General features: G+C 36.4%; 2 protein-coding genes across 4 annotated transcripts in view; one reads left to right on the top strand and one right to left on the bottom strand.

The window, feature by feature from the left end:
• The first annotated feature begins 46,374 nt into the window (after window positions 1-46,374).
• Window positions 46,375-62,415, top strand: C2H5orf46 (chromosome 2 C5orf46 homolog). Of its 2 annotated transcripts, none has more exons than XM_060180594.1 (4): window positions 46,375-46,519; window positions 49,351-49,492; window positions 57,190-57,247; window positions 62,317-62,415. In XM_060180594.1, the coding sequence occupies exons 1-3, from the start codon at window positions 46,450-46,452 to the stop codon at window positions 57,236-57,238; spliced, it is 261 nt and encodes an 86-aa protein (XP_060036577.1). In that variant the 5' UTR covers window positions 46,375-46,449; the 3' UTR covers window positions 57,239-57,247; window positions 62,317-62,415. The 2 variants fall into 2 exon arrangements, with proteins under 2 accessions (XP_060036577.1, XP_007516433.1); XM_007516371.2 differs by having other exon boundaries at window positions 61,011-62,415.
• A 6,554-nt stretch (window positions 62,416-68,969) lies between these two features.
• SCGB3A2 (secretoglobin family 3A member 2) overlaps window positions 68,970-72,089 on the bottom strand; it is a 3,509-nt gene continuing 389 nt past the window's right edge. Inside the window, exons 2-3 of one of the 2 annotated variants that reach the window (XM_007516432.3) lie at window positions 69,495-69,697; window positions 68,970-69,107 (exon numbers count right to left, since the gene is read on the bottom strand). In XM_007516432.3, coding sequence (XP_007516494.2) covers window positions 69,084-69,107; window positions 69,495-69,697 — 227 coding nt within the window. In that variant the 3' untranslated portion in view covers window positions 68,970-69,083. Of the gene's footprint in view, window positions 69,108-69,362; window positions 69,698-72,089 lie in introns of those variants that run through there. The other variant, XM_060186404.1, reaches the window with a different exon arrangement.

Raw genomic sequence — 72,089 nt, 5'->3', positions numbered from 1 at the left:
AAAGATTTGCAGATTTCCATCTTTAATGTTTTTGCAAGAAGCTCAGTGATACCCAGGCATGCCTCAGGGTCTGAAAGTCAGAGGAAGGATTAGCTCAGCATTCTACCTGCAGTTCAAGAAGGGGAGTTCTACTTATGTTTTGTTTTCCAGGCTGAAAAGATTACATTTGGCAAATATTACATGTCCCAGAAAGGAAAGAGGATGAGGGAGCAGGAAGGGAGTAAAGAACAGATAATCCCAGAGTGTCTAGCTATGATATTCTATGGCATTCAGTGACTTGCATGTCACAAGTGCAGGCATGAAATACTCCTGAAACTGCAAAACAAAGTTAAAGATATATATATATATATATATATATATATATATATATATATATAGTAATAAAGCATCAATGGTTCTGGGATTGAATTTCAGTTACCTTTGGAACCTAAAGATTTGTATAGTTGGCTATAATTTTATTATCTCTACTAATATCATAACTAGTCTCATAATCTAAATTCTTCTCCACAGATGAAATCAAACATATTAACAGAAAGATAATGCAGATTTTCTACACCTGGGCCTAGACAACCATAAAAAAGTGATCTCTTAGCACCCTCTTGTGTCTATATTATTGATCACAACAACCAACCCCAGCATATATTAAGAACACCTATTAAGACCTAATAGAAGAAATACATGCCCTAAAGCAGTAGTGATTATGGTTTTCCATGCCCAATTATACTGATCTGCTAATTGAATATTCCCCCTAAAGATAAGAATTTCCTATAAAGAAAAGTTCTTTTTTTCTCCTCTTTCTCTAAACACTTCTAGATCGCTTGACAGAAAATTGATCAGTTTTTTTTTTGCTTTTCTTTCATTCATTATGTTTATGCCTTCTCTGAATAATCAGAATAGTGAAGATTTCAAGTCTTACTAATGCAAAATGATGTATTTTGCTCTATATTTATGGCCGCTCTATTCTCAATAGCTCAATTACCAGAGTGATCTAAATGACCAAGGATAAATAACTAGATTTTTAAAATTATGAAATTTATATTCAATGTAAGGGGCTGAGTGATGGTGCACCTGGTTGAGCACACATGTTATAATGTACAGGGACCCAAGTTTGAGCCCCTGGTCCCCACCTGCAGGGATGAAGCTTTGCAAGTGGTGAGGTAGGGCTGCATGTGTCTCTCTGTCTCTCTCCCTTTCTATGTATCCCTTCCTCTAACTTTCTTGCTGTCTCTATCCAATAAATGAATAACTATAATATATATATTCAATGTAATACTATGCTGCAATTAAAAAAGGTGAGACAACATCGTTTAGAACAAATGGATGGAATTAGAGGTAAATTAGAGTAAAATAAGCTAGAGAAGTAAATGACAACTATCAAGTGATTTTTTTTATATATGAAATATAGATTACTCAATAAAATGAACTTGTAAAAACAAACAAATAAGGTTAAATTCATATTTTATAATAACTATGGTGGTTATAAGAGGCATGGAATAGAACTTTGGTAGAAGTCCCATGACCTACACACACCATGTAGAGATGTGAAATTATACTCCTCAAATCTTATACCTCTGCAAAATTCCATTAAGTCACCAGTAATGCATTTTAATCTAGTTTTTACATAAGTCATAGATTTCATTCTCTGTCCTTCATATATACTTTTGCATACAACATTCTTCTCTCCTAATTTTATTCACAGCAATTTATCAGTCAGCAGGCTAAAACTCTTTAAAGCATAGTTTCTTCGGCTATAGTGAAAAAAAAATCACTTCCCTGATAAAATTAGAATTAGAGGCACAAATTGCAATAGAGAGATCAAAATATAAAATTTCTATTAATATGTAGCTATTTATATTGATAAAAACATTCTCAAGAAAGTAAAAAAGCAACCTTCAAAATGAGAGAAAATATTTGCAAATCATACAGAATTACATTCTGTTATTTTTTGGTTTTTTTTTTAATAGAGACAGTGAGAAACTGACAGGGAAGAAGGAGACAAATACAGAGAGAGAGAGAGAGAGAGAGAGAGAGAGAGAGAGCCAGGGCATTGAACTTAGGTCCTTGCATGCTATAATGTGTGCACTCAACCTGGTGCACCACCATCAGCACCCCCATACATTCAGTGCTTATTAGTTTCATTATTTAAGTTCTAAAAGTCACTGAGAACACTCAAACACTGAAATAGCAAAGCCTGAAATATTACTCCTTCAATACATATATAGAGAGAAATGAACGTGTGTGTGATATTGAGAAAAGTTATCTTAAATCCTAAAATCAACTTATCCTCACATATTCTATTTTATTTTATGAGGGAAAACAAGTTTCAGAAAAATTAAATCAATTATCTGAAACCATCCTATTAACAGTTTCCAGAGATGGGATTTAAACTCTATCCAACTGGTTCCTGAAATTGAACTGCACTGAATAGTTCCCTGTCAATGCTGTCTTTTGATACTTCTGTATGGAGGATGCCACAGAAAAAAGTAAAACATATTCAGACTTAGCTGTGAATGTGTGCCTCTGGCAATTAAATATTTCACTTTTCTACATGTCTTCAAATGACCACAGAGTACATTGATTGGGGGGGTGTGTGCTACAAATAAACTAGCAACTAGGCCAATTGCTAATAGAATTTGTAAATAAGAAAAATAAATTATATCCCATGGAAGACCATTATCCAGAAAATATGTAGAACTATTGTAACTCAATAGCAAACACATAAAAAATGTGCATAGTTTCATTAATCATCAGAGAAATACAACTCAAAACCACAGTAAGAACTCACACTGCACCAACATGGATGGCTGCAATATTTATTTATTTATTTATTTATAAAGAAGAAAAATATATGGCTTGTGAAGGATGTGGAGAAATCTCTGATAGTGTAAAACTGTGCCACCACTGTAGAAAACAGTCCAGTAGTTCCTCAGAAAAGATAACTATTGAGTGAACTCTGACCCTGAAATTTCACTCTGAAAATATGCTCAAGCAAGTTATTAATAAATTGAAACTTGGACTGGATATGATGTACTACATTAAAGCAAAGAAGTCTGGGGGAGACAGAAAAGGAGTGGGATGAATGGGCTTTGAGTTCTTGGTACATGATGATGGAACCTAGGTTGGGGGGTGGTGGTGAGAGTGTTTTGACCTAGCATAGCAAAATCACAAACTTTACCCATGTGCCAACAACTTTATTGTAAACCATTAACCTCCCAATAAAAAATTAAATAAATAAAAATACATATTGAAAAAACCCTGTAGCATTAGTCAAAACAGCCAGAAGGAAGGAACATCTAAATGGCCATCAGCCAATTAATGGATAAACAAGCCTAATAGACCCATACAATGAAAGCTACTCAACTAAATACTAAAAAAAAGGAACAAGATACTGATACTACCAGCTACCACAAGAATGAACCTCTAAAGTATTTATGTTAAAGAAGCCAGGCTAGACCCAAAAAGTCACACAATGCATTCTTCAATTTAAAATAAATGTTCAGATTAGGCAAATGTACAAAGACTGCAATAAATTAGGAGTTGATTGCCAATGCCTGAGGGTAGGGGAATAGGGTGTGACTGCTTGAAGGGTTTTCTTCCAGGTGATAAAACCATTGTTTGTTTGTTTTTTAATTGTGGAAAAAGTCTTTAAGAAACAAAAATTTGGCCAACAAAAAATTTAAACAAGTTTTCCTTAGCAATACATGTCCAAAGGAAATCACAATTCAAACAAAGGTTTTTAAGTCAAGGCTTCACCAGTTCCTATGGTGTTAGTATTGTGTCTCAGTTTTCAAACTTAACTTTCCCCCATTTTATTTTAGGGTTAATAATTTACCACACAGTTGTTGACACATGGGTACAATTTTCTGCAAAAATATTTTCACCCCCAATTTAGGATTGCAAGGCATCCCCCAGCCCTCAACTTCCTCTCTTCCACTGTCTCCCTAGAATCTTCTAGTTTGGTGCAGTACAGAAAGCCCAGTCTACGTTCCACTCTCTCCCTAGAATCTTCTAGTTTGGTGCAGTACAGCAAGCCCAGTCTACGTTTTACACCGCGTTTTCCCATTCCATTCCTATCTCCCAAGTTCCACCTTTGAGTGAGGTCATCCTTCTCTTCCTGACTCATTCATCGCTCTCTTCCCGATTCATCCCATGCAGCATTATCACTTCAGGTTTTATCCATGGTGAGGCAAAGACTGAGATTTCAGAGTTTCGGGTCTAATATTCAGGTCTTTGATCCATTTTTGATCTGATTTTGATGTATGGTGTTAAATGGTGACCTAGTTTCACTTTTCTACATATAGTGGTCCAGTTTTCCCAGCATCATTTGTTGAAGAAAAATTCTTTTCCCCAATGAGTGGCCCTTTTGTCATATATTAGGTATATGTGTGAGCTTTTTATCTGGGCTTTTGATTCTGTTCCACTGATCTGTCTATTATTTCAGTTGGGAAGTTTGATACCTCCATTTATTTCCTTTTCCCCAGAAGTTCTTTTGTGGTTCCACACAAATTGCTGGGTAATTTCCTTGAAGAATGTCATTTGGTTACCATGAGTCTTTGTCTATTGTAATTATTGTATAGAGACAGAAAGAATTAGAGAAGGGAGGGGGAGATAGAAAAGAAGAGAGAAAGATACCTGCAGCACTGCCTCACCATTTACAGAGCTCCCCCACCCCCTGATAAGTGGAGATCAGGGATTGAGCCCTGGTCCTTACACATTGTAATATGTGCATTGTAATATGTGTTATCACCTGGTCCCTGATATAGTGTTTTTTAAGTTGGCCTTGGTTCACAAACATTGGTCATATCACTCTACCTTCCCCTTCTCTATGCTTCTGTTTGATGAAAACATGTCTTAACTGAGCAATGATGGCTTTGCAACACAAAACAAAATGTCACTGAATTATACACTTTGAAGAGCAAATTTAATATGATGTGAATTATATCTCAATAAAAATGCATCACCAAAAACTGGAACCAAAGGTTTTCTCTTTTTAAATAATTCATCGTCTGTAACATGTAGGTTTAAATACAAGCAAATGAGCATTTATGGCTTATGAAGTAGATAGAGAGACAGGAATAAAACTGTACTGAAGAGAAAGGGGAAATAAACAAGAAGAAACATGATCTACATGCAAAAACATAAGCTCAAGATGAAGAGAGAAAGTGAAGATGTGGGGCCAGGTGGTGGTACACATGGTTGAGTGTACATGTTACAATACACAAGAACTCAGTTTTGAGCGCTCATTCCCCCTTGCAGGGGGAAAGCTTCACAAGTGCTAAAGCAGGTCTACAGATCAGTCTCTCTCTCTCTCCTTTTCCCTCTCCCCACTCTATATCTCCCCTTCCTTCTCAATTTCTGATTATCTCTATCCAATAAATAAATAAATATAAAAAAATTTAAAAGAAAGTGAAGATGCTATTCCAGACTCTAGTTTGAGTTATCCTTATGCTTGAAGATGTTCTGAGAAATAGTCTAACATTTATAAAGTTTTCTTCTTAAAAAAAAAAAAAAGAAGAGCCTTTTGGTGGTAGGAATGGTGTTTATTTACACTCCTATTAATCTGTAGTCATATAAATCACTATTTAATTAATATGAGAGGTGAAAAATTGATTCAATGTCTCAAACTTTTTAATGCACAGACCATAGGCTGAGTCTTTGATATGTTGACTCTCTTAAAATCTTAGACCAGGGAGAACAGAAGCAACCGGTGGCACAAATAATATCAAAGGACATAAATTATGGTGATGTTGTGTATGATACAGCAAATCCTAACAAAGGGATATATCAAAGTTAACCCAACTGCCAAATAATATGATTATAGCAATAACTATCTATTGCCTTCTTAAAGCCTAAGACAACAGGAAGCTCCCACTTCCTCTATACAGCCTATATTTCCCCCAGTCCTGGAACCTCTGGTGGGGGGGCTCACATTCCTGCATGCTTCTCTCAATTCATACCAAATGATATTGCATCTGCTGATCTCAACCTAATCAACGCAACGAGTACCACCTCAGTACTCAGACTGTTTTACTTCAGACTGTGTCCAGAGATTTCAGGTGTGGAATGTCAACCCTTCAGCCTCATTACTTGGGTGAGACCTTTCCTTTCATAGGATTCTCTAATTCCATTCCAGGTGGTTCACTTCCTAACAAAGTCTCAAAACCTAGATATAGCCAGGTCCCATGAGGTAGGGCATATGTTCGTATGTATCCATAAATTAGGGCAAAATATATACCTGAAAGCAAAAGTACACAATAGTCTGCAGTGAATCAGTATGAAGTTCATAATGAAACAGTGTCTACTTAGACTTAGATACCCTCACCTACTTCCTATTATACTTTCCTCACTCACTCCCAAGCTATCCTTATCAAAGCAAGGACTGCAAAAGCTGAATAAGGGAAAGAAACTGGCATATTTTAACGATGACTCTTTAGTCACTATCAGGCCATTCCACCAGCTGGGGCCCTAATTGGGGAGTCCTGAGATTCCCAAACAGACAAGATGGACCTAGACCTCAAATAAACCCCTCTGTCCATTGTTACAGGTAGTCTCTATCAGGAACAACACAATAGACCCCTTTTGAGGTCCCCATAGGACCTTGCCCTCAACTTGGATCAACAATGGTAGAGAATGTTCCGTCCTCTGAAGGGAGTCTGAACAATATACTCTATGCTACACCTCAGGAAGATGGGTCCTGATATTGGGGCAGCTTGGAGTGTTCCTACTGATAAACACAGAATGTGAGCTCAGATCTACAGGGATGCAGAGGCCACATAAGCTGAATATGGGCCCCAGATCACATCAAATGGATGAGGTTTACAGTCAACAATATTTATACACCTTTCCCATATTTGGGGGCTACTCTCTTCCCCGATCTGGCTTTCTGGTCATTCTGGCAGCCATGACACCATCTCCCCAGACAATAATTAGGATCCACCAGCATATCGATTTCAGGCTCAGGTAAAAAAAAAAACAACTAGTATAGCCACAGGCCCTTTGGAATATAACTAAAATATGCCTACTAGCTATCTACAGAACGGTGACCCCCCAACTCTTCATCTGCACTACTCCAGCCTTTAGATTCATGATTAGTCAACAAGTTGTTTGGCTTTATATGTTAATTCTCTTTTCAGCCAACAGGTTCCAAATGCTAGCTAGCATGATGCAAATCAGATTTCCCTGGAGAGACAACCCCACCAATGTGTCCTGGAGCTCCGCTTCCCACCCCATTAGGGAAAAAGAGAGGCAGGCTGGGAATATGGATCAACCTGTTCAGTTCCCCATGTTCAGTGGGGAAGCAATTACAGAACCCAGACCTTCAATCTTCTGCATCCCACAATGACCTTGGGTCCATACTCCTAGAGGGTTAAAGAGTAAGAAAGCTATCAAGGGAGAGGATGGGACACAGAGTTCTTGTGGTGGGAATTGTGTGGATATGTACCCCTCTTATCCTATGGTTTTGTCAGTGTTTCCTTTTTATAAATAAATTAATAATAATAATAATAAAAAGAAAGTGAAGGTGCTATTCCAGACTTTATTTTGAGATATCCTTCTGCTTGAAGATGTTCTGAGAAATAGCATAACATTTATAAAGTTTTCTTCTTAAAATAAAAATGAGGACTCAGGAGATAGCATAATGATTATATAAACAACTTTCATGCCTGAGGTTCTGAGCTCCCAGGTTCAATCCCCAGTAACTCTATAAGCCAGATGGAGCAATTCTCTGGTTAAAAGTAATAAATAAATAGATAAATAAATAAATAAAAATTTATAAGCTGGTTTTTATTCTACAACTTGTAGTCAAATGTGTACTATCTAGAGAACAAATCCAGCTGAAGTAGTACTACTGCCACAAAGTCTCCAGCAATCCAAGCAAGGTGCAGTCTCTTGAAATTTATTACAGAACAACTCTTTAGCCTAGAAAATAACATAATGGGGGGCCAAGCAGTGGCACACCTGGCTCAGCTCACACATTACAGTGTACAAGGACACTGGTTCAAGCCCCTGGTCCCCACCTGCAGGGTTGCAGGTGTCTTTCTGTTTCTCTCCCTCACTATATCCCCCTCCTCTTTCAATTTCTCTCTGCCTCATCCAATAAATAAAATTTTTAAATTTAAAATAATAATAATAACTTAATGGTCCCTCTTAATTACACAGAATTCCCACACCATCTCTAACACATACCAGCAGATTATGCTTTAAAATTCAAATACTGAAGAGTTTATTATATTCAAGGGTAGATGATTCCATATTTGAGCTATCCAGTTATTTATAAAATCTTTTTATGTAAACGGGTAGAAATCTTCTCATCCAAAATAACACTATACTATACATGATATCATGGAATAGGGTGAAAAACATCATATATTAAAAAGTAAGTGTTGCATAAAATCTGGAGCTATTTGGAAAGATTTCCATGACAATTATTGAGCAATTTGAGACAGTAACTATAACTCCAGTATTCTCCTTCCATTTCTCCCTTTTTGTGTAACACACACATACACACACATGCTCGTACTTACCCTGAAAATTATTCTTTGCCCAATTCTCTCACAAAAATCATAGAACAGTTAAATGAAAAAAATTATGCTTGATTAGCTTTCAACTCTACCTTTCCTTAGACTACAACACTTGACAGCTACTTCAGTCTCGGTCCCTGTGTCTGTGAGTTAAGCATAAGAGAATTTAATATAAAGGACTGTTGTGGGGCTTGGTGGTGGCATGTGGTTAAGTGCACATTGCCATGTGTAAGGACCCAGGTTCGAGCTCTGGGTCCCTAAAGGTAGAGAGAAAAAGTTCACAAGCGGTAAGCAGTAGTGCCAATCTGTCTGTCTGTCTCCCTCCACCCCTTTTACTCTCTCGCTCCATATATATACATATATATATATATTTATATTTATATAAATAAATATATATATAAATATATATATAAATATATAAATATATATATTTATATATATATATATATATTTCTCTCTCCCCTTCTCTATCTCCTTCTCTCTCAAATTCCCTCTGTCCTATCAAATTAAGTAAGTAAAGTTAAACAATTAAAATTAAAAAAAGCAAAGGATTATGGTGAAGGCTAAATAAAGAGTTTATACCAAGAGCACAGCACAGTATCTGCCACAGGTGAAAATTCAGTAAGTGACAGCCATTATCTTAATAATACTAAATCTTGTTAGTATATTTGCCTTTATCTAGCAACCTGATATTATTTGATAATGTCCTCAAAGGCACCCTATCAATAGTTCTGTGTTTAATACTAAACACCATTTGAAGACAAAATAGAAACCGATGGGAAAGTAACTTCATCGTGGTTCTGTTATCATGTTCAGGTATTAGACCAAGAATTTTAACCAAAGAATTGTGGCTCACTGTTGCAAAGTACCAAGTCACCCATCACAGCTTGTTATTTATCCACTAGGTGGTGCTCAACAATACAATGGCCAGTCCAGCTAAGCCGTTTCAATTAAAGTTGTCTAACAAGATTAGAAATAAGTCCTCGTGGTGGCAAATTCTCTTAACAAAGGCACTATCCTTTAAGAGCTGAACTTTAAGCTAGTCTTTAAGATTAGGTAGGTAATTTTGGTCAATAGCACAAACTTAGCACTGAAGAAAGACACTTAAATGCTTTAAGAAAAGATGAAGAAAAAAAATCTTCCCCATGTATGAATTCTGCATTGTCCTGGGTTCTTCAATGGACTTTACTCCCTCAGTAGGGCTTTTCAATACATATCAACCTGGAAACTTCACTCCTTTCCAAACATCAGAATATGACTGTAGAAAAATTGATTTTTATATTAAAAAATGACAAATGAGAAGAAAGATGAGTGTAAACTGAAGAGAAAACATATCAGAAGAGCAAATAGTTAGTCAGTGGAGAGCATAGAATATAGAGGCTAAAGGAAAAGATAAGAGAACCAAAAAGTCCCTAAGATTCATTATTCATTATTTCAGCAAGGCAAATTTTGTGGAGAATTATAGAGAAAGATTAAACAGAGACTGAAGGTGTTATGGAGTATAAGGGAAATGAAGATTAGGAGAAAAATTAAAAAGATCAACAGAAGAGTTGGGTATGTATTATTATATCCTTGTTGATCTTTTTAATTTTTCTCCTAATCTTTTCCTCACATTAGAGGCTTGGGAACTTAACTGAGAAAACAAACAACTTAAAATACCTGTGGCGACAAGCTCTGGACTTTTTCTGATACTCACGTCCTAAGCAAGTGGTACAGGTTTGGGCACTAAGCCTATGTCAATAGGTTCTCTTCAATGCAAATGTAGGGCTCTTCAAAATCTTACACTAGGAGAGGAAATCCAGCTTTCACTGGAAAGACACTATTTTGAACTTAAACAGGAAAACACTAGTGTTCACTTCTGAATTTCATGGACATCAAAAAACAGTCCCTTCCCCTTCCATTGATAAGTAGGTATTTCCCACACCGCTCAGAGATAACCCTGGCATTCCAGATCATGCAGAGTCACTAGGTTGATCCCACATTCTCTTGCAGACACAGAAACTGAGGGCCAAAGGCTTACTCAATGAGGACTCTAGGTACTGTGCTTCTAATCCTCTGCCCTTTTATTAAAACTTGCTACATCCTCTTTAGAAATCTGGTAAAATTGGGACTTTTATGAGCAGAAGATTTCCCTGGGCAAATCTGTTTTTCTTTCCTGACTTTTCTAAGACAGATTCTCAATGGATCAAGTTTATGTGACTTTAGAGAAAGACATTTATTATTATTATTTTTTAAGGTTTTTGTTTGTTTTGCCTCTAGGGTTATTGCTGGAGCTGGGTGACTGCAACACGAATCCACTATTCCTAGAGGTTATTTTTCTTTAATTTTTTATTTATAAAAAGGAAACAATGACTAAACAATAGGATAAGAGGAGTACAACTTCACACAATTCCCACCACCAGAACTCTGTATCCCATCTCATCCCCCGATAGCTTTGCTATTCTTTAGCCCTCTGGGAGTATGGCCCCATGGTCCTTGTGGAACACAGAAGGTTGAATGTCTTGCTTCTGTAATTGCTTCCCCGCTGAACATGGACTTTGACAGGTCGATCAATACTCCCAGCCTGTCTCTCTCTTTCACTATTGGGGAAGGGCTCTGGGGAAGCAGAGCTTCAGGACACATTGATGGTGTTGTCTGTCTCGGGAAGTCTGGTTGGCATCATTCTAGCATCTGGAACCTGGTGGTTGAAAAGAGTTAACATACAAAGCCAAACAAATTGTTGACCAATCATGGAACTAAAGGCTGGAATAGTGCAGGTGAAGAGTTGGGGGGGGTCTCTGTTTTGTAGATAGCTCATAGTTATATTTTAGTTATATTCCAAAGGGCCTGTGGCTATACTAGTTTTTTCTTTTTCTTTCTTTTTGCCTGAACCTGAAATCTGATATGCAAGTGGATCCTAATTATTGTCTGGAGAGATGATGTCATGGCTGGCAGAATGACCAGAAAGCTGGATCAAGGAAGCGAGTAGCTCCTTAATATGGGAAAGGTGTATAAATATTGTTAACTGTAAACCCCATCCATTTGATGTGATCTGGGGCCCATATTCAGCTTAGGAGCCTATGTGGCCTCTGCATCCCTGTAGATCTGAGCTCACATTCTGTGGTCATGAGTAGGAACGGTCCAAGCTGCCTCAATATCAGGACCCATCTTCCTGAGGTGTAGCATAGAGTATATTATCCAGACTCCCTTTGGAGGAAGGAACATTCTCTACCATTGTTGATCCAAGTTGAGGACAAGGTCCTATGGGGGCTCATAAAAGGGTCTATTGTGTTGTTCCTGATAGACATGACCTGTAACAATGGACAGAGGGGTTTATTTGAGGTCTAGGTCCATCGTGTCTGTTTGGGAATCTCAGGACTCCCCAATTAGGGCCCCAGCTGGTAGAATGGCCTGATAGTGACTAAAGAGTCATCGTTAAAGTATGCCAGTCTCTTGCCCTTATTCAGCTTTTGCAGTCTTTGCTTTGATGAGGTTAGCTTTGGAGTGAGTGAGAGAACTGTAATAGAAAGTAGGTGAGGAGGGTATTTAAGTCTAAGTAAACACTATTTTATTATGAAGTTGATACTGACTCACTACAGACTATTGTATATTTTTGCTTTCGGGTATATATATATATATATTTTTTAATTTAAGAAAGGATTAATTAACAAAACCATAAGGTAGGAGGGGTACAACTCCACACAATTCCCACCACCCAATCTCCATAACCCACCCCTTCCCCTGATAGCTTTCCCATTCTCTATCCCCCTGGGAGCATGGACCCAGGGTCATTGAGGGTTGCAGAAGGTAGAAGGTCTGGCTTCTGTAATTGCTTCCCCACTGAACATGGGCGTTGACTGGTCGGTCCATACTCCCAGTCTGCCTCTCTCTTTCCCTAGTAGGGTGTGTCTCTGGGGAAGCTGAAATCAAAGAAATACAGATTGGGAGGGAAGAAGTCAAGCTCTCACTATTTGCAGATGATATGATAGTATACATAGAAAGACCTAAAGAATCCAGCAGAAAATTACTGGAAGTTATTAGGCAATATAGCAAGGTATCAGGCTACAAAATCAATGTACAAAAATCAGTGGCATTTCTTTATGCAAACACTAAATCTGAAGAAGAAGACATCCAGAAATCACTCCCATTTACTGTTTCAGCAAAATCAATCAAATACCTAGGAATAAAGTTGACCAAAGAAGTGAAAGACTTGTATGCTGAAAACTATGAGTCGCTACTCAAGGAAATAGAAACTGATACCAAGAAATGGAAAGATATCCCATGCTCATGGATTGGAAGAATAAATATCATCAAAATGAATATTCTCCCCAGAGCCATATACAAATTTAATGCAATACCCATCAAAGTTCCACCAAGCTCCTTTAAGAGAATATAACAAACACTACAATCATTTATCTGGAACCTGAAAACACCTAGAATTGCCAAAAACATCTTGAGGAAAAGAAACCGAAATGGAGGCATCACACTCCCAGACCTTAAACTATATTATAAAGCCATCATCATCAAAACAGCATGGTACTGGAACAAAAATAGGCACACAGACCAGTGGAACAGAGTTGAAAGCCCAGAAATAAATCCCAACACCTATGGGCAACTAATCTTTGATAAGGGGGCCCAAAGTATTAAATGGAAGAAGGAGGCTCTCTTCAATAAATGGTGCTGGGAAAACTGGGTTGTAACATGCAGAAGAATGAAATTGAACCACTTTATCTCACCAGAAACAAAAATCAACTCCAAATGGATCAAAGACCTAGATGTCAGACCAGAAACAATCAAATACTTAGAGGAAAACATTGGTAAAACACTTTCCCACATACACCTCAAGGACATCTTTGATGAATCAAACTCAATTGCAAGGAAGACTAAAGCAGAAACAAACCAATGGGACTACATCAAATTGAAAAGCTTCTGCACATCCAAAGAAACTATTAAACAAACAGAGAGACCCCTCGGGTATATATTTTGCCCTAATTTATGGATACATGTGAACATATGCTCTATCTTACGGGACCCAGTCTATATCTAGGTTTTGGGACTTTGTTAGGAATTGAACCCCTGGAGGCTATTTTTTCCCTTTTTGTTGCCCTTGTTTTATCTTTGGTGTGGCTATTATTATTGTTGTTATTGCTGTCATTGTTGTTGGATAGGACAGAGAGAAATAGAGAGAGGAGGGGAAAACAGATAGGGGAAGAGAAAGATAGACACCTGCAGACCTGCTGCACCACTTGTGAAGCGACTCCCTTGCAGGTCGGGAGCCAGGGGCTTGAACCGGTATCCTAACGCTGGTCCTTGCGCTTTGCACCATGTGCGCTTAGCGAGCTGCACTACTGCCTGCCCCCTAAGACATTTTTTAACACTTCCCCAAATTATTGTGACAGAAAATAAGAAACAGAAGGATAAAAAGAAAGAAAAGTCAGTTAAGTATCAGAAATTTCACATTATCCTACAGTCTTGTTGATCATTATTAAATCAATTTTAAAATAAGAAAAGACATCATACATTATGCAAGTTAAGTAGGTGTAGGTTTATCTTTGGTACTTCTTAAAGCCTATAGTCTTCGAAAGAATACTGTGATTTCCTAATGGGAAAATAAGACTTATAATTAATCTTGCTATACAGTTTCTTTTCAAATTTATACCTAAGTATTTTTTAATACAATAACCTCTTAAAATTTGGTAATCAAAAAAAGTCCTATCTGTTCAAAATTTTCATCCTAATTTTAATGCACACTTGTAACTCCATTCCTTTAGTTCCATCTGTAAACCCCATGTTTCCCTGTAGGTAGATGTTGAAGAAACCCTTTAATTTAAACAGTATCCAGCTAAAACTAGCATCTGTACCCCTGATGTATAACTTTTGCTTCCTTTTCTAGAGGAAGTCACTATCAACCTCCTGTTAATTACCCAGTCTCAAAGCTAAGTCTATTAAATTCTATCTCCACCATGACACTAGGAATTATTTTCTACTGACAAGACTGATGTTTAATTTCTTTGTTTTTCTAACTAAGCTGATCAAATAATTTCTTAATTAATTTCTTGCTTCTTTTTCACCTCTTCTAGCTTAAGTTTCAAGTCCCACTATCAAATTATTATTTTAAAAACACAGTGCTGATAACATATATCAAAAAAATCCCTTAGGTCTCGGAAAGTTGTTAAATGGAAAGAAATTGTGATATGTATGGACAAGAAGGTAAGGGAGACTAAATCAACATTTTCTTTCTTCAGATGTCATACTCTACTCTACTCTACTCTACTCTACATTCTGTACATCATCAGTGGCAGCTGGTATTTTTGTCTTCCTGTTCATTCATTTCCAAATCTTTTACAAGTTTTGGAATTAGAAATAGAATAATAGGGGGCTGAGTGGTGGTTGAGCACACAATTACCATGTTTAAAGACCCAGGTGCAAACCCTTGGGTCCCACCAGAAGTGGGTAAGCTCTATCAGCAAGAACAGTGAAGCTGAGAAGTAGGTATAGATCTCTCAATTTCTCTCTGTCTCATCAAATAAAATAATAAATTTAAAAATAAATAGTATAATAAGTACTAACGTAAAATGTAAATAGAATAATAATTAACTAAAAATTAAAATCACATATTTATTTTTACAAGAACCAGCTTTTGTTTTTAAGTATAGCTAAAGTAGAAATGACTTCTTTCACTAGTTTTCTTAGTAAAAATATTATTTCTGGGGGCTTAGAAGTTCTAGAAAAGAGACACTCAAATTCTAATTATTTCACTCCGAGTGGAACCAAAGTCAAAGTACTCAACAAAGCAGATGTGCTCCAAGATATTAGAAAATAGGAAAGTTATATGAGCTCATACTCCTCAGATTTTTGAAAGTTCCTTTTTTTTTTTTTTTTTAAGCCAGAGTACTGTTCAGCTTATAGTGGAGTCAGGGATTGAATTTGGAACCTGGAGGCTTCAGTTAAGAAAATCTTTGGTGTAGCCACTAAGCTATCTTCCTGGCCCTTTGAAAGTTTTTTTTTTTCCCATTTACCACAACAAAACAGACTTAGAGGTATTTGCATAAAAAGATGATGACTTGGCGCAAAGCACAAGGACCAGCATAAGGATCCCGGTTTGAACCCCGGCTCCCCACCTGCAGGGGAGTCGCTTCACAGGCGGTGAAGCAGGTCTGCAGGTGTCTATCTTTCTCTCCTCCTCTGTGTCTTCCCCTCCTCTCTCCATTTCTCTCTGTCCTATCCAACAACGACAACAACAATAATAACTACAACAATAAAACAACAAGGGCAACATAAGGGAATAAATAAATAAAATAAATATTTAAAAATTTTTTTTTTCTTGCCTAACTATTTTTTTTTTAATTTTTTATTTAAGAAAGGATTAGTGAACAAAAGCATAAGGTAGGAGGGGTACAACTCCACACAATTCCCAACACCCAATCCCCATAACCCACCCCCTCCCCTGATAGCTTTCCCATTCTCTATCCCTCTGGGAGCATGGACCCAGGGTCGTTGAGGGATGCAGAAGGTAGAAGGTCTGGCTTCTGTAATTGCTTCCCCGCTGAACATGGGCGTTGACTGGTCGGTCCATACCCCCAGTCTGCCTCTCTCTTTCCCTAGTAGGGTGTGACTCTGGGGAAGCTGAGCTCCAGGACACATTGGTGGGGTCTTCAATCCAGGGAAGCCTAGCCAGCATCCTGGTGGCATCTGGAACCTGGTGATTGAAAACAGAGTTAACATATGAAGCCAAACAATTTGTTGAGCAATCATGGATCCCAAGCTTGGAATAGTGGAGAGGAAGTGTTAGGGAGGTACTCACTGCAAACTCTAGTGTAGTCCTGCTTTCAGGTATATATTTTGCAGTAGTTTATGGATACGTGTGCACATAAGCTCTCTCTCACAGAAACTGGTGTATATCTAGGTTATGGGACTTTGTTAGAAAGTGAACTACCTGAGATGAAATTAGAGTGTACTATTAAAGGAAAGGTCTCACCCGAGTAATGAAGCTGAAGGGTTGTCATTCCACACGTGAAGTCTCTGGATACATTCTGAGGTGAAGTATGTTGAGGTAGCAATCGTTGCTTTGGTTAGGTTGTGATCGGCAGATGCAATGTTATTTGGTTTGGATTGGGAGATGCATACGGGAAAGTGAGCCCTATCCAAGGGTTCCAGGACTGGGGGAATTAGGGGCTCTATAGTGAAGATGTGAGGTTCCTGCTGTCTTAGGGTTCAAAAAGACACTCAATAGTTAATATTATCATCACATTATTTGTTAATTGGGTTAACTTTGAAAAGTCCCTTTGTTATGGTTTGCTGGACAGTACCCAGTATCTTGTATATAGCTGTGCTATTGGAAGCTTCTAATCTACTTGGTCTAGGCTTTTGAGAGAGTCCGCATATCAAATACATAGCCCATATATTAAAAAGATTCAGTTTGTCTTTTGAGAAACTTTGAGACATACAATTGATTTCCCCCTCTCATATTAATTAGCTACTGATTTATATGTCTACATTTTGCTAGGAGTGTACATAAACACCATTCCCACCACCAAAGGACTGTGACCCATCCCTCCCACCCACTCCCACCCCCCACTGGCCCAGGAAGCTACATGCCTACCCCTCACCACTGGGTTTTTACTTTGGTGCCCTACTTACAATTTGATCAGGTCCTGCTTTTAGTTTCCCTTTCAGATCTTCTTAGTCAGCTTCTATTGATGAGTGGGATCATCCCATACTCATCTTTATCTTTCTGACTTAGTTCACTTAACATAATTCCTTCTAGCTCTGTCCAAGATGGGTCAGAGAAGGTGGGTTCATTGTTCTTGATAGCTGCATAGTATTTCATTGTGTATATATACCACAGCTTTCTCAGCCACTCATCTGGTGTTGGGCACCTGGGTTGCTTCCAGGTTTTAGCTATTATGAATTGTGCTGCTATGAACATAGGAGTACACACCTCTTTTTGGTTGGGTGTTATGGAGTCCTTGGGGTATAACCCCAGGAGAGGAATTATTGGGTCATATGGAAGGTCCATGTCTAGCCTTCTGAGAGTTTTCCAGACTGATCTCCACAGAGGCTGTACCAATTTACATTCCAAACACAACAAAACAGACTTAGAGGTATTTGCATAAAAAGATGATGACTTGGCGCAAAGCACAAGGACCAGCATAAGGATCCCGGTTTGAACCCCGGCTCCCCACCTGCAGGGGAGTCGCTTCACAGGCGGTGAAGCAGGTCTGCAGGTGTCTATCTTTCTCTCCTCCTCTGTGTCTTCCCCTCCTCTCTCCATTTCTCTCTGTCCTATCCAACAACGACAACAACAATAATAACTACAACAATAAAACAACAAGGGCAACAAAAGGGAATAAATAAATAAAATAAATATTTAAAAAAATTTTTTAAAAATAATAAAAAAAAGATGATGACTATCAACTCTGAAAAGAAAGACACTATGAAAAGATTATCCACCAAGAGAATTGAGGAAGAAAAGGAGGACGTGGAGGAGAATCAGGCAGGACAATATTACGTAAATGCGAACTTCAAAAAGAGAGAAGAGAAAAATACATCTCTCATATTCAAAGGAAGAAGAATTTCAAAATGAATACAGAGTCAAAGATGAAAAAAAAAGTCTTCACAGGAAGAAAAAAGATGCTAAGGATGAACAAAAGAGATACCATAATTCTAAAGCCTGGCCCCCTAACTACTGATTTTATAACAGAAATAGTAGAATTATTTAGCTATAGAAAGTAAGTTAACTTTTCCTAAAATTTTTATTTTGATATTTAGCAAATTCATTCAAACTATAATTATTTGTTAATTACATGAAGAAAATGTTTCATTGATCTCATTGTCAAAGTCTATATTTGTTTTCATGACTTTTTCTCATTTTCTCATTCTCTTTAGCCAGTATTAGTGATCAACTAAAATGGGAGTGTCAAACAGGTTTTATATGCTATATTTTGTCAAAATATATAAGCTTTTTAAAAAAATAACTGAAATTATCTATACTAGGAGAGGAAAAGTTTTACTTTTGACTAGGAAGTTAATCATTTTTATAATTGACTAGCAGTTCTTTAGTTTAAAAGCTTTTAATTGTCTGTATACTTATTTGATAAAAGTTTTTGAACTTTTTAAGACTTACTCATTTTTTATGAAATATAGAGAATGAGTAGAATAGAAAGGACAGAGCACTGCTCAATTCTGGGATATGGTGGCAGCTGGTATTGACCTTGGGATCTATGGGTCTTCCTGCACGAAGGGCTGAAACCTGGGCTGAGTGCATGGCAAGGCAGATGACCTACCTAATGAACTACTCCAATCCAGACTTTCTGTCTTGTGGATTGAGTTTTAGTATGTTGTGTATTTCCAGAAATTTTTCCATTTCTTCTAGGCTGACCAGGTTGTGTAAATTGTTCACAACAGCTTTTATGACCCTTTTATTTCTAATCCACCCACTATAATATCACTTTTTTTCATCCTGGCTTCATATGGATCTTTTTTTGTAGTCTAGCTAACAGTTTACCAATTTTGTCTCTTTCTTTGTTTTGTAATTTTTTATTTTTTGTTTTGTTTTTCCACCAGAGTTATTGTTGGAGCTCAGTACTGGCGACATATATATATATATATATATATATATATATATATATATATATATATATATATATTTCTTTGAGGCATTATATAAGGTTTATGATTTGAGATATTTCTAATGTCTCTCTTGTGATAAACTTTGCATTTAGTAGGAGTATTGTACTACATCTTATAAATTCTTATATATTCTCATTCTTTTAGTTTCCTCTTTAACCAAAGAGTATGTTTAAGAGTACATTTTCTAGTTTCTACATACTTGTTGAACTGGGCTTTGGTTCTACAGCACACATGAAATGCCTCAGTGCTGGATGGTGTGCACATAGCAGTTTTGGGGGCACGAGTCAAGTTTTATAAGTGGTGATGCCAGAATGAGTGTAGAGGACAATGGCTCCAACACTAATAAGATTAGAAGCTATAGTTTCTCTTGATTGGGGCTAGGATGGGTACGCAATGGCTTATGCACTCGCTCCCTTAACTGGTGTCAGCATCAACAAAAACAAGGGGGGTTCTCAATGGAAAATATTACAAGGCTCTCTGGTTGTGAAAAGGTTTGCTGCAGTCCTTTGTGTCTACTGGGATATTTCCACTCTCTTTATCCCCCTGGGGAGAAACAAACAGTTGCATGGTTTTATCTCTGTGCCAAGCTATGTAGACTTAATGACTGGATGACAGAAGATAAAATTCTCATACTCTTTGTAAAGCTTCCATCCTCAGTTTTTATGCTCCACTGTTTTGCTGAAACTGCATTGCACTCTGAAACTCTTCCTGAGTTTTCACCAGTATGAATGGTTTAAATATTGGCAGACTGGAGATGGAGGGCAAATAATAGAACTGCCTAGTTCATCATCATTTTTATTTCCATTTTTTATAAAATTCTTTTTTTTTTATTTATTTATTCATGAAGATAGGAAAGAGAGAGAAAAAGAACCAGACATCACTCTGGTACATGTGCTGCCAGGGATTGAACTCAGGATCTCATGCTTGAGAATTGAATGCTTCATCCACTACACCACCTCCTGGACCACTATTTTTTTATAAAATTCTTCTAAAATATTTCTTTGTTTATCTCAATTAAAGAGATATTCAGAGAGAAAGATACAGAGAGCCCAGAGTACTATTCAGCTCTGGTTTATGGTGGTGCTCAAGACAGAGCCTGGATAGGACCTGAGAGTCTCAGGCATTAAAGTCTTTTGTGTAAGTCCATCTACACTAACCTGTCTCCCATGCTACATGGATTATGACAGGGACAAATATACACAAGATATTTTCTTTACCACAGTAAAATAGTAAATGAGCAGGCAGAGACATAAATAGGACTGTCCTTTCTTATAGTCAAGAGGATGTAAAGCTTTCTCTAAATCTTAACATTTAGAACCACTGCAGCTATTTCCATGCAAAGATATATTCACTTTTCAGATATTTGACCTAACAAAAGTCCTTTTTAAAATTTATTTATTAATGAGAGGGATAGGAGAGAAAGAAAGTACCAGACATCACTCTGGTACATGTGCTGCCAGAGACTGAACTCAGGACCTCATGCTTGAGAGACCAACTTTTTTTTTTAAATTTATTTCTTTATTGGGGAATTAATGTTTTACATTCAACAGTAAATACAAAAGTTTGTACATGCATAACATTCCCCAGTTTCCCATGTAACAATATAACCCCCACTATGTCATTTATCATCCTTCATGGACCTGTATTCTCCCCACGCACCCACCTACCCCAGAGTCTTTTACTTTGGTGCAACACTCCAATTCCATTTCAGGTTCTACTTGTGTTTTCTTTTCTGATCTTGTTTTTCAACTTCTGCCTGAGAATGAGATCATCCCATATTCATCCTTCTGTTGCTGACTTATTTCACTCAACATGATTTTTTCAAGGTCCATCCAAGATCGGCTGAAAACAGTGAAGTCACCATTTTTTACAGCTGAGTACTATTCCATTGTGTATATATACCACAACTTGCTCAGCCACTCATCTTTTGTTGGACACCTGGGTTGTTTCCAGGTTTTGGCTATTACAAATTGTGCTGCCAAGAACATATGTGTACACAGATCTTTTTGGATGGATGTGTTGAGTTCCTTAGGATATATCCCCAGGAGGGGAATTGCAGGATCATAGGGTAGGTCCATTTCTAGCCTTCTAAGAGTTCTCCAGACTGTTATCCACAGAGGTTGGACCAATTTGCATTCCCACCAGCAGTGCAGGAGGGTTCCTTTGACCCCACACCCTCTCCAGCATTTGCTGCTGTTACCTTTTCTGATGTATGACATTCTCACAGGAGTGAAGTGATATCTCAATGTTGTCTTTATTTGCATTTCTCTGACAATCAGAGACTTGGAGCATTTTTTCATGTGTTTCTCGGCCTTTTGGATCTCTTCTGTGGTGAATATTCTGTCCAAGTCCTCCCCCCATTTTTGGATGGGGTTATTTGTTGTCTTGTTGTTGAGTCTGGCAAGCTCTTTATATATGTTGGTTATTAAACTCTTATCTGATATATGGCATGTAAAGATCTTCTCCCATTCTGTGAGGGGTCTCTTGGTTTGGGTAGTGGTTTCATTTGCTGTGAGGAAGCTTTTTAATTTGATGTAGTCCCATAGGTTTATACTTGCCTTAGTCTTCTTTGTAATTGGATTCATTTCATTGAAAATGTCTTTAAAATTTATGTGGAAAAGAGTTCTGCCAATATTTTCCTCTAAGTATTTGATAGTTTGTGGTCTAACATCAATATCTCTGATGAACATAGATGCTAAAATATTAAACAAAATTCTAGCCAACCGGATACAGCAGTATATCAAAAAGATTGTTCATCATGACCAAGTGGGGTTTATCCCAGGCATGCAAGGTTGGTTTAATATACATAAATCAATCAATGTGATCCACCACATCAATAACAGCAAGATCAAACCCACATGGTCATATCAATAGATGCAGAGAAAGCCTTTGACAAAATACAACATCCCTTTATGATCAAAACACTACAAAAAATGGGAATAGATGGAAAATTCCTGAAGAGAGTGGAGTCTATATAACAACCCTACAGCCAACATCATACTCAATGGTGAAAAACTGGAAACATTTCCACTCAGATCAGGTACTAGACAGGGCTGCCCACTATCACCATTACTATTCAACATAGTGCTGGAAGTTCTTGCCATAGCAATCAGGCAGGAGCAAGGAATTAAAGGCATACAGATTGGAAGAGAAGAAGTCAAACTCTCCTTATTTGCAGATGACATGATAGTATACACAGAAAAACCTAAAGAATCCAGCAAGAAGCTTTTGGAAATCATCAGGCAATACAGTAAGGTGTCAGGCTATAAAATTAACATTCAAAAGTCAGTGGCATTCCTCTATGCAAACACTAAGTTAGAAGAAATTGAAATCCAGAAATCAATTCCTTTTACTATAGCAACAAAAAACAATAAAATATCTAGGAGTAAATCTAACCAAGGAAGTGAAAGACTTGTATACTGAAAATTATAAGTCACTACTCAAAGAAATTGAAAAAGACACAAAGAAGTAGAAATATATTCCATGTTCATGGGTTGGAAGAATTAACATCATCAAAATGAGTATATTACTCAGAGCCATCTACAAATTTAATGCTATCACTGTCAAGATCCCAAGCACACTTTTTAGGATAATAGAAAAAATGCTACAAATGTTTATCTGGAACCAGAAAAGACCTAGAATTGCCAAAACAATCTTGAGAAAAAAAGAACAGAACCGGAGGCATCACACTCCCAGATCTCAAACTATATTATAGGGCTGCTGTCATCAAAACTGCTTGGTACTGGAACATGAATAGAAACACTGACCAGTGGAATAGAATTGAGAGCCCAGAAATGAGGCCCCACACCTATGGACATCTAATCTTTGACAAAGGTGCCCAGACTATTCAATGGGGAAAGCAGAGTCTCTTCAACAAATGGTGTTGGAAACAATGGGTTGAAACATGCAGAAGAATGAAACTGAATCACTTTATTTCACCAAATACAAAAGTAAATTCCAAGTGGAGAGACCAACATTTTATCCACTGTGCCACCTCCTGGACCACACAACAGTCCATTTTTGTTTAAGCCTGTTTGAGATATATTTTCTGCTTCTTGTAACCAAAAACATCCTACTTGATGTTTATATGTTAATAAAGAACAAAGTCTGTCATAGCCTATTCTCTGATTATCTATTATTATATAGATATGGGCATATATATTACATTCTTAGCCTTAGCACAACTAATAGAATCTTTTTTTTTTGCTGTGATAGAAAGTTCCATCTTTTTGCTGTTCAATACATTAACCATTAAATATATGCAATTACTAAGTACCTGAAATTTGACCAGTGTGGCTGGAGAATAAAACCTTTAATTAGCCATATGTGTCTAGAAAGCACCATGCTGGATAGTTTAGATCTATATCTAAACTGAAAAAAATTCCCTTGAGAAAAACTTAGTTTTTCTATTTTCCTGGGTTACATTATCCTTCCCACCTGTACTATTTTACTGTCTCTCATCATACATTAGAGATACATACTCATCCTTTTATGTCATATTCTCTTGTTCTTTAAACTTTTTTGACCATGCTACCAAGAGCTATACAAATCTGAATGCTTTACTTCTACATTTGGATACACTAGTATTTCAAAATACTTATGTAAAAATAAGTACTAATAAGTATGTCTTCAGAAGATATGACTATGCCCATACTTACTATTCTAAGAATAAGATAAAATTTTAATATGTGCTTTCTAAAAACAGCTAAAGTGGATTTCACATCTGTCTGTTTCTTCCTAGCCATACTACGGTTATTATTTGTTCTCAGTTCACACATAAAATTGTTGCCTGTTTTTCCCTATTTTTCCCTTACCTTAACCATAGCATTTCCAAAGTGCTAAAATCAACATGGCTCATACTTACTCCAAAGCCATTAATCTCTTTTGCCAAGTGCATACAATTAACTCCATATAAAAGCATTTACGCTTCTCTTTAATTTGTTCCCCTAACTTATCAGGTTTAATTTTAAACAAGATTCATTCCATGACCCACTACAGCTTAATCTTTAAACAAAGTTGCAAATGAGAGTGTTTTGTAAACACCTATCACAGGAAAATTGTACCCATCTGTCAACAAAGGCTCTGTAAACTATGAAACCCCCAATAAAGTGATAACAAAATAAATCCCATAGCATAAGGTACTGGAATTTTGAAATTTATTAAAGTTGGAGGTTAAGGGACTTGGAGGCAGCTGCTGGCATGAGCTCCAACAAACAGCTGCTTGTGACCTAGGATTCGCTGGATAGGGTAGGATACTGGGCCATCAGCAGGAGGGTGAATAAGGGGTCCTAAGTGTGACACCAAGAAGGAGTCCTATAGCTTACTCTTGGGTTAGAAAACTGAGGAAAAAGAAAGGAAATCTTTTGATTATTTCTGAATCTCACCCCTCGCCCGCACCCCAGAACCAGACTCCAGGGCTGAACAGCAGCACCTAGCAGGCTTCCCACTGAGCTGTTTTATTTACCAAGATTCCTGGCTCACCAGGGGTGTCATTCCAATCACTTTCCTTTTTGATGTCCTTCTCTCTTTTTTTTCTAAGTGGCCGGAGCTCTATTTGAGTGACAAAATATCTGACCAATCAGAGTCTCACTGTTGCCTGGGAAAGACTACCTGGAGGTTTGTGTGGGGTTTTTTTGTTTTATTTTTTTTTTGATACTTCACACAATTAGCTGTCTTTGCTTAGGCTGCCTGAGCCAATCTGGAGCCCTCCAAGCTGCAGACAGATTGTTAGGGTTTTTTAGTCTATTCTATTTTATTATTACTATTATATATATTTGTGTCCCTTTTCACCCCTCCTTCTTCAGGTTGACCAAGATTAACTATTATTGTTTTTTCCATTTCTGGATGACTGGGTGTTCTATCCATTCTGAGAGGAACTTGTTTCACTCTATCTCTTCTCTCCACGCTCCCCTTTTTCCCTCTCCTAGCTAATTAAAAAAAAAACTCATTCCTTTCACTGCTCTTTTATTTTTTTCTTGTTTTTGTCTTCTTTTCTTCCTTCTTCCTTCTTCTGCTTTCTGAATTCACTGGTACTCATTTGTGAATCATTTTGGGGAAGAAATCCGACTCACAGTGGACTCTGTGTGTGTGTCTCTCTTCTCTACTTCCCTTTTCCCTCTTGCAATCCCTAGAATTTACAGTGGACAGTAGATTTGATAACTTTCTATTCTTGATTTCCCTTTTTTCCTTTCTCTTTTTCTTTTGGATTTGGTTGCTATTTTTTCTTGGATTGGAGGTGTTGGTTGGCTAACTGGTATTGGTTAAACTTCATTAATCCTTGCTTCAGTCACTATTGTAATTTCACAATTGGTGATGGCATTTGTCATAAAGTCATTTAGTATAGTGTGACTTGTACTCAAAACTCAACAACTGAAGAACGGCAGAACAGAAAAGTAAAAATACATTAAGAAAAAATTGGTTAAATCAAGAGCAAATAAAACTGCTACCAAATGAATCAAGACAGGAGCCCAAAAGAAACTCCAAATCAGTCAGAAGTAAACATAGATAAAAAAAAAAAAAAAAGGATGCAAGCAATAGTAAACCTAATAATCACAGAAATGAAGACAACTATGGAGGAAAGGGCTATCAGAATTAGGGAAACAACAGATGAGACCCTCAAGTACAATTCTAGCTACCTCAAGGTAATTAAAGAACTGAAAGATGAAATAGACGAACTAAAAGTCAATTAGCAGAACAAGCTAATACTATAACTGAACTGCAGAAAGAAGCTGAGGGAAGGGAAAGTAGGATAACAGAAGCAGAAACAGAATTATCCAGACAGAGGATGAGCTAGAGAAAACTAAAAAAGAGGTAAAAGACTCAAAAAGAGATTGAGAGACACTGAAAACAACAACAGAGATATATGGGATGATCTCAGAAGAAGGAACATTCATATAATTGGCCTGCCAGAGGAAGAAAAAGAAGAAGGGGAAGTAAACATTCTAGAGGAAATTATAAAAGAAAACTTCCCAGACCTAAACAATAGAAAGAACATTAAGATTCAGGAGGTCCAGAGAGTCCCAAACAGAATCAACCCAGACCTGAAGACACCAAGAAACATCATAGTTACAGTGAAAAGAAGTAAGGATAAAGAAAGGATCCTAAAGGCTGTAAGAGAAAAACAAAAAGTCACATACAGGGGAAAATCCATAAGATTATCAGCAGACTTCTCCACTCAAACTCTAAAAGCCAGAAGAGAATGGCAAGATATCTATCGAGCCCTGAATGAAAAAGGGCTTCAACCAAGGAAAATATAAACCTGCTAGACTTTCATTCAAACTAGATGGTCTTCTTAGATAGACAAAAGTTAAAGGAGGCAACCGTCACCAAACCTGCCCTGAAAGAGGTTCTAAAAGACTTCTTATAAACAAGAACATCACCATAAAACTTGCCATATATCAGAGCAAATAAAAAATTGTTGAGTGATGGCATGACAATACATTAAATCCATAATATCAATAAAACTCAATGGTTAAAACTCACCCATTAAAAGGCACAGAGTGGGAAGATGGATCAGAAAACACAACCCAACCATATGCTGCTTGCAAGGATTCCATCTGACCCAACAAGACAAAAATAGACTTAAAGTGAAAGGATGGAAAACTATTATGCAGGCTAATGGACCACAAAAAAAAACAGGAACAGCCATTCTCATCTCTGACACAATAGACTTTAAATATATAAAGTAATAAAAGATAGGCAGGGCCATTACATAATGATTAGAGGATCAATAAACCAAGAAGATTTAACAATTATTAACATCTATACACCCAATGAGGGACCATTGAAATACATCAAACACCTACTGAGATAACTGCAGAAGAATGGAACTGAACCACCTTATCTCACCAGAAACAAAAATCAACTCCAAATGGATCAAGGACCTGGATGTTAGACCAGAAACTATCAAATACTTAGAGGAAAACATTGGTGGAACACTTTCCAACCTAAACCTCAAGGACATCTTTGATGAAACAAACCCAACTGCAAGGAAGACAAAGGCAGAAACAAACCAATGGGACTACATCAAATTGAAAAACTTCTACGCAACCAAAGAAACTATCACACAAACAAAGAGACCCCTCACAGAATGGGAGAAGATCTTCACATGCCATACATCAGACAAGAGACTAATAACCAAAATACACAAAGAGCTCAGCAAACTTAGCACCAAAAAAGCAAATGACCCCATCCAAAAATGGGCAGAAGATATGAACAGAACATTCACTACAGAAGAGATCCAAAAGGCTAACAAACATGAAAAATTGCTCCAGGTCTCATATTGTCAGAGAAATGCAAATAAAGACAACATTAAGATACCACCTCACCCCTGTAAGAATGGCATACCTCAAAAAGGACAGCGGCAACAAATGCTGGAGAGACTGTGGGGACAGAGAAACCCTTTTGCATAGCTGGTGGGAATGTAAATTGGTCCAGCCTCTGTGGAGAGCAGTCTGGAGAACTCTCACAATGCTAGACATAGACTTTCCATATGATCCAGTAATTCCTCTTCTGGGGATATACCCCAAGGACTCCATAATACCCAACAAAAAAGCTATGTGTACACCTATGTTCATAGCAGCACAATTCGCAATAGCTAAAACCTGGAAGCAACTCAAGTGCCCAACAACAGATGAGTTGCTGAGAAAGCTGTGGTATGTATACACAATGGAATACTATGCAGCTATCAAGAACAATGAACCCACCTTCTCTGACCCATCTTGGTTGGAGCTAGGAGGAATTATGTTAAGTGAGCTAAGTCAGAAAGATAAAGATAAGTATGAGATGATCCCACTCATAAGCAGGAGTTGAGAAAGAATAACAGAAAGGGAAACTCAAAGCAGGATCTGACTAAATTTGTAGTAGGGCAACAAAGTAAAAACCCTGGGTGGAGGTGGAGGGTGGATGTTCAGCGTCATGGGGCTGGGTTGGGGGAGGGCAGGGAATGGGATAGGACACAGTCTTTTGGTGGTGGGAATGGTGTTTATGTATACTCCTATTAATTTGTTGTCATATAAATCACTATTTAAGTAATATGAGAGGGGAAAAACTGATTGAATGTCTGAAACTTTTTAAAGCACAGACTGAGTCTTTTTAATACATAGGCTGAGTCTTTGATATGTTAATTCTCTTAAAAGTTTAGTCCAGAGAGAACAAAATCAACCAATGCCATAGCTATATGCAAATAATGTCAAAGGATATAAAATATGGAGATAGTGTGTATGATACAGAAAATCCTAAAAAAGGGATTTATCAAAGTTAACCCAGTTGCCAAACAATGTGATTATTGCAGTAACTATCTATTGTCTTCTTAAACCCTAAGACAACAGGAATCTCCCAATCTCCTGCTTCCTCTATAGAGCCTATGTTTGTCCCAATCCTGGAACCTCTTGGGTGGGGCTCACTTCCCTGCATGCTTCTCTCAAGTCATACCAAATGATACTGCATCTGCCGAGTCCAACCTGGTTAATGCAATGAGTACCATCTCAGCATACTTCACCTCAGACTGTGTACAGAGACATCAGGCATGGAATATCAACCCTTCACCCTCATCACTCGGGTGAGACCTCTCCTTTCATGGTATTCTCTAATTCCATTCCAGGAGGTTCTCTTCCTAACAAAGTCCCAAAACCTAGATATAGGCCAGGTCCCATAAGATAGAACATATGTTCACATGTATCCATAAATTAGGGCAAAATATATACCTGAAAGCAAAAATACACAATAGTCTGTAGTGAGTATCAAGTTCACAATGAAATAGTGTCTACTTAGATACCCTCCTCACCTACTTCTATTACAGGTCTCTCAATCTCTTCAAAGCTAATCTTATCAAAGCAAGGACTGCAAAAGCTGAATGAGGGCAAGAGACTGGCATACTTTAATGATGACTCTTTATGCACTATCAGACCATTCCACCAGCTGGGCCCTAATCTGGTAGTCTAGAGATTCCCAAACAGACTTGATGGGCCTAGACCTCAAATAACCCCCTCTCTCCATTGTTACTGATCATTTCTCTCACGAACAACAAAACAGACCCCTTTGTGGGCCCCCATAGGACCTTGCCCTCAACTTGGATCAACAATGGTAGAGAATGTTCCATTCTGGGAAGGTAGGATGGATAATATATTCTATGCTACATCTGAGGAAGATGGGTTGATACTAGGGCAGCATGTAATGTTCCTACTCATGACCACAGAATGTGAGCTCAGATCTAGAGGATGCAGAGGTCATACAGGCTCCTAAGCTAATTATGGGCCCCAGATCACATCAAGTGGATGGGGTTTACAGTCAACAATATTTATACCCCTTTCCCATATTAGGGAGCTACTCTCTTCCCTGATCCAGCTTTCTGGTCCTTTTTCCAGCCATGACATCATCTTCCCAGACAATAACTTGGATCCACTGGCATATCCGATTTCAGGCTCAGGGGCAAAAAGAAAAAGGGGAAAAAAATTAGTATAGCCGCAGGTCCTTTGCCTACTAGCTATCTACAAAATGGAACCCCCCACCCAACTCTTCATCTGCACTATTCCAGCTCCATGATTGGTCAACAATTTGTTTGGCTTTGTATGTTAACTCTCTTGTCAACCACCAGGTTCCAGATGCTAGAATGATGTCGACCAGACTTCTCTGGACAGACAACCCCATCAATGTGTCCTGGAGCTCTGCTTCCCCAAAGCCTTTCCCCACTATGGAAAGAGAGAGACAGGTTGAGAGTATAGATCAACCTATTAATGCCCATGTTCAGCAGGGAATCAATTACAGAAGCCAGACCTTCAACCTTCTGCATCCCACAATGACCTTGGGTCCATACTCCCAGAGGGTTAAAGAATAGGAAAGCTATCAGGGGAGGGAATGGTATACAGAGTTCTGGTGGTGGGAACTGTGTGGAGTTGTACCCCTCTTATCCTATGGTTTTGTCAATGTTTCCTTTTTATAAATAAAAAATAAGATGTTGGTGGTTTAGACATTTTGGACAGAAAAAGAAGGAGAACAGTGTACTTGATACTCTTTCATGAAATAAAGATCTTTTCCATTGAGGATAGAGCTAATGATGCAAAAGCTGTAATGAGGAAATTGGGTGGTGGCACACCTAGTTGAGCACACATGTTACAATGCACAAGGACCCAGGTTTATGCCCCCAGTCCCCTTCTGCATGGGGAAAGCTTCACAAGTGGTGAAGCAGTGTTGCAGCTGTCTCTCTGTCTATCTCCCTCTCTTTCACCCCTTCCACTCTCAATTTCTGACTGTCTCTATCTAATAAATAAATAAATATTAAAAAGAAAAGTCTGCATGGCAAGAAAAATATATAAAAAAATAAGCTGTTATAATAATGTGGATTTGACTTGTCGACATTTTGTTCAGGTCTTAGAGCAAAATCTAGATTCAATGTTCAGGAGGTAGATGAGATATTTTAGGTCAACACTATTTTAAAAATGTCAAAAATAAAATAATAAAATATATCTAACATCTTTTAACATGTTCTCTGTGCCTGAATGAAAGCTGTTTACTTTCCATATGTCAGATTTTAAGCCTGGTGACAAATCAGAGAGGTGGATGTTAAAAACTTGTGCTACAAATAAAAATCTGAGGCTTATAAGAAAAAGTAAGAAGGCTGAGGTATCACCGGTAAAACATCATAAAACTCTAGAACTACTTAGAACTATTTAATTTCAGAGTCTGCTGTTTAAAAGGGTAAATGGAAATTCAGGGAAGATAGAAATGGAGTTGAAGTAGTTCATGAGAACTAGAACAAAAAGGCCTCTGGAAACAGTTTAAATAATATTGTAACAGGTAGAGATATTTGCTGCTAGGGTTATTTCTGGGGCAAGAAACCTACACAATTACACTGTCTCCAGCCACTATTTTGTGGTAGAAGGTGAGGGACAGAGATATAAGGAAACAGAAAGTAGAGACACTGGTAGCACTGCTCCACTATTTACGAAACTTCTCCTTCAGCAGGGTGAGCCATCACCTGACTCCCAAAATTCTTATTTATATTAAAGTAAGAAAAATGTACTTTGAAAGAATAAATTATCTGATAATTTAAGTAGCATAAAAAGGTATGTTACGCTGGGAGTATGGATCAACCTGTCCATGCCCATATTCAGCAGGGAAGTAATTACAGAAGCCAGACCTCCCACCTTCTGCAAAACAAAATGACCCTGGGTCTATACTCCCAGAGGGATATAGAATAGGAAATCTTTCAGGGGAGGGGATGGGATACAGAGCTCTCTGGTGGTGGGACTTGTACCCCTATTATCCTATGGGCTTGTCAGTGTTTCCATTTTATAAATATCTTAATTTTAAAAGGTATGTTACAAAATATTTGTCATAAAACACATTAGGCCTGATAAATTTGAAACTAATGTTTAAGTATATATTCTTTGCTACATCATTGATTCTCCCTGACTCTCTATGTCTGCATCATGGTTATCATAACCCTTTCTTAAAAGGTCTTTTTGGCTTCAACCTTAGTTCATTCTATTTAATTTCCTGCTACATATCTAAGAAGTTGGTAAAAATAAATTCTGATCACCCTGTTTCTCTGTTTAAAATTCTTGCATTTGGCTCTATAAAACATCACAACTATTTAAACTAACTAGTAGAAATATGGACAAATCAGTCAACCCCTGCATATTTTTCAATCTTTTTTTCATGCATCCTCACTTTAAATTATTAAGCTAAATGAGTTTTACATGTGTAGTCATACTTTTTTGCCTGTAAATCTTTGCTTATTTATCTTCTACACTTTTATTTGCCTATTTACCTTCTACATTTCAGTATAAATAATGCTTCCCTTGTAAAGATTTATTTGATGTAGGAGCTGGTGGCGACACATCTGGTTGAGTGCATCTGTTACGGTGCACAAGGACCCAGGTTTCAGCCCCCAGTCCCCACCTTCAAGGAGAAAGCTTCGTGAATGGAAAAGCAGGTCTGTAGGTGTCTCTCTGTCTCTCTCCCTCTCTACCTCCCCGTTCACTCTCTATTTCTGACAATCTCTATCCAATAAATAAAGATAATGATTTTAAAAATATTTAAATTTATAAAAATATTTAAAATATTTATTTGATTTATAATATTCTACTATAACAATTAGGATACTGAAGTGTAATTCTGTGACAAGTCTACTCCCTAATTAATGAGCTCCATGGTGGCAGGTAGAGAACAAATTAATTCACTACCAATATTTTATGAAGAATAAGGTTCCTGATAGAACATAGGTAGAAAATATCCATTGTTTTCCACCTTCTGTACCCCATAATGATCCAGGGTCCATATTCTCAGAGGGATAAAGAATAGGGAAGCTACCAAGGGAAGAGGTTGGATATGGAGTTCTGGGGGTGGGAATTGTGTGGAATTGTATCCCTCCTATCTTATAGTCTTCTCAGTCTTTCCATTATATAAATTAAAATTTTAAAAAGAATATAAAAAAAGAAAATATCCATTGATGAGTAAATAATACAGTATGTGAATACATAAGTATAAGGGAAGTAGCCAGGTTTCCAGATTTCAGACTAAACCCCATTTAATTTCACTGCCTCTGCTTTTGGAGTCAGTGAGAACTGAGTTCAAGTCAAGCTCTGTCTCTCATCAGAGTAATGTTATATTAGTAAATTAAAATGCCCACATCTAGGTTAGTTTATTTTGTAATTGCCAGTGGTTTTTGTGGTTTTTTTTTTTCTTTCTTTCTTTCTAGTAATTCACAGAATAAGAACAATTATACTATCCTGACCTATATTTCAGGGAAGGTAGTTGTGAGGAATGTGTGAGTTGTCACATGGGAAAGGGCTTAAAGAATGAAAATTATTCTATTAAGCTATGCAACCATGACAGCCAGCAGCCTACCTGGAATGTGTAAGGTAGATGTTTTTGTTTTGTTTTGTCCCCAGATTGTGGACAGCTATTGATGGTAGCTGTTCAAAACTTAGCTATACTTAGTGAAGAAAACATATGAAGAATAAAGATGGTGGCCAGATTAGCTCCAACCCTAGATGTTCACTACTTCACATACATGGTGATGCCTGAGAAAATACTCCCAGCCTCAACCTATTAAACATCTGGTCCTCAAAAGACTGGGGAAATGTAAAAGCACTCAGAGATATCATCTCTTTAGCCACCTTACATGTCAAAACAAGAAGACATTCTAGTCATTATGCTATTCAAAATCTCCACTGGGGGCGGGGGTAGATAGCATAATGGTTATGCAAAGAGACTTTCTTGCCTAGGGCTTCAAAGTCCCAGGTTCAATCCCCCTGCACCACAATGAGCCAGAGCTGTGCAGTGCTCTGGTATTTCTCTCTGTATCTTTCTCTCTCTGCATCACTATAAAAAAAATAAATACTTAAAAAAAATTCAAAAAAAAAAAAAGACTAACTCTTTATTGTTAAATGGGAATCTGGGGAATGTTATGCATGTAAAAAAAAAAAAAAAAAAAAGAAGTAGAAACGCAAAGCAGAAATTGACTGAGTTTGGAGTATGGCACCAAAGTAAGAAAGCAGAAGTACACTAGAGTTTGCAGTGAGTACCTCCCTAATATTTCCTCTCCACTTTTCCAAGCTTTGGGTCCATGATTGCTCAACAATTTGTTTGGCTTTGTATGTTAACTCTCTTTTCAGTCACCAGGTTCCAGGTGTCATCAGGATGTCGGCCAGACTTCCCTGGATTGAAGACCCCACCAATGTGTCCTGGAGCTCAGCTTCCCCAGAGACCCACCCTACTAGGGAAAGAGAGAGGCAGACTGGGAGTATGGACCGACCAGTCAACGCCCATGTTCAGCGGGGAAGCAATTACAGAAGCCAGACCTTCTAACTTCTGCAACCCACAATGACCCTGGGTCCATGCTCCCAGAGGGATAGAGAATGGGAAAGCTATCGGGGGAGGGGGTGGGATATGGAGATTGGGCGGTGGGAATTGTGTGGGGTTGTACCCCTCTTACCCTATGGTTTTGTTAATTAATCCTTTCTTAAATAAAAAAAATAAAAAAAGAACCAGCATTGCTGACAGAAATGGAAGGCACCATGAGTCAAGGAACAGGGGCAATTTCTCAGTCAGAAAAGGCATGGAGACTGGCTCTCCCCTAGATCTTCCAGAAGGAATATAGCCCTACCAAGACCTTCATTTTAGCTCAGTGAGGCCCATTTTTTGGTTTTTGGCCTTATTACAGTAGCAATAGAAAACTAATACAAAGGAGATTAATGAGTGAGTGCCTAAAAATTAAGCAAATAAGAACATCAAGAGGCAAAGAGTTATCTCACCTGTTAGTGAAGTGAAGGCTGTCTACCCATAGTTCATAGCCCAGATTCAAGCCCCAGAACCACATGGAAATGCCAGAACCCTGGGAGAAGCTCTGGTAGTATGATGTCTGTCGCTTCCTCTCCCTATCTCTGTCTGGAAAAGTCAGCCCAGAGCATGAAGTCACAAAAAAAAAAAAAAAAAAAAAAATTTCCACTGGGAGAAAACAAAAAAAAAAAAAAGAAGAAGAAGAAAAAACAAGGCAAAACTTGAGGCCACAAAAGGGGAAGAGAACAGTCATTAAGTAAAATATTGCAGTATAGTTTACATAGATTTTAAATGCCTCATTATTATGAAGTTCTGCAAAATTTGGCAAACAGATTTTTAAATTTTCACCACATTTTTGACATACAATGTCCATCATCCTGAAAAATCATCTCATGACCATTCATCACAAGCCCCCACCTCCCTGTTCAATGCTTGGCAACCATCAGTTTGACCCTGTTGTTTAGCCTTTTCAGTGTATCACACTAAATGAATGAGATGGAATCATTTTTCAGTATGCAGCATTTTGCATTGGTCTCCTTAGAATAATGCATTTGAAATCCATCCACCTGGCTGCATATTTTAGCAGGTCATTATTATAGTTCTCAGTAATGTCCCTTCATGTAAATGTTCAAGAGTTTATCCATTTGTACAACTGATGTACATTGGATTATTTCTAGTTTGAAGTTTGATTATTTCTAGTTTTTGAGAACATGTCTTTGTTTCATTTGATTATATACTGTAATTGTGGTATTACGAGACCACATGGTGGAGAATATATTTCATTTTATAAAGCACTGCTAGAGATAAGAATCTAATTATTTTATTTTAGTTTATTAACTAGAACACTTCTCAGCAGTGGTTTATGGTAGTGCAGGAGACTGAATGTGGCATCTCAGAGCCTCAGGCAGGAGGGTCTCTTTGCATAACTATTACATTATCTACCTCCGAGATAAGAATCTACATATGTGGTAATGATAGTCTTGTAAACCCTAAAATCCCCCAACAAATTGAAGTTTTTAATTTGTATTTATTATTTTGTTTTATTTGCTAGGACAGAGAGATATTGAGGGGAGAGTAGAGATAGAGTAGACATATGACATATTATTTTTTATTTATCATCCACCTCTACTTTAATGACATACTCATTCAGATACTTTGCCTTTTCAATTTAAAAAGATTGTTTTTCTACTCTTATTTTCTAAGAATATCCTCTATTTTACAGTAATAAATATACTTGAACAGGTCAGTAAGCTTTACCCTAGTTTTGTGGCTTATCTGTCTTTTCCCTAATAGAGTCTTTGTATATGTGTGCATGATCAAGCTTATAACATTATATCAAATGATACTAGATGGAAAAACTAGGTTCACTTAAATAATGCACTTCTTTGTCTTGAATCCAACCCAGATTTGAGTCCAGCCTCTACCACACTGAAGCAAGTTTCAGTGCTCTGTGATCTTTTCCCCCATTTCTCTATCTTTGCTTCTATCTGAAATTTTTGCTTGAAGCAGGGAAGCCCCAGTAACCAAAATAAATAAATGGTGTCTACCCCTGGATTAAAAATCTTCCTAATATTTCTCCTAGAAATTTTACATGCAAGCTTTTACATGCAAGCTCATGTATCTTATATTTTTTAAGATTTATCTGAGAGATAGTCACCAGTTAAGCTAATTTTTATATCTAGTAGCTGATATATGTTTTTTATGTATGAATACAATGAATAATTGTTTCAAATCATAATATTAATGTTTTTCTATTGGACGACCTCTGTGCTTGTGTTAAAATCACCAAACATATGAGAACAAGCATATTTTGACTCTATTATTTTGTAATATGTCTATTCTTTCACTAATATAGTAAGAACTTGATTGTTGAACTTTATAGAAATCTTGGAATCAAAGAAACTACTCAATCTTCATTAATTTTCTCGCCAAAATTATCTTGTTTATTCTAGTTCTATGGAGCTTGTAGCACTTTTAAATATTTCATATAAATTTCAAAATCACTGTTTATGTACAGTATCACTTTGAGAAAAACTGAAATCCTAATAATATATAGAATTTCAACAGTGAACTTAGTGTCTTAATTACTTAGATCCTTTTTAATTTCTTTCACCAAGGTGTATAATCATATAACTTACTAATATTCTGTTAGTTATAACTAGGTATAGTGTGTTTTTTTAGTTCCACTGAAAAGAGATATCTGAACTTCAATTTTCATGGCTCTTTGCAAAAAAACTGACATGCAGTTGACTTTTACATCAATTTTTATTTCATTAAATATTCTTTTTCTGTTTTATTAGTGTCCCTATATTGTTTGGATTTTTCTACATAGTCACATCTTAGTCAACAGAAAGCTTTTTTCCTTTCTAACTAATATACATTTAATTATTTTCTTATCATATTGCACTGATAGTCATTAGGAAAAGTAAACAAAAATCCCATTTGACACACAGATTATGTAGAATTCTTAAAATTTTATTCTAGTGTGGATAAATAGCTTTTCCAGGTATGATATTTGCACTGCCATGCACTTGATGCAGGTTCAAGCCCTCACATCACACAAAAGATGCTACGGAAATGGAAGAAATTTTGATGCAATAGTGTTTTGTACTCTCTCTCTACCTGATTAAAAAAAAATGGTACAAAGCTGTAAGATTTTGCATGAGATAGGCCCAGTTTAAAAGAAATAAATAACACTTGATTTGCAAGATTTGGGAATTTTGACATATTTGATTATTTGATTTCTAGTTTATTTCCATTATGTCAAAATATACTTTATACCATTTTAGTTCTCATAATTATGTTTTGAGGCTTACTTTACTGACCACATTACTAACTGTTTTAAAATTTTTATTTATTTATTATTGGATATAAAAAGAGAGAAATTGAGAGACAGCTCTACTTCATCACTCATGAGCTTTCCTCCTGCATGTGGGGACCAGGGATGTGAACCCAGGTCTTTGCATATTGTAGTGTGTGTGCTTAACTAGGTGCACCACCACCAGGTCCCTTTTTCTTCTTCTTTTTTTTTTTCTTCTTCTTTTCTAATCTTAACTTGGTCACTAAACAAGCTTTCTTGTTAGAACCTTAACAAGCTGTCTCTGCAAATGGAAAAAATAAAGTGTATTCCAGTGTTTGTAGTAATTTATTATAGAATATAAACTAAGTCCATTTGGTCAGACTTTCAACATTCTTCTTGATGTTTTTTATTATTGTTGTTGTTGCTGTTGTTATTTTGCCAGCTAGGGCTTTGAACTTGAAATTCTGCAGTTCTATTCTTGTGAGACTTTTTTTTAAATCACTTTTTACTTAAGACATAGAGAGACAGGAGAAAGAGAGATACCTCATCACTACTCCACCTTTCACAGATACCATGTATGGTGTTACCACAAGATGCTGGGAGCTCAAACCTGGGGTCTTTGTACATGGCACAGTGTGCTATCTCCCAGACCCTCATTGTAATTTTCTTAGTGCTTATTCTACCATCCACTGAGAGATGACAAAGTGTCTATCTTAATTCTAGATTTGTGCATTTCTCCTTTTATTTCTGCTTTTGCTTGCATAGCTGCATTCTACATAGGACAATTTTATTTTCTTAATGAGTTCATCCTTTTATATCTTCTATGCAACTCTTTACATCTGGCCAAAATTCCTTTTTCAGATTACTCTATTTTCTGATTTTCATGTGACTTATCCTGGAATCTTATACTTAGTTTTTTATGACAAATATTTTTAATTAAATTACATGTATCTGTGTTTTTATATTTAAAGTAAATTGTATATGGTTTAGTCTGGCAACCTCAGTATTTTGACTGATATATTTAGATAGTTTACATTAATATAGTTTACACTACTGATAGAATTATTAAAATGGTTAAGAGCTACAGTGCTGCTAGGTATTTTATTTGGATTTAATATATTTTTATGTCATATTGTTTACTTTGAATTAAATTATTTTATAGATATATTTTATCTCCATTATTGACACAATAGGTCAGCATACTTTAAACAATCACAGTTTTCATCAATTTATAGTTTTCAATTCATACTTTGGCAACTTAAAATTTTCTCAACCAATTCTATATTCACTACCTCAGCTTTCGATACCAACAAATTCATGATATTTCAATAATATTAAAGCCTTATTTGGAACAGATAAATTACCTGTAACTGATTTAGAGATTGTTTCATTATAAAGTTAGTACTAGGGTCTATATAATTTATAGGAAATTCTCCATGTGGTTAATTGATTCTCAGTTGTTTTTATATCCCCTTCATTGCAACTCCTGCCAAAGTGTCTTCTGGAATGTTGTCTCCACCCTCACCATTAACTGCTAAAATAACAATAATTATTGGACTCTTAACTACCTTTCTTGTTTACACCGGATCCTGAGATTTGGCTCTTATTTTAGTGAGGCTTTAAAATCATCTCTATCACGACCCCAATAGTCTTTTAACATAAAACTGAGTATTCGTTGAAGACACAATGTATTTATTCATCACTGCCTGCTTGCCCATCTTGGTTGTAGACAAAGACTAATAGAGGATAGATTAGGCATGTCCTGTGTTTGAGGAATATGTGGCTTAATGAAGGTGTCAGATATAAAGTAATAACTTATGATTCAATATAATACATAATATAATAGAGGTGTATGAAGCATGAGCCACAGATTAATTCTGCCATGTATTAAGTCAGGGATGTAATCACAGTGCTTTTTGAAGGATGAGCTGGTTGAGACCGGATATTCAAGCAAAACTAATAGGATGCTAGAATAAGTAAAAGTATGCTTGGCAAGGTAGGGGAAGTTACAAAATTAGAGACTGGTGGGAATAACAACACGAGCAATAATATCTATTAGACACAGACTGTGATAAGTTCTTTCTAAAATAACCTTATGTTTGCTGGCAAAAATTGTATAAAGATGTCACTCTTGCTATTGTCATACTGAAGACAGAACTGTAGAGTATTAACAGCTTGCCAAATCACATTGTTAAGAACTGGGAGGATATATATTATATAACAATTAGGATACAAATACCAATCCAGTATAGTAGACTGGCTATAAACAACAAATGTGAACCATCTAATACATGTCAGGTGAACTCTATCCTCAGTGATATCATAAATGGAATCCAGGCCATCTGAATGCAGACCATGCATCCTAAGAATGATTCTAAACAACTGTGAAGATGAAGCTAAAACTATGGAGGAAAGGAAGGGAAAAACTTTGTCATTACTCAGTATCACATATAAACAATTAACTCAAAATGGAGTAAAAAATTATAAAATACATAGAAGAAAACATAAGTAAAGGAATTATGGACTTCAACCTCAGAGATGTATTTGACGATTCAACTCCAATAGCAAGGGAAACAAATGCAAAAATATACAGATGGAAAATGTATTAAAAATTAAAGACTTTTAAACAGAAAAAAAACAGCTGCAGAAACAAAAAGGCAACCTATAAATTAGGAAGATATAGTTACACGGCACACATTTGGCCAGGTACATTCAACAAAGTGTTAACATGCAAATACATAAACAGCTCAACAGTAAAACATCACAATAGAATAATGTACAGAAGACCTAAATAGACATTTCCCCAGTACATCTTGATGGAGATAGCCCAGAGGCACATGAAAAAAAAAAAAGTTCAACATAAAAGTGCAAATCAAAGTCACAATGAGATAGCATATTACAATAGTAAGAATTTCACATATCAAAATGATTAAAAACAACAAATGTAGTTAAGTATATAGAGAAAATTATAGACTTGCATAATTTAATGGAGATGTCAATTGGAAGATTCTATCCAAATAGAGATTCTTTAAAATAAAAACAAAGTGAGGGGGTGGGGTAGTAGCGCAGTGGGTTAAAAGCACATGGTTCCAAGCACAAGGACTGGCTAAGGATCCTGGTTGGAGCCCCAGGCTCTCCACCTACAGGGAAGTCACTTCACAAGTAGTGAAGCAGATCTGCAGGTGTCTTTCTCTCCCCCTCTCTGTCTTCCCCTCCTTTCTCCATTTCTCTCTGTCTTATCCAATGAACGACATCAATAATAACAATAATAACCACAATAAGGCTACAACAACAAGGGCAACAAAAGGGGGAAAAATGGCCTCCAGGAGCAGTGGATTCATGGTGCAGGCAATGAGCCCCAGCAATAACCCTGGCAGCAAAAAAAAAAAAAAATACTCAAAGTGAAAATGCCATACAATCAAGCCATATAGACATTTAATAAGGGATATAAACGCAATAATTGAAAGGATATTTACTCACATATGCTCACAGCGGCATTGACCACAATAGCCAAAATACAGAATTAACTAAATGCCTATGGACAGGTGACTTAATAAAGAAGGTATGGTGTATGTACATGTATGTGTATACACATATATGTCTATATGTTCAACAGAATATAGATCAATTATTTAAAAAATGCATATATGTCTTTTGCAATAATATGGAGAGAATGTGAGGTGGTTATGCTAACTAAAATAATTTAATAAATAAAAAATAATGACTGTATGATTTCTCTAAAATGTGTGATATAATAAACAAAGTAAGAGAACTGATGAAACAAAGTAAACATGACTCTTAGGCTTTGTGGAAAATATGATGACTACCAAATGGAAGGGCAAAAATAAAAGTACCTATGATCACAGAAATGAGCTCAGACCTAGAGAGATGCAGAGGTTACTCAGGTTCCTGTGCTAAATATGGGCCCCAAATCAGATCTATAAGATTTACAGTTAACAATATTAATAAACTTTTCCCATATTTGGGAACTACTCTCTTCCCTGATCCATCTTTCTTTTCCTATTTCCAACTCTGACACCATCTTCCCAGACAATACCTTTAGCCCACCTGCACGCTCGCTGTCGGGCTCAGGCAAAAATTAGTAAAGTCACGGGCCCCTTGGAATATACCTAAAATAGACCTACTAATTTTTTCCAAAACAGATCCCAAATCACATATGCTTCATTCCTACATTTAGGTTGCTGATTATTAAACAGTTTGTTCTGCTTTATATCTTAATGCTTTTCAGCTACTAAGTTGCAGATACTACCATGATGTCAATCTAACTTCCCTGGGCAGACAAGTTCACCAATGTGTCCTGGAACCCTACTTCTCCAGAGCCCTGCCCCACAGGGAAAAATATAAGCAAGCTGGGGATATGGATCAACCTGTCAATGCTCATGTTCAGCAGAGAAGCAATTACAGAAGTCAGACCTCCTACCTTCTGCACCCCATAATGACCCTGGGTCCAAGCTCTCAGAGAGAGAAAGAACATAAAAGCTTCCCAGGGAGGAGATGGAATAAAGAATTCTGATGGTGGGAATTGTACCCCTCTTATCCTACAGTCTTGTAAAAAAGTAAAAACAATAAATATATGAAATTTTACTCCAGAATTTTATAGAATTATAAATCAATTGTAAATCAACAATTTTTAATGCAAGAGCTCATTCCCAGAATACGCTATTCTATTACATGCCTTTGCATATACCATTACTCCCACCTAATGTGTCTGTTCCATATCTTGTTGGCATAGTGAACACCTACACACACACTTTTCATGCCGCAAATAAGTATTCATGACCACCTCCCCAGGCAGTACACACCACTCCCTGATACTCTCCAATAGGCATCTACTCATAACTCTAGTAGCATTTCTGATATTTAAATTGCAATTATTGACTACATATTTTCCTCCTCAGCTGAGGTAAGGCCATGGATTGTGATTTTGCATTGTTTTTTCCCCACTGGCAGCAGTTAGTATAACTCAATAAATACCCATTGAATAAAAACATTAATAAATTGATCTGTGACATAAAGAGTGACTAGGTTATAAGTTATGTGTAGAAAGGTGATGAGGAATTTGACAATTCTTCAGCCTGTCAGTACTCACCAGCAGATAGTCTTTCTATGTGGAATGGGATTCCTACCTGTAGCCATACACTTTCCATGGCCAGTCTGAAACTTTAGTCCATGGCCAGTCTGAAACTTTAGTTAGAGTGAACCAATAACAAAAGATGGACTGATGAAATAGGGGGGAAATATTCCAGAGAAGTGACATTATACAAAGAGCTGGGCACTAGTCAAATAGGTATTGTGAACTCTTAATAATGTGTGAGGACTTTGGTTAATTTCCTGGCACCACAATGGTGTACCATGGACAGCATCAGGGAAAGAATTCCATGGGTGATTGAAACTGGCATTGATCTTCTTTCTGAGGGAGGGAGGGAGGGAGGGAGAAAGAGAGAGAGAGAGAGAGAGAGAGAGAGAGAGAGAGAGAGAGAGAAAGTCAGGAAGACCCTTTATCTCAAATAATATAGAATTGTTTTGAGTAAATGAAGCTGTTCAGCACTATTTCTCATGTAAAAAATTCAGTTTATTCCCTGGCAACCCATGAAAAAATAAAAAGAACTTGGGTCCTTCAGTATATATATATATTCACATATTACCCTTTTATTCTTTATTTTTATTAGTGATTTATTTAATGATTATTTACAAAATTATAAAATAACAGGGGTATAATTCCACGCCTTTGCCAGAATTTTCTGTCCCCATCCCCTCTATTGGAAATTTCATTAGTTCTCCCAAGGTGACAAATATGGATTGATGAGTATTTCTAAAACAATCTATCTAAATTTATATATATTTGCCCATTTTTATATGGTCCTGCCTTCTCTTCTTTTCTAAGTCACACCTACTACTTCTGAGTGTCCTTCTGTTTGTTTGTTTTTTCCCTCTCTTCTCTCTGATACAGCTGGAGTTCAGAGCTCTTTGGTCATCTTATCCTCATATATTACCCTTAAATCATATATTATATTCTTTCATCTGTGTGTTTCAATCTCAGATCTGATGAATAATGTAGGAAAATAATTATAAGGGCCTCTCCAGGTAGGATTTATAGATTCAACACATGAAAGTACAAGATGCCCAGTTAAGTCAGATTTTAGTTAAATAATAAATACAGTGAAATATTTGGGACATACACTAAAAGAGTTCCTCACTATATAGAATCCAACCTAATTAGGCATCCTGTACTATATTTTATAGCCCTATCTCTAGTTAACTTTCTGCTGAAGCCTAAGAAGGAATTTTGGGGACTGGGTGATGGCACAGCAGCAGAGCACACATGTTGCAGTACACAAGATCTAGGTTCAAGTCCTTGGACCCCACCTACAAGGAGGAAGCTTGAAGCAGTGCTATAGTGCTGTAGGTATTTCTCTTTCTCAATCTCTATCTCCCCACCCACTCTCAGTTTTATCTCTATCCAAAATAAATAATAAAATTTAAATATTTTAAAAGCAGGAGCTCTAGCGGTGGGCAGTGGTGCACATTTTACTGTACATTTTACTGCAGAAGAACCCAGATTCAAGTTCCCAGTACCCATCTGCAAAGTTAAGAAGCTTCATGAGTCATAAAGCAGTGCTTTACCTCATTCTCTCTCTCTCTCTCTTTCCTCTCTCAACCTCTCTCCCACCCCTATTTTCTGTCTTATCAAAAAATAAATATTTAAAAAATTCAAAGAATGAATTGTATAGCCTGAAAATTTACTATATTGAACTGGACTAAAACAGAAGTGAATGATATAGGTCAGGTCTTCATTCCAATATCAGTAGAAAATACAAATTGATGGAAAAAACAGAGCAGACACAGATGAATCTATTAACAAGCAGACATAACTAGAATATTCTTTGCTGGAGTCATTTTTCTTTTTCTAACAGCTATACTGAGCACATTTTGGTACAACATAGTATAATAATTAAGAACATAAATTTTGAAGTCCCATGTACTCAAGTTCGGTTCCTTGCTCTGGCTCAAACATTATTTGTACCCTTGGAAAAACTACATAATTTCTCCAAGCTTTAATGTCCACATAAAAAAAGAAGATAAGATTGACAGTCTCCCAAAATCTTTGTTGCTATATATTTAGTTTAACATCTGGCTGTAATGAGCAGACCATCATTATCATCTAGATGATAATCATCCTCTCTACTGTTCCTGCATAGTAACTGTCACTTCCTCCTCTGAGATAACCAAAGGTAGAATAGAACAGGACGAGGGTAGGTTAGACTGGACTAACCAGTCCATGTTATTTTTCACTTAGTATGTAGAAGGTACTGTGTTCTTTTCATATTTTTTCTCATATATGATTCTCATAACAATTCCAAGAAGGACAGCTACCCCCCTATCTTTTAGGCATCAGATATGAAACAAGGAGAAATTAGGAATATTTCCACACTCACAAGGTCACATAGCTCAGAAATGGCAAATCTGAAACTCGAATTGAGTTATATGTGATCTCGGATCTCAGAGTCAGTGCTCTAAACAGTAATGCAAATGGAAAAAAATCTTTCCATCGTATTTCCAACCCAAATTAAAATTCTTTCCCACCCTGAGAAACAATTCTTGATGATAGCTATACAAAGAAATCTCTATAAGAACTTAAGTATTTTGTATTCCACTAATTCTCATACTGTCTTGTCAAGCTAGAAAAGAATTCTTGAGTAAGTTTCTCCTTTCCCTATTCCTAACTTGGATAAAGCCTTCTTTCATAATCTGTTTCTCCTCTACCTATATTTGTTTATACCAATGAAGTTAGTGCAAGCTTCTTTACTGCTATTAATAATGTATATATGTTAAATAATCTTTATGATTTATCAGATATTTTATCTTTCCTAACTCCTATTTCCTTTAAAGAATGCAAGTAACTGAAAAAATTATATGTCTCAATTGTACATGTGACAAAAACATCTGAACATATGCAACACATAAAATTATATAAATATATCACATTCAATACATACAAATAGAGATAAAATACTTATTTGATCTCTTGTATGTATAAGTTGGGTCAATTTCTAAGTTTAGTAACCATCATCCCAACTAATTTAATTTATAGTGTACCTCAGATAATCAGTTATCATTTAGATTTGAACCAAATTTTATTCCCTTGAATGATTGTATTCAAATGGAGGAATACATTCTTGAGATCCCATAGATGCCAGGTTCAATCCCTGATATCACCTATGCCATAACTAACTGAGCATGGCTCTGGTCTCTCTCCTTCTATTTTCCTCAAATTTTACACTTTTAAAATAAAACAAAAGAGTATTTGAACCTGAGATATACACTGCATCTCAACCCCAATATCCTCTTTAACCAAGTGCAAATAATATATTTTTTAATATTTACTATTTTCTTCGAGTAATAGATATTCAGTTCTGAAAAACAAGTCTTTCTCTTGAAAGTCTACAACTTAATTATGAGAATATCTATAACAGACAGATATCAGTAGTAAATGAGTAAATGTACACACTTCTTGGGCTTGTTAAGGATTCAGAAGCAAATAAAGTACTTAGTCTTTGGTCCTTAAGAAATTCATTACTTAAAGGAGAAGAAATCTATTGAAGTATTTAGTTTTTAAACAATAAGCCCAGGGTTCTATATAGCATACACTCAAGCAACCAAGTATAAAGAGAGTCGAAGTGTCACCACGAAGGCTCCACATAGAAGAGGAAATTTGAACCTCAGTCTGTAGAATAAGTAGAAATGTTTCAAAGAGAGGTAGTAGGGATGGTAACCCAGGAGGAATGAGCTAGTGCATGGAGCTTCTCATGTGGCATGTGGCATGGGGAGTTAGCTTAGATAATGAGAAAAGAAGCAGAGCACATTGGGAGAAGGTAATCACATCTCCCCACCCTGATTTATTGCATGATACATGGTAAGGAATATACTTCTGTCTGGTCTTTAATTATCAACACTTGCACTAGAATACCTCCAAAAGATTCCAGCGCCACTAGGAAAAACAGGGGGATTTTCTTTTCCTGTGTAAAATATTTTTTAGTTTGAAAGCAAGAACAAGGCTCATTATTAGAAATTCATGAGCAAGCTGAACCATGTTGCCATCTTGTGCAACAATCTGAATTCCAAGGCATATGATGTCACCTATAAAGACCTATAAATGGAGCAAGGCTTCAGGAACATCTATACAACTTATCTGCACAAATACTCAGTTGCTACAACATGGCTGTCTCAGTACTTCGGCTGTCAATTGTCCTTGGACTGCTTTTCTTAATACTGACTTGTCATGCAGGTAAGTCCTTCTGATTACGTCTCATGCTGTGCAGTGGTTACCCATGACTGAAGGAAGTTAGTGGCGCTAATCCAGAACATATTGGGAAGTGGGGGGCACTAAGGGCAATCCAGAGAGATCACTAACCTGGTAGATAATAGGCAGATATAGGAAAGAAGGAGGAGGAAGGAAGGGAGGGAGAAGGAAAGAGAGGAAAGAAAAAAGAAGGAAGGATGTGAGGAAGGAAGGAAGGAAGGAAGGAAGGAAGGAAGGAAGGAAGGAAGGAAGAAAGAAAGAAGAGAAAGAAGGAAGAAAGGAAGGAAGAAGGAAGGAGGATTGTTATTCAAATGTGCTTCAATTACAGTCTTTATTCTCAGTGAATGTATAACCTTTGCAATATTTTCCTCTATATTCAAAATGTAGTGTTTGTACTATTGAACAAGATTCCAAGGGCCAACTTCATCACTAATTAAAAATATGACTTCATAATTAATAATAATTTGATAAAGATTAGTAAATACTTCAGTACATTTTCAAGAAATCAAGCGAGTATGTCAATCTAATAGCTGAATAAAATATATGCAATTTAGCAGTTTGCTGCCTGTTGAAAGACCATGCCACATTTAAAAAATATTTTATTATTTATTTATTTATGAGGATGATAGAAGAGGGAAGAACCAGCCATCATTCTGATACATGTGCTGCCAAAGATTGAACTTAGAACCTCATGCTTGAGAGTCCAATGCCTTATCGACTGTGCCACCTCTTGAACCACCACACTTTTTGAAAATAGTGTGTTGAACCCATTCCTGACAACACAGTGAGGAAAAAATGAGACAGAGTGGTTAAGTATTTGATATGTCCGAGATTATATAACTAGCTTTTGTTATATAATTTAGTTATTGTTGAAGACTAGAATCATCATGTGCCAAATCACATGCTTCAGCAGATTTCCATGCTTCTCATAAGCATTCCATGGTCAAGGCCAAAGATTTGATCTTCACACAGATTCCAATCCCAAATGTCTTGTATATTAAAAAACTAGCATTTAGAGTCACATTAAAATTAAAAAGTTGATAGTGAACTTGTTATGCAAATAAACAGGAACAGAGAAAAAGGGAAGTTACTTTTCATACAAGAAGTTGCTGTTTTGCATCTGATAAAGTCTCCAGGGAACAAATGCTTGAAGACAGTATTATATTATGCAAATAACATGCTATATGAAGTTAAAAAATCTAACTTGAACCATATCTCAATCACTTTCTAGATGTGTGATTCCAGGTGAGTCATTTAATTTATTTGAGTGGTTGTTTTCTCTACTGTAAGTCTATAATAACATCATTGAACTAGTAAGGATTAAGGTATGTGATGGAAGCCCTAGCCTAGTTCTTGTGTAATAGGAATAATACAGATATGCATTCTTTTTCATGCTTTATCTCATGATGAAAGTAAATACTAGTATAAAAGTATTAATAAAACAATTAGTATAATTAGTATAATTAGTATACAATTAGTATAATTAGTATAATTACATCCTAAATATTGTGAGCTCCCTTTATACTCAAAAATGTATTTGGTGTTTATCTGAAATTCAAGTATTAGTGAACGTCCTTAATTTTTTACTTACAAAATCTGGCAACACTATTTGTGAGGCTACAAAAAAAAAAATCCCTAACATGTAAAGGTTCTACCTATATCATCTGGTCAACAGTGTCCAGAGGGGAGGGTATATGTAGCCATTATTCCTTTGATTTTAATCTTCTGAATCATTTAAGCCACTTCTTCTTCTTCTAGCGTTTGCCCTTCTTCCGTAGCCAGTCAACAGGTCAGGTTGAAAGCTGTCAATTTGTAACATTTTTCAAGAATAAAATTACAAAGTCTTTAAATAATTTTATAGAACTATCAGATGATATAAAGATATAATTTCTTCTTGGCTTTATCATTATATTATTTATAAAATATATTATATATTTTTCAAACTTATATTACACTTCTGTTTGGATTTTTTTCTTTTTTAACTTTATTTAATTTGATATAACAAAGAGAAATTGAGATGAGAGAGAGAGAAAGAGAGAGAGAGATGGAGACCTGCAACACTAATTCACCACTTGTGAAGCTTCTTCCTGCAGGTGGAAACCAGAGACTTGAACCTGGTTCCTTGTGCATAGTAAGATGTGCACTTAAGCAAATATGTCACCTCCCAGCCCCTAGATAATCTTTCTATTAAATCAAATGTTATGCAATTTAACAGCCTACTTAATACCAGAAAGCATGGAGCTGAATTATGTTTCTGCCACTTAATGGCTGTGACTTTGAACCAGCTTTGAAAGTTTCTCAAGCTTCACTTATCTGCATTTCAACTTTGGATGATAATTTTGGCCTACTTTGTAGGGAAACATATGAATAAAATGAGGCAATATATGTAGGCTGTATTGTCATAGGTATGTACTCAGTAAATATGACATGTTCTTATGTCATCTTAATTATCATCATGAGCAGCATTACATGACAAAAAAATTAAAACCAGGCACTCCGTATTCCAAACTATCACTTATATTTACTACTTAACTCTGAGCTTACTACTTACTCTTCCTCAGCTTCAGTCTCCTTATTATGTAGGAAAGTCAAGAAAAGAAAGTCGATGTTAAAGTATCAGTGCCTGGCCCATTTGTATTTCTAGGAACAAACAAGGTAACACATAAGAAGACCTTAACCAGCAAGGCATAAAATGTTCAATATATATGAAATACTATGTAATTAGCAAGAGCAGAACAAGGGCTTTAGGGGTCCCACTACTAGGATTTTCTTTTTTGTTGCTGAAAATAACCCCTACAATTTTCTTCTTTATTCAGATGACAAACCAGATGAGAAGCCAGATGACTCAAGCAAAAAACCAGACCAAGGAGATCAAGGATTCCCAAACTTCCTAAACCTCCTGGGCACAGAGATCATTGAGAATGCGGTGGAGTTCATCCTCCGGTCAATGACAAGGACGTAAGCACTGAGACAAATCTTGCTTTAGTCCAGTTCATTGTTGGTAATAGCTACTTTGTATTAAAGTCAATGAGAAACAAAACTGAGGCCCATACCAATGTGTTATTCTTTTTTTCTGCCTTTTAAAAATATTTGTTTAATTTTTTTAAACATTTATTTATTTATTCCCTTTTGTTGCCCTTGTTGTTTTATTGTTGTTGTGATTATTGTTGTTGTTGCTGTTGGACAGGACAGAGAGAAATGAAGAGAGGAGGGGGAAGACAGAGGTGGGGGAGAAAGATAGATACCTGCAGACCTGTTTCACCACTTGTGAAGCGACTCCCCTGCAGGTGGGGAGCCAGGGCTCGAACCAGGATCCTTATGCTGGTCCTTGTGCTTTGCAACACCTGCGCTTAACCCGCTGCTCTACAGCCCGACTCCCTAATTTATTTATTTTATTTATTTAAAAAAGGAGACATTAACAAAACCATAGGATAAGAAGGGTACAACTCCACACAATTCCCACCACCATATCTCTATATTCCATCCCCTCTCCTGATAGCTTTCCTATTCTTTATCCCTCTGGGAGTATGGACTCAAGGTCATTGTGGGATGCAGAAGGTGGAAGGTCTGACTTCTGTAATTGCTTCCCCGCTGAACATGGGAGTGGACTGGTCGATCCATCTTCCCAGACTGCCTCTCTCTTTCCCTACTAGGGTGGGGCTCTGGGGAAGCAGAGCTCCAGGACACCCAGTGTGTTATTATTAAGATATAGGTGCATCTGGACAGATTTCCCTGTGTTCTTTTGAGGTGGTCACATTACCATCTCCCGTCTCCCATTTGTGGTGGCATAAAATATTTTTCAACTCAGGATCAAGTAAAAGGAAGAGTACCAAACTAAGAGAAAGAGTGTCAAATTGTGGCCTTGACATGGGTGGCACTTTTCTAGATGACTTTGGGAAAGGAGCTTCCTTTCTAAGTTCTTCAGTTTGTTCATCTGTAATGTTAGGGGGTAAGGGAACCAACCTATGAACATGCTATAACTCTTTTTATTTTCTTTTTTTAAAAATTATCTTTATTTATTTATTTGGATAGAGACCTCCAGAAATAGTGAGGGAAGGAAGTGAGAGGAAGAGAGGAAGAGAGAAAAAGAGACACCTGCAGCCCTGCTTCACCACTTGTCAAGCTGTCCCCTCCCCTGATAGCTTTCCTATTCTTTAATCCTCTGGGAGTATGAGCCCAAGGTCATTGTGGGATGCAGAAGATTGAGGGTCTGGCTTCTGTAATTGCTTCCCCACTGAACATGGGCGTTGACAGGTCAGTCCATACTTCCAGCCTGTTTCTCTCTTTCTCTAGTGGGGAAGGGCTCTGGGGAAGCAGAGCTCCAAGGCACATTTGGTGGGGTTATCTGTCCAGGGAAGTCTGGTTGGCATCATGCTAGCATCTGGAACCTGGTGGCTGAAAAGAGAGTTAACATATAGAGCCAAACAAATTGTTGCCTAATTATGAACCTAAAGGCTGAAATAGTGCAGATGAAGAGTTGGGGGGGTTCCGTTTTGTAGATAGCTAGTAGGCATATTTTAGTTATATTCCAAAAGGCCAGTGGCTATATTTGTTTTTTTTTCCCTGATCCTGAAATCTGATATGCAGGTGGATCCAAGTTATTGTCTGGGGAGATGATGTCATGGCTGGGAAAAGGACTAGAAAGCTGGATCAAGGAAGAGAGTAGCTCCCTAATATGGGAAAGGGGTATAAACATTGTTGACTGTAAACTCCATCGATTTGGTGTGAATCAGTATAAAGTTCACAATAAAATAGTATCTAGTTAAGACTTAGATACCTTCCTCATCTACTTCCAACTACAGTTCTCTCACTCACTCCAAAGCTAACTTTAGCAAAGCAAGGACTGCAAGAGCAGAATAAGGGCAAAAGACTGGCATACTTCAACAATGACTCTTTAGTCACTATCTGGCCATTCCATAAGCTGGAATGGCCAGATAATTGAGGAGTCCTGAGATTCCCAAACAGACTTGATGGGCCTAGACCTCGATTAAATCCCTCTTTCCATTGTTACTGATCATTTATATAAGTAACAACACAGTAGGCCCCTTTGTGGGCCCCCATAGGACCTTGCTCTCAACTTGGATCAATAATGGTAGAGAATGTTCCATCCTCAGAAGGGAGAATGGACAACATACTCTATGATACATCTGAGGAAGAGAGGTCGATATTGGGGTAGCCTGAAATGTTCCTACATATGACCAAAGAATGTGAGGTCAGATCTACAGGGATGCAGAGGTCTCATAGGCTCCTAAGCTGAATATGGGCTCCAGATCACATCAAAAGTGCTTGCTTTGATCATGAGAAATTGCCTTGATGGAAGATCTCACTACACAGTCCTCTCAGTGTTCTCACTCTGCTTACAAGCCCAAGTGCCCAACTTCTAATTCATCTTATTTCAATCACATAGCTCTAATTTTATAATTTTACTGCACTTTGTTCTTTGTCTTCATATATTAAACATGCTAATTTCAGTTTTTCAAAATCAGATTCCTCTTCAGCATTTTCAATCCCTTTGCTCTTAAAACTCTCCTATCTACTTCACTGTTTCATAGGTCCTTAAGTAGAGTTTAGCAAAGTATGGACTATTACTACCCCTGACACACTCAGAAATCCCTAGAAAACTTACACAAAATGTAGGCCCCTATATCTCATATTGCACCTTCAGGGGAAAAGTTAAGAAAATACATTTTAAGAAACTTTCCAGAAAATTTTGACATATAGTCAATTTTGAATGTCCTTAATGTTCTGGGCTGCAATGCAAAACCCTGAAGTTTCACATAATCTTTAGAATTTTGTTCATATTTTATCTAGATATAAAACTTTGCATGTTTCTAGGAAAAATGCTTTTGAATTCAGTTAGAACTAATAAGATTAACACTTCTATGTAGAAGGAACTAGGGGCCATATTATGTATAATCTCTGTTTGCTTAAATCAATATATTACCATGTGGATGGACAGGGTTCTGTATGCATTTTTCATGATAAATTGTTGAAACTCACAAATACTTATTTTGGTGTTGCTTTTTTTTTCAATTGCAATTGCCTATGCAACTGTCAAATATTAGTGTGGATTAGAAGGAAACTGACAATCAAATAAGAGTGATACATGTATGAGATAGATTGAACTCCAGTTAAATTCACATTGTTATCAATCACAACAAAAGCAGTGGTAGGGTCAGATGGAACACAAATTGTTCTTTTTAGTCACTTTTTGGGAATTTCCACAGACACAAAATAGTTTTTTTTTCAAAAATGGGAAAATATATTCAAATGTACAGAGATAGTTGTAGAAATAATAATTAACCCTTATCTGCAACCTTAAGAGAACTGCTGTAGTTTACTTACAATGGAAGGATTGGGGATTCAGAACTCTAGTGGTGGGGGGGGCCGGGTGGTGGCGCACCTGGCTGAGTGCACACGTTACAGTATACAAGGACCTAAGTTTGAGCCTCCCAGTCCCCACCTGCAGGGGGGAAGCTTTGCAAGTGGTGAAGCAGGGTTGCAGGTGTCTCTCTCTGTCTCTATCACCCCCTTTCCTCTTGATTTCTGGCTATCTCTAAATAAAGATAATAAAATTTTTTTTAAAAAAGAACTCTAGTGGTGGGAATGGTGTGGAGTTAGACACCTGTTTCTTATAATTTTGTAAATCAGTATTAAATCACTAATAAAAATATAATTCTTTATTTACACTGAAAGTTAATCTAAAATGCTAAAGTTATTGTTAATTCTGGGTTCAGAAATAGCACCTCATCTACCTTTTATTATTTTCCTTACTCTACTTAGTAAAAACTTTTCTTACTGTTTCTGTAACTTGGAACTGTTTCAGGTTCTCTGCTTTTGCTTTCAGTTCTGCCTAAAGTGTTCTTTCCTTTTCTCATGGCTAATGCTACAACCCACAGTTCACTTAAAAGTTACCTTCTCAGATAGCACTATAGTGAGCATTCTAATATAACAATCATTTTCATACCTTGAGTATTTTCTATCAATTTACCTTATCACAGTATTCTTATAAATTACTATCTCAAATTATTAATCTATTTTTTACTATCTTCCTACATAGAAGGGGAAACCATGGGAGTCGGGCGGTAGTGCAGAGGGTTAAGCAGCGCACATGGCACAAAGCTCAAGGACCAGAGGAAGAATCCCGGTTACAGCCTCAGCTCCCAACCTGCAGGGGAGTCGCTTCACAGATGAAGCAGATATGCAGGTGTATATCTTTCTCTCCCCCTCTCTGTTTACCCCTCCTCTCTCCTTTTCTCTCTGTCCTATCTAACAATGATGACATCAATAACAATAATAACTACAATAAAACAAGGGCAACAAAAGGGAATAAATAAATAAATATTAAAATAAAGAAGTGGAAACCATATATTTCATTACTATAACTCAGTTCTTTGTAAATAATATCATCCAGTAAATAACTGTTGAATTAAGAAAAGTAAATTAATTATAGGTCAGATACAAGCCCATGTATTTTAATTTAATTGAATATTTTCGAGAAATCCTTGTTCAAAGATTGTCATACCTCTGACTAAAGGAAGACCTCAGTTGAAATATATGGAAATATTACATACTGTACATTTTCTCATATATTACAAAGGGGAATAGAAGGAGAGCAGAAAGAAGTTTGCTTAAACACTTAATATGCATAAGATAGAGGCGTAAATTGTGAAGGAAAAGTTTAGATTGTGACTCTCTTCAAAGAATTTACAGGATTTATGGAAAGATCACATGAAAGAATTTAATGATGAATTAAATACTAAGAAGATAAATGCCAGCCAAAATCACAGGGAAAGGATCTGTCTCTAGGCCAGGGTGTCTAGAGAAATGTTTACACAAAGATGAGATACAGTATGTGTCTTAAAAAACTGAATAGATTTGTTTAGAAATAGAGAAAAATGGGAGTCAGGTGGTAGCACAGCAGGTTAAGCACACATGGTGCAAAGTACAAGGACCAGCATAAGGATCTAGGTTCGAGCCCCTGGCTCCCCACCTGCAGGGGAGTCGCTTCACAAGCGGTAAAGCAGGTCTGCAGGTGTCTATCTTTCTCTCCCCCTCTCTGTCTTCCCCTCCTCTCTCCATTTCTCTCTTTCCTATCCAACAATAATTACAGCAATACTAACTACAACAATAAAACAACAAGGGCAACAAAAGGGAATAAACAAATAAATATTTTTAAGAAAACAGAGAAAAGTAGTAATGGCAGAACTTCATAAAGACAGAAATACTGCTTCATATATTCCAGTATGTCTGATGCCTGAGTACAGTGTCAGGCACACAGTAAATAGTAGATACATGTTTCAAGACAGTGAATAGACCAGTTTGCTTTCTCCATTTGCCTTCTGGATAATCTTAAAGCTATGTGAACTGCATTCTGCTTAAATATATATGTACACTTAATTCCTCTGTATCTTTAAAAAGTTTCTAATCATTGTAAATTTTCCACCCTCACCCTGAGTTTCCATGGCATGGTGTTCATGGAACATTTCATTGCTCACTCTCTACCTCTTGTTAGACTTTCTCACTCTTTTCATTTGACTTTTTCTTATGTATCTGCCCTTTAAACACCATTTCTCCTTGAGACTCCAAATGTAGTCTGCCTGATTTTTCACATTTCAGATTCTACATTGGGAATATTACATATAAACTAGTAATCTCCAAATCCAGAGGTTATACATTATTTCTCTGAGCTATATACTAATATAACTACTTGCTTATTACAAAAATCCCAAAAATCTTTTTTTAATTTATTTTTTACTTAAGAAAGGATAAATTAACAAAACCATAGGGTAGGAGGGTACAACTCCACACAATTCCCACCACCCAATCTCCATATCCCATCCCCTCCCAATTTCTACCAATTCCTCAAATCTACTTGATCTAAGGCAAAGTCTACCATCTCGTTTAAGAATTTTCTCTTCATTGTAAATTCCTTATCTTATTAAATTGCATCACAATCCACTCAGAATCCATAAACTTTCTATTTGTCACTACATCATCTAAATGCTAACTACTCTATAGTCAAATATTGTTATACCATTCTATTTCTTCATGTCTACTGACTCCATCATAGCTTTCCTAGGTTTTCTGCATTATATTGATAATTAATCTTATTGTTTTTCTCAGTCCTCATTCCAACACATCCTCTACATCCTTCCAAATTATATAATAAATGCAAACTTCATTTTATGATTGCCTTACTAGATACCCTTTCATGAATTTCTACTGCCTACAAAGTCAGAGCAAATTTATTCAGCTACAGTTAAAGCTATATGCCAGTATGTTTTCAACTACATCTGTCACCTTCACAGTCAAACAACAGATGACCAATGACACCTGAGAAAGAAACTAATGTTTGCGTTTGTTTCTACTTTATTAGTAATTTAATATTGATTTAGAAAATTATAAGATAACAAGCGTATAATTCTGCTCCGTTCTCACCATCAGAGTTCTATATCACCATTCCCTCCACTGAAAGCTACAGTAGTTCTCCTAAGGTTACAGATATGGGTTGACTACTGCTTCTAGAACAATCTGTATATATATACATATATATATACATATATATATTAGCATTTTTTTCTATGATTCTGCCTTATCTACCTATATATGTCACACCTAAGCCTATTACTACTTTCTAATGTCCTTCCTTTTCCCCTCATTTCTATGGGTCCTAATGGAGTTGGGAGTTCAGAACTCTCTAGTCATCTTCTCCTATCATTTGTCCCCCTCTGGGAGAATGGACCAAAACTCTTTATGGAGTGCAGAAGGTGAGAGACCTGGCTTCTTTAAAGTTATTCATATTTGAATAAGCCCTCAATATTTCTGCACAAGCTTTACTCTTCATGAGTAATAACTGGTCCGAGATCTCAAATTCCATTCTCCTCACCTAGTGAGTCTAAAAGCCCAATGCAAAGACAGGTTCAGTGAAAACTTCACAGAACCCTACAATCAGAAAATTCTGTTATTCATAATCTGGGGTTTCATAATGCATTGTAGGAAATTTCATATCATGTGTCCTTCCCTCACCAATTTAAACCATTTGTATCTGAATTTGTTTGTTTTTTTCCACTCCAGTAGTTTTTTCCAGTTCATACTTCAGTCATCTTTTTCCTCCCCACCCTGTCCTCAGTTCTTGAACAGCATGACATAGTGGTTTTGGCATTTATTCATGTTTCTGTAGATCTAAGTTTTAAACTTTGCCTCACAAGCAGTCATCTGAATTGGACAAATTTTAATCTCTTTAGGTTCAGACTTTTTTTCATATGTAAAGAGAAATAAAGATTCATTCATATATAGTCAACTAGTATTTATAGTTCAAACTATATACCAGGTATTAACTCTAGATGTTGGGTTATTACTGAATAAATACATCAAAAAATCTGCAATTATGGAGTTTACACATGAATCAACATCTAAGTCAATATATGAATATATATCTAATGTATTTATATATTAGCAGACTCAAGGGAATGACTATATATAAACTGCTTGTCAATTATGAACTACTGTGGAAATCATATATCATGTTTCTCCCTAAAGTAACTAAATATTAAGAAGAGAAATATGGTTCAGTCATTATAAGATACTTTACCATGCTAGCATTCTTGTTCAGTCTAAATCAAAATTCACTTTGTCTCTTTTTCTTTTTCAAGAGGATTTGTGGAATTTGGTGATATAAAAGGAGAACATTCATCAAAATGACCTCACCAGGTGATTTTAACTTAAAATTTACAACTAAATAATCTACTGGACAAATTAAAAAATGGTTTGCCTGATCTTATTTAATTGGTCACCCATACCTATCTATAAATATAAAAATATTTTGTTTTAGATTTGCTGTGATTTTTAATTGATTTTGTTACTTTTCATTGGTCTACATTGATATAAAATTTTAGGGTATACTTTCTCCCATATACACGTGTATAAGATTTATCTCACCCACTATCAAAGCTTCTGTGCTATTACATAGAGATTCCTTCGCCCATTTTCCCATATACTTTCCCCAGTCTCTCTGATAACCATCTTAGTCAGTGCTACTTTTCTTATTATTCCTGGAAGTTTGTTTGAGTTATTTATATTCCATATATGAGGGGGAAAGCTGGTAATTATTTTGTGTGCTTATTTATTTCACCTAGCAAAATTTTTATAGTTCCATCTGGTTTTGTCCAAAAAGATTTGATATCATCTTTCTGAACACCACTGACCATGTATCTCACAGCATGCTTTTTTAGTTAGATGCATTTCTATCATCCTAAAGTTGCACACTTAAGATTCTCTTTAGGGAGAAGGCATAATTTGGGGGTGAAAATAGTATACCCCGGATGTTAGAATCCAGGGTATACTATTCCTATTCCTGTTACAACTCTGCTAGTAATATGCCATATGTAAGTCTGGTCTAAAGAATTGGGAAGCCTATGCACTGAAACCTAAGAGCACATGTAACAATGTGGTTAAGTATTTTAAGAAGAGTGAAATCTGATAAACCTAATTTTACAAGATTACCAATCTCTCTAATCTCAGTCAGATTTATGTAATTATGAGTTGAGTAGTCATAAATAACTGTCATTTCTTTAACCACTTCTACCATAGGGACAAGTACTGAAATATAAAAATAGAAATGTTAAAGATGAAAAATGAATTACATCAGAATTAGCATAAGTACTTGCTTGGGCATTTTTAGGCATAAAGTTAAGTGTTATATATTTATACTTAATTCTAACATCCCTATGAAAAATTGATGCCTTTACACTTGAAATCTATAAATAAAGAAATCAAGACTTACAGAGATACATTAATATGAAGAAGCTAATATGAAGGTAGTAAAGTTGAACCCAAATAGCCTGATTGATTCTAGGGTCTGTGCTCTGTAACTAATCACCATTGCTGCTGAAACAGAATGTAAGAGTAGGAGGAGACAGAGAATACTGATTTAGCTATTTGATCTTAAGACACCTTAAGCCTTCAGATGCTCACAGAATATGAAGATGCTAACATGAAGAAGACATCAGTATGAAGGAGTTAATATGAAGGTAGTGAAGTTGAACCCAAATAGCCTGATTCTAGGGTCTGTGCTCTGCAACTAATCACCATTGTTGCTGAAAAATAGAATGTAAGAAGAAGAGGAGACAGAGAATACTGATTTAGCTATTTGATCTTAAGACATGCCTTCAGGTGCTCATAGAAATAAAAAATTTCGGGGCCGGTTGGTGGCGCACCTGGTTGAGCGCACATGTTACGGTGCCCAAGGACCCAGGTTCGAGTCCCCAGTCCCCCACCTTAAGAGGGAAAGCTTTCCAACTGGTAAAGCAGTGCTGCAGGTGTCTCTCTGTCTCTCTCCCTATTACCCCTTTCCCTCTCAATTTCTGGGTGTCTCTATCCAATAAATAAATGAAGATAATTTTTTTAAAAAATTCCTCTATAGTCAATTGAGCTATCTTGTCTTCATCTCCAGGAGGCCTGGTATTACCCAACTCTTGTTTCACTGCTGATCTGGGAATACTACTTTATTCAACTAACTCCATTACATAACTTGAGTGTAATTAAAGTAAGCTAAGAAAACTACTATCATATTGTTCCAAAACCTGACCCAGCCCTTTTCTAGAAGCTTCTAAGGATAGAAGTCAGGCTCGGGTGTTGGAACTAGCATATGTCTAACCCAGATATTTCTGAAACTCAACCTAAAGTGATCTATTAAACCATTACTTAAGTCTGATTTCTTGCATTCCCATTTTTCTAAGTGAATAGATTACCTCTTCTTTTTGGCTGCCTAATAAACTTTTGTATTCATTCAGGCTGTTGGTAGACATCTCTTACCCACTGGGACTCATGACCCAAATGTCTGGAGTGCCACCTCAGAGGTCCTTAGTGATTGTGGTGATTCAATACACAATACGTCATAAAAGCATTAGAAGGAATATAAAGCATAGTGATATAAGTTCAAATTCTACCCACTCACTGGTATGGAACTATGAAGTGCCTATTTGGCCTCTTTGAGATTTACTTTCCTTCTTCCCTGTATTATAAATGCAGAGAATTATTTGTTCCCAATCTTAATGCCAGATTTATTTTTTAATTGCATCTAAAGAAAATTGAGTGAATTCATGAAGCAATAAGCCCTAATGGGCAGGAAGGAATGGTTTAATCTAGGAATGTAAAAAAAATATAACACAAGCAAGATGTCTCTAAAGAAGCGATTAAATTCTGGATGGCTTGATAAGGAACATCTCTTTAAACCCAGTGACTGTGCACTTGATAATTAGCTTTAAAAAAATATGTTTGTATGTTGATTGACTCATCTAACCCAAAGTAAGGCATCACTTCAGAATTAAGTGGTTTAACAGAAATGCCTATTTCTCCAAGATAGAGAATATGATCAAAGTTCTAGGTATTTTCCAATTTAAAATAGATAGACATATAGATGATATGTTGATGGGCTTGATAGTAGGCAGATACATCATCTTCCTCCTAAACCATATACACATTCCTTTAGTGCTTAATTCCACCTGGAAGAAGGGCTGAGTTTTATAAGGATAAACTTATACATATATTACAGATGATGAACACAGAGGACTCATGGTCTCAAAAAAAAAAAATCATCCAATTGAATACCTACTTAATCTGAGATCCTCTTGACCTTTGCTTAGTTATACTGCCATGATTTGCTTTGGTAGTAGATTTATAAACCTAACCCCTATTTTCTGCTTCCTTTAAACTCACCTTTAAAGTTCCTCTCTAATTTGTTATTTAATGTCACAAAATATACATCTCCTTTCTTATGTTAAAAACTGATGAACTTTACTATATTATTCAATTTATCAAAAAAGTAAGAGATGGGAAAGTATTTTATGAATTCTACATTTGCATATACATTTACTCAATCAAACACACACACAGTGGACACACTGGATCACATGCTTAGACTTGTTAAGTCAGAGCTTCCCAGGCATAAATCAATTTAATAGAAATTCCTTACATTGCTGGTGAACAAAACCATAATTGGACATGATATCACTTACTATTCATTTTCATAAAGTTTTATGAGGAAAATTTTTCTTAGAATTCAGAGGAAGAAAAAATTGTTTTCTTTAAGAACTACTTCCTCTTTCCTGATTATAAAAATTACAAAATTTGACCTGTTTCTTTTACTATTTCCAGCCCATCCAAAATTCAAAGTGAAACTACTGATTCAATTTATCAGTATTTAACTTGCGTGTATTCTCCCTTCATTCCTTTGGCTAATACTGACTTGTACCATTTTTTTTTAATTCTTTATTTGAAAAAATAAGCTGTTTATTGTTTGTTGCTTTTTATTTCTCCAAGCACATATTATGATTGATTTCACTATGAATCACCTCACATTTCAGAGTGCAGAGGCATAAAAATGCTAAAAACCTTAGTAGCTCTATACAGTTTTACAAGTATTAAATCCTCTCTAGCTGCTAATTGTTTCCTCTCTCTGACTTGTGTTTCTAAGGACATAACTACATGGCTCCAGTATAATCCAAGAGCAGTCTAATCCTGCTTTTCCAGTTCTTCTGCTTCACAAACCCTCTGGGACAGAAGTCTCAAAGCAGCTCCTAACAAGTTCTCCTGTCGCAGGACCTGTCTTCAGCTAAACACAGTTGATTTTGGACACCTTGACTTTGCAATTCTGCTTCTTGAAATGAGAACAAGTGTTTCATTTTGGGGGTCACATATCTTAATTCCCTGAAAATATTTTTGTTAGTGGGAGTAACTTTCCCAATCAAATTTAAATATTATAGTGCTATAAAACTATAAAAATATTTTAAATCGTTATTAGAATTAACAAATATTCAAAACAAGGGAACTAAGAGCCTAGTAATGTCACAAATACAAAGTTTCAGAACCAGTAAACAAGATGATCTGAACCTGTATCCAAAGAACAAGGTTTTAGATGCTAAAACATGCATGAACTTTCCAAGTGTCATACATTTTTATTGAAAAGTCTTTCAAAAATATCTAAGCATACCCTATTAGGTTAGTAAGCTAAAAACTTACCTTTTAAAAAATGGCTTTTGTCTTTCTGTAGAACCTCATATATGTACTATTTGACCAGTTCCGGCTTCTATATATATATTCATTTAGATAGAGACAGAGATGCACTTAAGCATCCTCCTTTAGTGCTGCAAAAGAACTTCCCCTGTAGTGCTGTGGCTCAACCCTGTGTCACAAGCATGTTAATGAAGGTACCCTATCTAGTAAGCTATCTCACCAAGATATCTGTTGTTATTGTTGCTGTTATTGTTGTTTGTTTTTTAAATTAACAAAGTTATTGCTGTTCATGTAATAGCAGAAAGTCCTTGAGTAGTCAAGACTGGTTCATTTTAATTTTTTAAAATATTTTTGTTTATTATTTATTGTTGAGTAGAGAAATTGAGGGTGGGGAAGAGAGAAAAAGAGACAGATGCTTGTAGCCTTGCTTCATCACTCATGAAGCTTTCCCTCTGCAGGTGGAAACCAGAGGCTTGAACCCAGGTCCTTGTGCACTGTAATGTGTGTGCTTACCCAGGTATACCATTGCCTGGCCTCAGACTGGTTCATTCTATTACCTCATTACACAGAGGTAGTTTTAGGCTGGTATTGTTGGGGTTGTTGCCCACAAATTCACAAAGAACGGAACCATGTAAATTTTGATCCAAAAATGATATTCGCAGACTATTTTATTTGCAGAGTAACACAAGACTGAAATCATTGAGCCTAGTGCCACTACTGCAGTGTTCCAGTTTTAAAAAGAAAAAAAAATCTATGTTCTTTTGCAGCTGAGTCCTTAGGTACTACCCTGGATCCTATACTTCATAAGCACTTTGACTGTGAAAGAAACTGCAATATATTCTCAATAAATAGTGTGTTTATTTGTTTGTCTTTCCTATTTTTACTTAGCCAGGTTAAGTCTGCATGAAATACAAAATACTTTTAGTTATATAGATATACTGTACAGCTAACACCTACTGAATATTTAAAAGTACTTCACACTGTCCCCCAAGTTAGCAGAGAACCCATCTCTCTGTGCTCCATGAATTATACCAACTTTATTTTTTCTCATCTTCATGTGGATATAATTGATATAAACACTGGGTGAGTTAAAGGTATATATTATGATTATCTGATGTACATATATATATTATAAAATGGTAACCTCAACTAGGTTAATTAAGTAATACTCATGTAGTTATTTTTTGTTAAGTCAGAACTTAAGACCTAATTTCTTAACAAAAATTGGTACAGTATTTAATGCACAAAATTTTAAGTATCTATTAAAATCTAGATCTACAGAGAGAACTTTCCAGAAGCTTTTCCTCCTTCTCTTGCCCTATGTCACCTTCTCTTCCTACCCTTCTGTGAGACCTCTCACTGAAGTCAGCATGAACCACTAATTTTGAAGATTAAGACTCACTTTTTATCTATTTTATTGTTTTTAATGCCCCCTTCACACTATTATCTCACTCTAACCTCAGAATCTCAATACAATTGAAGCAAACTATCAGGCATTATTTTCCTCCTATCACAGAAGAGGAGACCGAGGCTCAGGAAAGATAATTAGCATTATAGCTAAGACTGAAAAGTTGTAGAGGCTGAATGGGAACTCTAACTAGACTTGACTAACCTTGGAAACATCACTTCCTTTTGACAGCCTGAGGACATCCACAGCATCACTAGCCCCAACCCAGAGTCCGTTCTTTGAGAGAATTTACATCTTACACTTCACAGAAATGCCAACCAAAAAGGATATTTCCATCAAAATATAGTTAAAATGAGATCACTTCCTTCCAGTATGTCCCAGCTCTTCTTGAGCAAAGACTCTATGTTTTCATTTCCTCACTAGAGTGGCTAAGGTCATCTCTAAGTGATTTTTCTCATCTCTTATCCACTACTCATTCCTCAGCTCCCTTCACACCAAAAAATTGGAATTCTTGCTCTTCTTCACTCCAAATACTATATTACAAAATGAATCATCTAGTAGGTGTATGTTAATACATACTACACACTTGTTTAACTATAAAATAGGTATTGAGTATTACTATGCTCTGTGTTATGATGCTTGGTACTATATACTTGCATTGTACTCTGTTCTCTTTCAGTTAATAAACAAGTGGAAAAGAAAAAATAATTATCAATTTATCATATGTATATCATTATTTTGAGATAAATTCTCAGGCAGGATAAAGCAAGTTTCTCAACAATTAAAAAAAATTTGGGGTTTTTTTTCTCAACAATTAAAGGCTAGGCCCAGATGGTTTTACAAATGAATTCCACAAAACCTTCAAAGAGGAATTAAGATGCATACCTTTTATGCTTTTCCAAAATATTGAAGGCACCAGAATACTCCCTTCCACCTTCTATGAAGTTAACATCACCCTAATACCAAAAGCAGACACAACAAAATAACAACAACAACAAAAAAAAAACATCTCTGATGAACACAGATGCTAAGATATTGAACAAAATTCTAGCCATGTGAATACAGCAGTATGTTTAAAAGATTGTACATCAAAACCAGGTGGGATTTACCCCAATAATGCAAGGATGTTTCAATATATGTAAATCAATAAATGAGATCCACCACATCAATAAAGAAAAAACAAAAACCACATAATTATCTCAATTGGTGCAGAAAAAGCCGTTAAGAAAATTTAATATCCCTTCATGATCAAAACACTACAAAAACGGGAATAGAAAATTCCTTAATCTAGCAGATTACATATACAACAAATCATATTCAGTGGTGAGAAGCTGAAAGCATTACCACTTAGATCAGTTACTAGATAGAGCTGCCCACTATCACCACAAGATTCTCACAATGCCTATAATGAATGTAATTCACCCAGACAGGGAGGAAAATTTCCTAAACTAGTGAGACCTGAACTGAAATTAAAACAAAACACAATGGCATGTAGTTTTAATAGGAAACAATTTGGAAGAAAATGAAGAGAGGTATTTGTAGTTGAGTAAACATTTTCAAAAGCCCTATATCAGGCAATTATATTGTTATTTATTATAGCACACACACACATATATATACACAGCTAGTGTGTTGCTGCTTTGGCAATAAAAGGAGTCCCTGGTAGCAGGAAAACAAAGGCAAGTGAAGGAAGAAAGCAAGTCTTGCGATTTACAGGCCCTCCCTAGGAGTAGTCAGGATTTATTTCTTCACTCCTAACACAATGGTAATCCACCAAATGGTTTTAAGTTTCAAAATGAAAACAATCATTACTGATAATTTAAATGATCACTTGGCTGCTATGCAGAACACATTGAGGATTCCAAAGCAAGTCAGTCAATCTTGTAAAAGATGAAAGAGATTTCAGCAAGGAAGTGTAAGCACAAATGGAGACAAGAGAATATTAGGAGTCGTGTTAGCAGAATGTGGTGATGATGAGCTGAATGAGACTGTCAGCTGAAGAAATCATATACACTGGGCCTCTGTGTGGTGGTGGTGTCACTCATGGTGATAAGGAATACTGGATACAAAACTGCACATAAGTTCCTGTGCTCTTAGAGCAAACACAATGCCTACTACCGTAACATCCAATGTATGGTTTAACTTCAGTCTACCTGCCCTACTTCAACTCAGAACCTTCTGATTCTGTTCACACAGGCTTCAGACACACAGATTCACTTTCAGTTCTTTGAAAAAGCCATGTTCTCCATGTATTCAGGAATTCTACACACTGAGGATGCTCTACCCAGAATATTATTTGTCCCAGATACTTCTTCACAAATCAAATCCCAACTTTAATGCAACTTCCAGAGAAAAAAAATGTCTTTGATCACTCAAAATAGGGACTCTCATTACATCTGTCATTCTTACAACCCTATTCTTGTGATATGGGAGGTGGCACAGTGGATACAGCGTTGGACTCTCAAGCATGAGGTCCTGAGTTCAATCCTCGGTAACACATGTGCCAGAGTGATGTCTAGTTCATTCTCTCTCTCCTCCTAGCCCTCTCATTAATAAATAAATAAAATATTTTAAAAACTAATTCTTTTTCTTACTGTTCTTATCATAATCTTTAATTACCCACATTTATTTGCATAGTTGCTGGGTCTTTGTACTGAGACATCTATGGAGGCTTAAGCAGTGTTATCATTGTATGCTCTTGAGCAAAAATACTGCAATCGACATTGGATACCAACTTGTTGAATCAAAAATATAAAGAGAAAATAAAAGAATGAAAAGTTACTGGGCCAGAAAAATAGCTGACAGGGTAGAGTGTGTGCCTTACCAAGTTCCAAAGCCAACATCATAGGAGAGGTGTTCTGACACCTATGGGAATCTCTGGTGCTGTGGTGTTTCCTCAATCAAAATGAAAAAGCAACCCACAGCAGTGAAAGTGTCTGAGACTTCAGCTGCACATTAAGAATGATGATGTTGAACTACAACTATATTTGGAATAGTCAAAATTTTTACTAGTTTTTAAATTTTATTTTATTTGATAGAAGAGAGAGAAATTTAAAGGGAAGGAGAATAGAAAAGGAGAAAGAGACAGAGAGACACCTACAGCACTGCTTCACCACTCCTGAAGCTTTCCTCCTGCAGGGAGGAAAGGGGACTAGGGGCTTGAACCCAGGTCCTTGTGCACTATAATGTGTGCACTTAACCAGGTGCACTACTGCTTGGTCCCTATTTGTCACTATTATCTAATGAAACAAGTTCTCATTTAATAAAGATACAGGTCATGGTGGTAACATAACAAAGAATGCTTATTTTAAAATAGTCAAAATGAAACTAATGGTAGGTACAAGAAAGAGGCATTATTGTCATCTAGTTGTGTTTCCTTGTGAAAACTAACAATAGAGAGTGCTAATATTTGATATTTTGTATCACCCATCTTGAATATACACAGTAATGCCTTCCTTATCATTGCTAACTATCAATGGGTACCCCTTTGTCTTTAATATGCTTTGATTAAAGACTGAGCTTTTCAACTGGTTTCTTTATAATTTTTTAACTCAACAAATTATGTGTGCATGTTTATCTGTGTGATTGCATTGCCTAATTAAACACTGACAGTCAGCAATAAAATGATTTATACATTTCATTTCCAGACCCTCCAATGCATAATACAGAGGGATTTATTGTTTCCACGTAAAACAATTACCCCAGGAATTGTCTTGGAGCCATAATTTGAATGTTAGTAACTTCAGTAACCTTAGATCCCAACTTCTCTTTCCAATAGAAATTTATCAGTAGTTATCAAAGCTTTAAATAGCAAATAATGCTTAGCACTATACTTCTACTATTAAGATTTTTCTGAAGACATATAATAAAAATGTGTGCATATATAGATATTTACCATAGCATTCTTTATAAAAAAATAACTAAAATAATATAAGTATTCACATGTGACAGCTTACATAAGATATGGTTCTTTCATATGCATGTAGTTAAATGTATTAAAATAGTCCTGAAAAATCATATAAAGCTAGTAATTATTTCTTCTGGTTTATGAGACAGAAGAATGAATATTTTATTAATATGTAATTATACATAGTTATATATCATTATAGTTAAATATATCATATTAACTAAATTATATATAATTATGTGTGTATAATATTTCTATATTCTGATTATCTTCTTACTACTTTTAATTAAACTTTGATAGAGTCATATAAGTTGTAAGAAATAATAAAGAGACAAAATACTCTTTTTAAAGTTTCACCTAATGGTTCGCACCTTGCTAACTATGCTCAAACATCAAAACAAACTTATTGACATTGATACAGACAAGATTTAAAATATTTCCATCTACTATAAGGAATCCTGACAAGTGAAATAAGACTCATGTGTAGGATGTAAGAAACAAAACTAAAACTACAGGGTGCATCTTTTTTTTTTTAAGAATGAAAGTTTATAAGATTGTAAATAAACAGGCTATAGGATACAACTTGAATGAAGTGTGGTCTAGCTCAGCAAAAGTGGGGTGATGATAAAACTATTGAAAATGAATATAAAAAAATAAAAGGTTCAAAGTATTCTGATACTAAACCAGTAGATTTCAAAGGTCCAAACATGAAAATTGTATTTAGGCATGGACAGGCATGAGATCTGTCCAAATAAGGTAACATATAAAGTGAAAAAAACAGGAGTCAAGCTTAGAATCAACATCCAAAGAAATAAAAATAAAAAGGCTATGTTAAAAAAAACTGAATAAAAAACTTTATAAATAAAGTTAGAGGTGGAAGGAAAGCTAGGACCTGGCAGCTCAGATATGTTGAAGCACTTCTAGAGTTTTTTTTCAAACTAGAAAAGAGAGAAAGGAAGGAATTCACACTCTGGGTTTCTCCCTTTCCCACCTCCTAGCTCCTGCAAGGTTCCCCTAGGGGATATAACCAGTCAAAGGTCAGCTACATAAAAACTGGAGAAGAGAAAATTGCATGGGCCCTAGTTCTTCCTCCAACGAGGGGAAGGTGACAAATGGAACTGAAAACAAACACTCTCAAGAGTGACACAGGTCCATGTCTGAAATATAGGAGGCATTCTAGGTGAGAAGAAACTTATTTTTCATTATGGTATAAAAGTAGTAACAGCAAATAAGTCTGGCTATATTTTCAAAGGGGTTACCAACATGTGTGCAAAAATAAAAATATTACTGAGGAGACTGAGATTTGACATGCAGGCAAAGATCTTATCATAAAGGGCCTTACATGCTCTACTAGCAAGTTTGAAATTTATTTCATAGGTGAACACATATAAGCAGCTTCATGTCTTGAAAAAAAAGTTCAGCCACTGTTGTAAAATGGTAGCATGCGGAAAAGGATAATTCAGAACTCATTTGCCAAAGGGTGATGTAGCAAAGGCCTAACTCAGCAGAAGGGTTTGTGATGTCAATCCAGTGAGCAGGAGTAGATATCATAATGGTTATGCAAAGAGACTCCTATGCTTGAGGCTCCAAAGTCCCAAGTTCAATCCCCTACACTACCATAAACCTGAGATGAGCAGTGCTCTGGTAAAATAATAATTATAATATTATAATAACAATAATAATAATAATGCAATCCAGTGATCCTAGTAGAACTGAAAACTTAGTAAAAACTTGCATTCTGGTAATGTAAACTCTAAACCAATGAAGATTATAAGACCAAATTCATTGAATAAATACAAACCTACAACCAGTATTTTCCATTTATGTTTTAAAATGTCTTTACATGGAGGTAGGCAAAAGATTGAGAAGTCTGTAAACACTGTCAGTTAAATGACAGATGAAGAAAATGGAGATGTTTAACTTTGAAATAAGGAAAAGGAAATAAATGATTGTGAATCTTATGCAAAGTGAGGGTCAGCTTTATAACATCGGAATCTCTAGAGTTTATGACCCAAAGTAAAAATTATCTTGACCTTTTTGAACAGAATTTCCCAAAATAAAAGAACACAGGACCAACAGTGATTTTTATTGCTTTATTCATTCTTCGCATCAATCACTACAATTTAGGATGGTTGGTTTGTAATTGGTTAGAATGAGTCTCAGCCAGGGAGAAAGGAGAATCATCCTCCTTCCACCTCCACTTTCTCTTTATCCTGCTGTCACACCAAATGAGACAGGGCCCGCTGAAAGGAAGAAGGACAAGCTTAAAAATAAGAGCATCTTATAGATATTTAGTACATTTCAATAAACAGTCCCCTCACCATTGATTCTATTTAGTCACTATTTGCTTCACAGGAAAACAAAAGCTCAGAGTAGATAAGTCTCATTCCAAATGAGATACGGTGCCACAAGTAGAACACAGAACTCATTCAACCAACGAGTCCTTGTAGATGTGCTGTTATTACCCTTTTCTTGAGACTCAAGACATAAAATTTTATATGAAAACAGCCAGGGGGCCACTACATTCACAAGTAAGAACAGATTGGAGATAGAGCTTGAGATGGAGAGTGTGAACAGTCTGGACACCCAATTCCTGCCCTTCAAAACTCAGTCCCACAAGTTGTAATTACCAGCAGTTTTTTCACGGATTCAGAGGCCTCAGGTCCCAACTCATCCACACATTTCCTCAGCCCTTCCACAAGGTGCTCAACAGAAATGCCCAAAGTTGTCAGAAAATTTTTCAATGGATCCAAAAAGGGGATAAGGTTGTCCACAGGTAAAGGTAAGGCATCTTTAACAGGAATTGGTACACTATTGATGAGGAAAGCCTTAGCTGCGGTAAAAAAAAAAAAAAAAAAAAAGAAGCCACGTGAAACAAGCATATCGGCTTCCTGTCTTTAATCTCACCTTCCACTCTGTCCATGGCGGCTGTATGCCACCCACTTCATCTTGATCTCCCATGAAAACTTCTGCCTCAGATCCTCTGCACTCATTCCAATATCTCTAGAACTAAAACATCTTCCCCAGTAATTACATTGTGCTCTTCCCCATATTATTTTATTTCTCCACAAATGTTACATTCTCAAATAGACACCATTCCTTACCCTCTATCTTAATTGTTTTCCTATAATTACCTAAAACATCACTATTTTTTCTTTTGTTTTCATCCTCTCAATAGAATGTAGGCTCTATGATAACAAGAAATCTCAGATTATTCATTACTTTCTTTTATGACTAGAACAGTCTTTGGTTATAGTCAGGACTCAGATAGATATTGCTACAGGGGAATAGGTCACATGTGTCTGTTTTTGCTGTGCGTGATGGCTCTGAAGCTAAAAGGGAAATGCCATAAAGAATCTCCACTTGGAGAGATTAGCTCATTCTGATAGTGCACCTGCTTTGTCATGCATACAAACCAGGTTCTAGTCTATTTATCACCACACTGGAGGAAGCTTTGGTGTTCTGTTGTCTTTCTCTCTCTCCCTCTAAATTTTTGTCTCATCACTATCTGGGGAAAAAAAGTATGGTTGGAGTGGGAAAGCTCTGGTGAACAGAGAGAGAAAAAGAGAGAGTGGGAAGAGAATATTGAAGGAAGGGAAGGGGAAGAAAAGAATGGAGGAAGGAAGGAAGGGAAGGAAGAAGGGAGGGAGGGAGGGAATGAAATAAAGAGGAGGGATAGGGGCCAGGTGGTGGCGCACCTGGTTGAGTGCACATGTTACAGTGCACAAGGACCTGGGTTTGAGCCCTCAGTCCCCACCTGCAGGGGAGAAGCTTTGTGAGTGGTGAAGCAGGGCTTCAGGTGTCTCTCTCCCTCTCTATCTCCCCCTTCCTTCTTGATTTCTAGCTGTCTCTATCCAACAAATAATTAAAACAAAAAGAGGAAGGATGGAGGGAGGAAAGGGGAGGGAATGGGAAGGAAAGAGAGGGAAGGAGAAAAAGAAAAAAGAAAGAATGAATGAAGAAAACATATCTTCCTGCTGGTAAAGTGGCTAATACTCTGTTATATTGTTCATCTTCTTCTGCAATTATTTTTATTTTCCTAATCAGACTATAAAGATGAAGCCTGTACCCCTTCTGAACTTTCATCACCTATCACCTAATTACTCTCTAAAATTCTTCTTCAGAGTGGGGTTCTTTATTTCCTTCCACCCACCTTCTCATCTTTACTCTGCTGCTTCAGTGAACATATATTTTCCTCTGGGCACTGAAGAACTATAAAACAGCCCCAAATGGCGAACTCACATATTCATTCTAAAGTTCAATAAAATCCTCAAGTCAACTTTTCAATGTATGTAGGAAAGCACCCAATTTGTCATGGTCCCTTCTTAAACACTTTGGTGAATCTACTCTCTGTACTTATTTATTCCAAGCAGGAAGCTCTCCAGGATTTCTGTTTTCTGAATGAGTAGTGACCACTCTGATACATTGTACACATATGCCCAAATAAATCTTATTGTTACAAGTACCTCCCAAAATAATAAATCAGTTCAGACCAGGGAAACAGTACAACGGTGGTACACTAGACTTGGATCCCTGAGCTACAGAGGTCCAAGGTTCAATCCCATGTTCCATAATGTTCTCTCTCTCTCTTTCTCTCCCTCTCTCTCTCTCTCTCTCTCTCTCTCTCTCTCTTCCCCTCTCATGAAAATAAATCTATTAAATAAAAAATACAGAAATTTTAAAAATAAAATTGCTCCATTCCCATTCTACTTCAAGAAGCCAATTTCTAAGCTACATTGTCAGGGGAAAATGTTGGAATTCCACTGGAAAATCAAGGAGACTGGAACCAGGGTTGGGTGAAGGAGAAAGGAGTTTTTATTTATGCAGACTGAGTGTTCAGATCATTCTACAAACTCTAGCCCTGAGTGTAAATTCAGCTTTACTTTTATAGCTTTCAGCAAGGCAGAAGCAAGCTGGGGCTACAAAGGCAGATGTGACATGCACACACACACACACACACACACACACACACACACCTATATATCAACAGTTATGTATATAATTCATTTTATCCACTCCAATAAATATTCTTTGAAGAGGTGTAGAGATCAATGTAGCTATATCTAAGAAGGGCCAACTGGACAACATGGCTGATTAGAGATGATAGCAGGAATGTCTTCAAATAAAAGAAAAAATTTGCAAAGTCAAATTTCAACTCAAGTAAGGAAGAGTAGAAACAATGGAAATAAGGAAAACAATGGAAATAAGGAAATAAGCAATATGCT

The sequence above is a fragment of the Erinaceus europaeus genome, chromosome 2, assembly GCF_950295315.1.
Source record: "Erinaceus europaeus chromosome 2, mEriEur2.1, whole genome shotgun sequence".
Classification (NCBI taxonomy): domain Eukaryota; kingdom Metazoa; phylum Chordata; class Mammalia; order Eulipotyphla; family Erinaceidae; genus Erinaceus; species Erinaceus europaeus.
The sequence above is the reverse complement of the archived record's forward strand: the minus strand, read 5'-3'. Positions and strand labels throughout refer to the sequence as shown.

Coding starts and splice junctions, on each gene's coding strand:
- C2H5orf46 (XM_060180594.1), top strand. CDS start 46,450: ATGGCTGTCTCAGTACTTCGGCTGTCAATTGTCCTTGGACTGCTTTTC. Junction 46,520..49,350: donor AATACTGACTTGTCATGCAG/GTAAGTCCTTCT, acceptor TTCTTTATTCAG/ATGACAAACCAGATGAGAAG. Junction 49,493..57,189: donor CTCCGGTCAATGACAAGGAC/GTAAGCACTGAG, acceptor TTCTTTTTCAAG/AGGATTTGTGGAATTTGGTG.